Below are 72,089 nucleotides of genomic sequence, written 5' to 3'. Positions count from 1 at the left end.
TGATGCTGGACATCCACTCTAGACTTGGCCACGTGTCCTTCACTAATTGGACCACTTGCTAACAGAACCTAGCAAAAATAGGTCCAAACAATGCCCCCCTTGTTCAAGTTAACTAAATATCAAATGATTTTAACTTGAACGAACTTGCCATTTGGGCCCAAATTGTACTTAAATCAGAGATTTCACCCCCCTAAGCCCAATAAATAATACCACCAACAAATTATTTATTACGGGCCTAAACCAAAAATAGACCACAGCACAATATAAGACTGTTTTAATACTTTTAAATATATTGCGCCCATCATAAACTATAAAAGACCCACATTTTCAACTTCAAATCACTTCAACTTCATTTCCCTTTGATTCGAACTCCTCAGACCACCCACAGATTGGGGTGGCCCACCAGTTGGTGGCACCATATGTGTTCTTGAGGACACCTCCTATGCCTTTCCTTCATTCTGGCTTGCATACTCCATCAATGGAACTTTCAACACACTCCTTACTTCTCCTAGAAGGATCTGATTCTCTTTTAGTGACTGGTTTGCTAGTGCATCCCTTATCTGAACCACCAAAACCCCTGTTGGAATTTTGGCATAACCATTTGCTTGGCCTTTTGTACCCATTGTTTGGCCACCCATCTGGCCTTTATAGGCCATTGCCTAGCCTCCGTGCTGGGCACCACCATCATCAACAAAGACCAAGTCCTGGTCCGCCTCTTTTTCTTCAAACTCAACCAGCCTCTTTTTAGCATACTTGTCAACCTATTTCTTTGCCTTCACCATTTCTTATCCAAATTATGCAAGATCGTTGCATTGGGTGTGCCAAAAATTGTTAGTAAAAATTATGCTAGTACTGGATCGACAACAACCAAGCATTAATTCAAACTACACAACTTTAAATAGAAACAATCAAACAACTGTGGTTCTGGTTCAAATACCTCAAAAGTCGAAGCACTTCTCTGGATCAAATAGTGACAACCAAGTAAACAAGAAGCAAGACAAACTTTCTTGATCAAAAGATGGTAACAAGGTATATTGAATAAAAAGAAACAACTTCAAATTATTGTATTAACAGATGGTAACAAGGTAGATTAAATAAACAGAAGCAATTTCATACTGAAATCACCCGTGTTTACTCAACAAGTACAGATTACAATGATAGATACTACTCTTAAATTACAATCTCAACTACTCCTAAGTCTAAAAGCTAAGTTGTTATGTTGTTGTTGAGGAAGGTTTTTGACAGATAAGCCAAGAAGTGGCTAGGCCAAATGTCTTGCAGACCAGGCCTGCAGATGAAGTGCTGATTGACGACATTACCAATGAAAATGAAGAAAAGTGAGAATGAATTTGATTCTGATGTAATTAAAAGTACTTTTGTTAGACTTTTTTTTTTTTTTTTTTTTTTAAGAAGGTTGGGTGGTATGTTGCCCCACTATTTTTGGGCAGAATGTGTAGTAGATGATAGCCCTCTAGATTATAAAGAGGTGCAGTATGAGAATTTAAAGGCAGCCCTTGCAAAGCTTGATGATCTCAAGGCTGATGTGCAGGACCCTTTAGAGGAGTTTAACTTAGGAAATGAGGTCGGTAAGAGGCCTATTTATGTAAATGCTTTATTATCCAATGAATGTAAGGTCAAGCTAGTTGGCTTGATTTTAGAGTATTCTAATTGTTTTGCATGGAGTTATGTCATGGTCTTCTAATGCTGGACATTCACTCTAGACTTGGCCACGTGTCCTCCACTAATTGGACCACCTGTCGACGGAACCTAGCAAAAAAGGTGCAAATAATGTCCCCCCTGTTCAAGTTAACTAAATATCAAATGATTTTAACTTGAACAAACTTGCCATTTGGGCCCAAATTGTACTTAAATCATAGATTTCACCCCCTGAGCCCAAGAAATAATACCACTAACAAATTATTTATTGCGGCCCCAACATATTATTTATTACGGGCCCAAAACAAAAATAGACCACATCCCAATATAAGACTGTTTTAATACTTTTAAGTATACTGGGCCCATCATAAACTATAAAAGATCCACATTTTTAACTTCAACTTCAACTTCAACTTCATTTCCCTCTTATTCGAACTCCTTAGACCATACTTCTTCTTCTCAAGCACTTTCATTTAAAACCAAGGCATCAAGAAAACCCTAAGCCATGGCCCCCAAGAAATCCCAACCAACTCCATCTGAGGACAACGATGAAGACCTACTTCACTTTCCCAACTCCATCAGAACACTTATCACGCCTCTAAAGCTAGGCATTACCCTATTGCCGAGCACAAGCTCTGTCGCTAAGGCCACTTTAGGTCCTACCTTCTTGTCTCACTTCCCAGACGAGCTAGCTCCATACTATCCCCTTGCTAATGGTGAGAACCTTCTTCTTAACCAACCTAGGCTTAGTTGGACTAACTGGAATGTCAACAAGAACCCTCTTAGATCCTGGAGATCACCAAACTCTGTTCAGCAAAGCTGGGCCAAGAGAATTGAAGCCTGTGACTTTGAAATATGGAAGCACCAGGGCATTAGCGAGGTAATCAGACTGTCGACCAAAAAATATGACGTGTACAAAGTCTGATTGCTGCTACCACATGCTTTTGGTCTCAGTCTTGTAACTCTCTACTTTTGAACTTTGGTATGATTTCCCCTACTATTTTAGATGTAGCTCACTTGACTAGCCTCCCAATTTTGGGCAATCAAATTCATGCTCTTCTTGAGCCCCCAAAAGTGACTTTTACTTTAAATACTGATATGAGCTATACAGAATTCATTAAAAAATACAAAGGCAAGCTTGGTTCCTCTGTCGAGGACAAAGAAAGAACTGCTTTCTATTTAGTTTGGTTTTGTCAGTTTCTTTTTTGTGTCCCTGGTATAAGGTCACCAAGGAATACCTCTCTCTTGCCTTGCGTATCCAAGATGGCCAAGCTATGGCCTTAGCCCCTTATCTTCTTGCTACCCTTTACAAGGGCCTATTTTCTCTTGTTGACAAGAAGATTCCTGCCAACTGTGGTGGACCCTTCTGGCTCTTCCAGGCTTGGTTGTATGCTTATTTCCTTGAGGCACAACCCCCACCACCTAATAACATGAAGCCAATCTCTTACTCCTATCCTGAACAATTCCTTACTTTTAACAGCAAGCCCATCCTCACTTTCACAGATCATCTTACCATGTTTTACAACTTTCCTTTCAACAAACCTTCCACCTTTTACAGACCATTCCACAACTTTCAATTCTCATCCATTAGACTTCTCTTCCCCTTCACAGACTCTTCTGATTTAGACAGTGACCAAGTCCAAACACAAAATGAAACTTGGAGACACATTCTAACCTGTAGACATGTCTTGGTTGGCTGTTCCATATCTTCCACCAAAATGTCCAACTGCAATTTTGAAACATAATGCCCCAATTAATGGTCCAGGCAATTTATTCTTTCCCAATGTATCCCCTATCCTTATTTTCATCTAACCATTCATGAACAGATTGGGTCAAGAATCAATCTTAAGGACACTAGCCAAGCTGAATCCATCCTAGCAGAAAACACCAAACTTCTCAAGGATTTTGGTTTATTCTTCTTTAAACCTGTCTCGGACTGCACCACTGCTTTTGACCACTGGTGAAGACTCATGCTTGTCATCATGTTCTTCAAGCCACTTCAAACTTACCTTCACGATACTTCTATTGATAATCAGCGCCTCATACCATCACCTTCCAAGCTTAAAGCTACAGATACTTCCATTTCATCTACTTCATATCCCTGACTATCTCATGTGTTTTTTTTTTCTTTTAGGAACACTAACCTCTTTGTCTTTTGGCAGCCAATATTGAGTCTATTGCTGAACCCTTGGTCAGGGACCAAGATAAAGGAAAAGCTCCACTAGATCCAACCACCCAACCCAAAAACACACCCTTAGTCCCCAAGTTAATGGGGGACTCTTTATCAACCCTTCATACACATGCACAAAGGAGGACTACCACCCCTACCCCTATCGAGAGAGAAATCGGGGCCAAGAAAAGACAAGAACCTTTAACTACTCCTACCCTAGAGGTAGATCTTAGTGATTGGGACACATCTCTTAGCCAAATAGTTGGCCAGACAACCTCAAATCCCCCAGGGCAACTCTATCAGGTATGCCTCCTTATCACTTCACATTGTTACATTATTTCAACTTCCACTTATATCTGACTGATAACTTCCTATTCCATAGAGAAAAATGAGGAGATTATTTATTACCACTGCTGATAAAAAGGACACTTCCACTTCTCCACAACACATTCATTCATCTCCTATTCCGATCACCAATAGAGAACTCATTCTAGAATCAACTCCACCACTACCTCAAGAATCTCCTATATCACAAACACTTCCATAATCTTTTCCTCAATCAATCCAACAGCCTTCATTACAACCAACTTTACAGCCTTCACGACAACTATCTATGCAGCCTTCACCATAACCATCTATGTAGCTTGCACCACAATAGCCTTCATATCTAGAGCCTACTCCTATCGCTCTCAAGGATGTTACACTTGGGGCTTTCCCAATGAAGGTCCTTTAATAAGGGGCCACTGAGGCCCATTAACTTTCCTTCAGTCTTTACCCTTTGTGGACTCGCCTTTTTCCGCGCCCCCGCCTTTCAAAAACAGTTTGAAAAGAAAGGCCCTCACAGTTCGGACACTACCTGCAGTTCTGAATATAGTCTCACAAGTGCAATGTGAAACTGATAATCATCAAAGAGTCCAATCTGGCAAATCATTTTGGAAAATTTATTTTAAATCAAATAATGCCAAAATTGAACTGCTTTGCCAGATTACAGAGTCGCCACCTAAATATTTTGTTTTTGAAAAATTTAGGAAACCCTGACTCATGCCAAAGGCCACGTGTCCGTCATCACCAAAGTTGCCTCGGCTGGGGAACTTGGGTACGAGAGGGAAAGGTCATGAAATGAGCACCCCTGCTCGCTCGATCAAAAAATCGGCCTTTACTAATCATGATATGTTGTTTTATAAACCTCATGTGTTCATATTCCGGTTATTAGCTAACTTTACTATGTGACGCACACAAGCAAGTATAGACTAAAATCGCAAGAATTGGAACAACTCAACTCATGTTTGTTTTCGAAAATGGTTTGAATTTGCCACCCTCACGTGGGCTTAAAAGTGCGGATTTGCCACCAAACATAGTGGGCTTAAAACATGATTTGCCACTTCTAAGTGGGCTTAAAACACACATTTGATAAATCCTTCCAATTCAAACAATCAAGCCTTCATCCACAGGCATTCATGCAGTTTAACTAGTAAGCATATAGTCTCATGGAAAGCATGCGAAACATGGCATTATGGCAATCACACTCATGCAAGCATGCTCAAGCATAAAATTTACCGAGTACTCCAAGCCAAAACAAGAGCTAGTTAGAAAATAACGCATGATCCTAACTATACAAGATGCCTAATGAAACACATGCAATATGAAATTAATAGGCTCGGATACTAATATGGCATATGAAGCAACTTGAACAACATGCTTTTAAACACGTATTCAAAGAAGTGTATTGAAATGACGATGTAGTTTGAATGATGCGCCGAGCCTCGGTGCATGCAAGACAAATGAATGGATGCAAACATGCGAGCATAAGGTATGCTAATTGAAAATGCCCCTAATCTAACCATCGAAAGTGATTAAATAAAAAGGAGAAAGACATGGGGTTAGAAGACATACACACACGCACGCACACTTATTACAACATCATGCCCTCACGAAGGAGGGTCCAAATGAATAAGAGGTAAGCTAATCTAAGCTAAGCTAATCAAACTAATCTAATTAAAATAATTAGACTAATTACAAATCAATCAAATAACTAGACTAATTATTACAACACTTTAACTAATTAGAAAACTAGTTAATTAAAGCAAATGCGCTCTAACTAAACATGCAAGGCACTAAACTATGCTACTACTACTCTGTTTCGAGAAGTGGAAGATGCATGCGCTTGGTTTTCACCCCGAAAAGCCACCATTTTGCTCTTGAGAGGCTCTGTTTGCAGGGTTGACCACACTCCAAAATCTTTCTGCTCCAACTTACCAAAACTTGCTGAGGATTGCACCAGTGGCTTGCCGGCCATGGGAGGTTGCTGACGGCCAAAAGTGTGCCTTGCCGGCCAAGAATAAGGCACTATCGGCCATTGGTGAGGCACTGCCGGCCATTGGTGCTCTGAGTCACCACACTGCAACAGAGCATAAACAGAGGAAAATGAAGGTTTTTCGAAGGGTTTGTTTGTACTGTGCCTCTCCTTATCATCTCAAATCCTCAAAAGAGAGGCACACTTGGATCTAAAACCACCAACCAAGCATCTTCGATGCATGATGGTCAAAGAACCAAGCAGTACAATTTCATTTTATGCAAAAAACAAGACTCAAGGCCATCGCCTTATCATGTGTGATCAAAGGCAATAGAGACCAAGGAGATTGGCTCATTTTATCACTTTGAGTATGAAATGCTCTAATCTTCCTTGTGTTCAATATAACGTCCGATTGAACACATGCAATGCAACACAACATGCTTATCTTGCTCAAGTTTTACTTGTCACTTTTGTTTACTCATTTTAAGTTACCAACTCATTCTTTAATTGATTTAGTCCATTGGTGAGAGTCCTCTAATGGAAAGAGGGTTTAAAACACAAGTACCTTGAGCATGAAAGAGGCCTCATGCTATTGGTAATGAACTCCCAAAGGAATTAAACCATTAGGCATAAGGGTCTCAATTCCACACTCAAGCCAACAAAGGGCTCAAAGCCACTTTCAAAACAAATGAAAGAGTGGAGAATATAGGGAGATTGCAGAGATTTCAATGCTAAAATAGAGTGCAAAAAGACACTAAAACATGCAAGCAACTCATGCAAATCATGTTTAAAAGCCTAAAACATTAAGCTAGTGAAGAAGATTGCACCACAACCACACAATACAAGCCTCAAAGAACCAAACCAGCTCAAAACAGAGCTAAAACCAGTCAAAACAGTAACAAAAACATGCTGAGATTAAGGCACAAAATACTAGAAAATCATGCTCACGTGTTAAGCTATCTAGGCTTGTAAACAAGACATGAGGAGGGGAGGCTAACCCCTCCTATTTTGGACTTCAAAACATGGTTTTTACCATTAAAAATCCTCTAAAATTCAATGGTTAAAAGGGCCAAAAAATTTGATTTGAAAGTGTTGGAAGATAGCACAAAAACTTTAACAAACCAAGGAACAAAAGGGTGAACCACCTCTAACTCAAAAGGAACCTCAAGCCACCATTTTTAAACCATAAAACAGAGATTTTAAGAGGTCAAAACCAGCCTTAAAATAGTATCTGAATATGGCAAAACAAGTATTTAAATAAAGCTCAAAATACAAGTGTTCGATCTCTTGAAGACAAGATGCAATTTAGGCACCAAAACCAAGCTAAACCAAGCCAAAGTTCTCTTCTAAAGCTCAAAGAGGGCCTCAAGTAACCTCAACTCAGTGGTGATCAAATTTGATCAAGGGTTCATATGCAAGAGTGTAGAGAATTTAGGCTATAAGGCACAAAATATCAAGAGGGAGAGAATTCGAGAGAGAGAGAGAGAATTTTTTTATCTTCAAAATTTTCTAACCCCTCTATATGCAAGGGAGGGCTTCTATATATAGACAATGCAAAATCTCCTCATAAAGATCCAGCTACACACGTGTTGGAAGATGCTTCAATCTGTGCAAACACCTGGCACAAAATACCAGAAAATATCTACTAATACACTGGTGGCCGGCCGGCCGGCCATTAGTGATGGCTGGCAGGGCTTCATTGATGGCCGATAGGGCACATCAATGGCCAGCAAGCCAAGAGCCATGGCCGGCAGTGCCCAAGGATGGCTAGTAGGCCATCAACAACATCATGCTGGAAGGACCTAGACATGGTCCAAAGATAAGATAGAAAGGAGGTAGAGTTTGGAAAACTCAAACCTGTGGCGCTCCATTGCGGACTTCGAGTGCTCGACGAGCAATCAAACTCATCATCAGATATACCTGCAAGAACATCCAAGTCTTGAGGATGGTAAAAAATGGGGTGTCTACAGTTGCCCCTCTTTGACAGAACTCGGAGTCACAAAATGATGTGAGTGAATGTCAAAGCCCAGAGACGACGCATTTTGACAAGGCCGCAAGACTTAGACAAACATTCAAGATAACAATATATAGTTGCGCCCACAGGCTGGGGCAAAATGCAAATGGTATGCACAATGCAAGAACATAACTTATAATCATGCAATGAGGCTGTAATGAAGCATTTAAATACAAATGTCATGCAAGGAAAATGCCACATTTTAAACAAACCAACGAGGTACAGTAATCTCATACATGAAAAAAAGTAGGTAAATAAAAATGCCAGGCATGAGAATCACAAGCTGAACCGCATTTCATGCAGAAAGGATGTAAGAAAATTATACAAACTTAACCACGCAACGCGCAGGAAAGGCTAAGAGTGACTATCGGGCGCACTCGAGGTCTTAAACAAGATTCTGACGTGCCGCACGCGTAAGGAAAGAAGGGATGTTGTGAACACCGGGACCCGCCCAAATGTTTCTAAAGTGTAACGTCCTAATGCATCGCACATGAGAGGACAAAAAGCAACGAGAACACCGGGACGCACCCACGCGTCTCTAACCGAAAACGTCCTCATGTGTTGCACACGAGAAAAGAAAAGGATGGTGTAAACACCGGGCATACCCGAATGTTTGTAACCAAAAATATCCTAACGCGCCACATGCGAGAGGAGAAAGGGAGTGGTGTAAACACCAGAGGGTGGAATAAACATCGGAACACGTCCCAATGTTTCTAACCAAAATAGGGTGGTATAACCATCGGAACACGTTCCAAACGCTTCTAATCGGGGAGGGGGTATAAACATCGAAGCGCGTCTCGATGCTTCTAACCAAAGCAAGGTAGTGGTGTAAACATCGGGTGTACTCGAGTGTTTCTAACCAACAAGGGTGTGGTGTAAACACCAGGCGTACCCGAATATTTCTAACCAAACAGGGAGTGGTGTAAACACCGGGCGTACTCGAATGTTTCTAACCAAAAAGGGTGTGGTGTAAACACCTGGCATACCCAAATGTTTCTAACCAACAAAGGTGTGGTGTAAACATTGGGCGTACCCGAATGTTTCTAACAAAAACAAGGAGTGAGATCAAAGGACAGGAGCGGTCTCACTTGAGATTCCTCTGAATGAACCATACATACAATATCGTGCATGTAGAGAAAGACACTTAATAAGTGTGATATGATAAGAACGCACGTTCTATGCAAGCTAAACAACTGATATATAAAGGTGACGGCACACTTTTATGCAAAATTGAAAGCATATTCTATGCATGAGACAAGAGCATTTTCTATGTAAAGTTGAAAATAGGAGCATACTCCGAGCAACACCAAAGGGCATATTCTATGCAACTATGCAAATGCACATTCTATTCAAGATTAGCAAATGCAGCAAACGCAATGGCGAAATGTATGTGCAATGCAACAAAAATGCAAATTCTATGCAAATGTAGCAAATGCATGTTCTATGCAACATCGAAAAATGCACATTCTTATGCAATAACGAAGGTATAATCTTTTAACCCAATTTCGAGAATAGCTTCCGATTTACCACTCGAAAGAGTTACAATATGTTAAAAAGGATACACCTTGTTTGTGTTAATGAGTGACAACAATCGCACACAAGAAATGCAATTCTGAGCTTCCATGAAGCCATTCTGAATCAAACACTAAATAGCCCCTGCACTTCTTGGAATCCAAGAACACAAAACCGAGCCAGGGATACATGGGAGACTTTTGGAAACTTGTCGGCCACCAGAGGGAGCCGCCGGCCACCTGCCGGCCACTGATGTGCCCTGCCGGGCACTAGTGTGCCCCTGCCGGCCATCGATGTGCCACTGTCGGCCATCGATGCAGATTTGGGCAAAATGGACTTTTCACTCTTGGGTCTTTAAGTACACAACTCCAAACTTTATTTCCCCACAAACCCTTGCTCAAAAATGACTTCCTTCTCTCTCTAGGTGCTTCTTCTCTTTAGATCCATGCTTTCTACACTTTTTCCAACACCATATACAAACTTTATTCGCTAAACCCTCCTAGTTCTTTTTACTTTGAACCGATTGAAATTTGATTTCAACGCTTCTTTCCTCATTTCCACTATTCTAGGCTCATTCCCCTCAAGTTTTTCTCGAGTTCTGTGCACTTTTCCTGGCTTTGACTTTCTTTGACTTTTCTCATGTCTCACAAGAACATAATAAATGAAATTTTCCAGTTAAAGCAGATTACAACATGAACACCAATAATTTTCTGGGTACCAAGAATAACAATTAACATGCCATACAGTTCTCAAGGCAATAAGCCCATTGGATCCGATACCGAACCAAGCGTCATCCTCAGGGTGGCAACCCGGGCCTTTTCTCTAAGACAATCTAATTGAAGGTCACCTAGCCTAGCCTAGCCTAGCCTAGGTCTTTTCCTTATAATCGTTGAGCACTAGAGTCATCACGGCCCAACCCGAATCTATTCCCTAGTGGCCAGAGTCACCACACACAGTGGAATAATTTTCCTGGACTAAAATGTACAGATGGTCCCAATAATCAATACACATCAGTTTCGCAAAACATGGTAGTTCACCATTATAAACATGAGACCATAACAAATAGTTTACAGTATACCAAGTTTACACATGTTTCAGAAATAATTTAATTTTATTAATAATATAATAATTTATCAAAACAGTTTAGTCCTAAAACAACAATTTAATTTTCCAACAGTTCAGGATAGGGGAACATTTATAAAAATATGTAGCATGCAACTACTCACCTGAAAATGAAATAATATAATCCTAAAATAGAGTATAAAAGTCCAACTAGTGCCCTGAACCAAGAATGAAAACTACACGTCACTACTAATTTAAAAATACTGAAGAGAATAATAAACTTAATACCCCACACTAAAGTGCACTAACATAGCTCAAACCCACTCACCGTTATTCTTAAATAATACCTAAGTTCATGTTCTTGAAGGTCTAAAATTACCCAAGACATGAGTTCAGATCGAAACTAAATTAAAAATAATTTTAAGATAAAACAGAATTTTAAACAAGGATTCCCAATCTATTCGCTAACTTTGAAAATTACAAAACCCACTCCCCGCTGTTCGAAAAATTCCAAAACCCTCCAGATATCAATTAATATATCCTAAGTTTCAAACCCAAATGGTTTCACTTGATTTGCTTATTAAAATTATTATTTACAATTAATTATATCCAAACAAGTTATTTTCTGCAGCATTTTAAAGAAATTAATGGTTATCTTAGTATACATGAGCAATCAATGCAAGGCCAAAAATGTAAAAAAAACTAGACTCATAACCGGTTCTAATGACACTAATTTGATAATTTTCAGATTTATACCCAAAGAGAACAACACTTTCGAAGTTACTGTTTTACACCAGTTTTATGGGCAGATTTGAACGCACTAGTTAATATAGATTTTACTGTAAAAAATTATGAGAAAATTCTGATATGCAATTCAATATGTAATTAATCTACTGTAAAAATTTCAGTTCAAAATTCATCTGTTTGATATGATTCCTTGATTTTTAAAGTTTGTGTTTGTGTGTAAAATTTTAGACTAAGAATTACACCCATTAATTCCCATCACCAACCACTGACTTGGTACCCAAAAAACACATTCGTTTCTCCTATTCCTTCTTAGTAACAAGCAGATTACAAACATGAACCATCAACACAATATATAAATATAATAAAATTGGACAATATCTTAGAGTTGTTGAGCCACAAAGGTGTTGGAACTTCCTTTCTCTCCCTCTCTCTTTTCTATCTCTTGCTCTCTCTTTCTCCCTGACTCTCACATTGCTAGGCTGCTGCTGTTGCTATATTGTATTAGGCAACCTAGGGTTGCATTATGTATCTAAACAAAAGGCCCTAAAATATTATCTTTTGTTTTAATTTATTTCTCTCTCCATTAATTTAAATAAAATACAAATATTATTAGATCAAAATATGCTTACTAATTTGTCACTTTTTTAAAAAAAAAATAATAAATCTTGCCTCTAAATTAAAGACTTTCACTATAAATTTATTTTAGGTTTTAAAATTAATTAAAAGACCCTCCAATAATATTTAATTTGCACTTAAAGATTCACAAGCAAAATAGTTTAGATTGTAAAATAATTATTACTTAACTATTTATTTGATTTGTATGTTCAAGTTCTCACAATGGACGCCTTAGCCCGCGGAATGGCCGGAGCTTTGCAGGAATCTATGAACATTCTCAAGGTTGAGAATCAAGTCCAAGCCCAAGTCGTTGAGACAGGGCTATCTTTTCTGAAGAGGGAGTTCTTCCGGTCGAATCCGGATGAGTTTTTGGGAGATCCCAGGGAGCCACCGAAAGCGGATGAGTGGTTAGAGCAGATGGTGACGATGTTTGAGATGCTCGACATTGAAGACGGGGGTTTAAGAGTGACCTTGGCGTCCTTCTAGCTGAATGGGGATGCGAGTCAATGGTGGAAGTATGCGCAAGGGCGCATTGAAGGGTCTTGGGAGGCTTTTGTCGACGCCTTCTAGGACAAGTTTTTGCCTCCCAGTGTTAGAGAGAAGTTGAGAGACCAGCTCTCTAAGTTGGTGCAATTGAACACACTAGTGGCCGAGTTTGAGGCCGCATTCACTAGTTTGTCGAGGTTTGCACCAGAACTTGTGGCGACTGAGGAGCGTCGTTGTCTAGAGTTTGAGAAGCGATTGAGGACCAGGCTCATGTTCAGAGTGGCCTGGTCCATGATTAGAGAGTATGGGCTCCTTGTGGAGGCGGCGACCCATCTTGAGACTATCATGCAGGCGGAAAAGGAAAGAATGGGGAGCTCTAGCAGAAGTCAGGACAGTCAAGGGGATAGTAAGAGACAGAGGGGTTCTAACCCTCAATCGTCCCAGGGAGCTCAATCAAGATCCAATTTTCCAATACCGAGTTCGGGTTCTGGGAGGGGTGGTTAGGGAGATTTTACTTGCTTCAAATATGGTCAGTGGAGTCTCCAGCTTGCCTACAAAGAGGAGGAGGGCAGTGAGCAGTATCGTCTTTGGCTCCTTCTCAGGGCCAAAGTCAGGGGAGAGGCCAGCTGCTCACTTGTTATCAGTTTGGGTAGGCGGGACACATGAAGAGGTTTTGCCCTCAGTTGGGTGGCACATCTGGTGCGTTGGTTCAAGGTAGATACAGAGCCATCAGCCGACGCAGTCAGCACAGGTCTCGAGAGCCAATCAGGGAGCCTCTTCGGCTCAGTCAGTGCACCAGGCATATGTTCCGAGGGGTGAGCAGGTTGATCAGAGGCCTACTGGGCGTATGTACGCTGTTGCAGCGCCAAATCTTGTACATGCTCTTTCAGTAGTAAGAGGTAGCTTCTTGTTTTACAATTCAGTTGCTAATGTGTTAATTGATGCAGGTGCATCTCATTCTTTTATTTTTTCTGCATTTGCATCAGTTTTGGGATTGGAGTTGGCACAGTTAGCATCTCCTATTTGTGTAGAGTCACCTATTGGTGGTGAGGTTATCTTAAAGCAAGGGTGTCGGGGTTGTGACATTGAGGTTTCCGATCGCCAATTACCTTTTGCATTTGTATTGCTTGATATGTCTAGTTTTGATGTCATCTTGGGCATGGACTGGTTATCGTCATACCAGGCTGTTATATATTGCTACCGTCAGAGGGTTACTCTATGTACCTTGAGCCGCGATTATTTTAACTTCTTGGGGGACTGGGTGGATAAAGTATTTTCACCGGCATATGATCTACGTGGGCGGAGTGAACTTAGTTACCTCCTTGCTAGCTTCTTGAGTAGGGAGTGTAATGAAGTCCAGGTGAAGTTGCCAATTATAATTTGCGAGTACTCGGATGTCTTCCCTGAGGATCTTACCGGTTTACTACCTCACCGAGAGATCGAGTTCTCTATTGATTTAGTGCCTAGCACGGCACCAGTTTCTATGGCACCGTATCGGTTTGCACCTGCTAAGTTAAGTGAGTTGAAGATTCAACTCCAAGAATTGTTCGATAAGGGTTTTATTCGCCCTGGTACTTCACTTCGGGGAGCACCGACTCTCTTTGCTAAAAGGAAAGATGGAGCGTTGCGACTTTGTATTGATTACCAGAAGTTAAATAAGGTAACTGTTAAAAAAAAATACCCAATGCCTTGTATAGATAATCTGTTTGATCAGTTGAAGGGGTCTTATTACTTCTCTAAGATAGACCTGAGATCGGGTTATCACCAGTTGAGGGTAAGAGAGGAGGATATCCCGAAAATAGCATTTCGTACACGGTACAGCCATTATGAGTTCCTAGTGATGCCTTTTGGACTCACCATTGCACCTGCTTTATTTATGGATTTGAGGAACTAGATGTTCCGTGAGTTCCTAGATCGTTTTGTGGTCGTCTTTGTGGACGACATTTTGATTTACTTACCCTCTGAGAAGAAGCACAAGAAACACTTGCGAGTGGTGCTTGAATTGCTTAGAGCTCACAAGCTGTATGCTAAGTTTGGGAAGTGTGAGTTTTGGCTAAAAGATGTTAAGTTCTTAGGCCATGTGGTATCCGGGGAAGGGGTGACTGTAGATTTATCTAAGATAGAGGCAGTGCAAGATTAGGCACAACCTAACAATACTTTTGAGATTCGTAGTTTCCTGGGTTTGGCCGGGTATTATCGAAGATTTGTGAAAAATTTCTCTAGATTAGCTTCACCATTAACTAGACTGACGAGGAAGGGAGTTAAATTTGTGTGGAGTGAGACTTGTGAGCAGTCATTTCAAGAGTTTAAAGTTAGACTTACTACTGCTCCAGTCTGGATTATTCCGGAGAGGGGTTGGGTTATTCAATTTATTGTGATGCTTCACGGGAAGGTTTGGGTTGCGTTTTGATGCAAGAGGGGAATGTAGTAGCCTATGGCTCACGACAGTTGAAAACACATGAGAGAAACTACCCTACTCATGACTAGGGCTGTGCAAAATACCGCCTAATCCACTAAAATCGTATCGATCCGCATCAATTCGCACCGCTCTAACCGCTAACCGCAGTTTAAACTTTAAAATTTATAATCCACCAACCGAACCGCTCCTCTCCACTATAGTTAATACATATATATTTTTTAACCTCCAATGAAATATCAATGTAAAAATGAGTGTGAGAAATATTTAAGATATGAAATTTATTACAAATTAGGAGTTATATATATGAAACCTATTATGTAAAATTACATTGTGTTATATATCTAAAAAATATTATACAAATTAGTACTATATATTATGCAAATGTATGATAATTAGTTAGAATATTCTTCAATCCGCCAATCCGCCAAAAACTGCTCAAACCGCAATTTGTCAATCCGCTAATCCGCCAACCCGCCATTCGGTTTGTAATGTTACTCTCAAACCGCCCGAACCGCACCGCGCACACCCCTACTCATGACCTAGAGTTAGCGGTGGTGATCTTTGACTTGAAAATTTGGAGACACTATCTGTATGGTGAGAGATTTGAGGTGTTTTCCGATCACAAGTGTCTGAAATATCTATTTACACAGAAGGATTTGAATTTGAGGCAGAGAAGGTAGATGAAGTTCATAAAGGATTATGATTTTGAGTTGTATTATCACTTGGGAAAGGCCAATGTTGTAGCTGACGCCTTGAGTAGGAAATTGATTAGCAGTGTAGCTAGTGTTGCCATTCGGGAGTGAGAGATGTTGGGTGCTCTTGGAGAGTTTGACTTGCATCTTGGCGAGTCCGTTGAATCTGCAGCTTCGTTTTCAGTAGTTGCCCAACCTACACTTGTGAACCGAGTGATGGAGGCACAAAGGGGTGACCTTGAGGTGGAATCCCTCTGGGAGATGATCTCCAGCGGGAAAGTGGAGAGGGGCTTAAATGTGTATCCTGACCAAAGTGTGAGATACCGAGATCGTTTATTCGTGATGGAGTCTTGCCAAGAGGAAGTACTACGAGAATTTTACCATTCGCGCCTTGCGGTGCATCCGGGAGGCACAAAGATGTATCATGACCTGAGTTGCCAGTTTTGGTGGAGAGGTATGAAGAAGGATATGACCGTGTTTGTGTCGAAGTGCCTTATTTGTCAACAAGTGAAGGTCGAGCACCAGAGGCCAACGGGTTTGTTGCAACCCTTGCCTATAGCTGCATGGAAGTGGGAGCATGTCACGATGGATTTTTTTATGGGTCTTTCGAGGACTTAAAGGGGTAGTGATGCCATTTGGGTGGTAGTTGACCAGTTAACCAAGTCTGCGCATTTTATACCTATGCGTGTGAGTGATTCAGTAGCTTATCTTGTCGACCTGTATATTAGGGACATAGTGAGATTGCAATGGGTCCCTGTGACGATTGTTTCGGATAGAGATTCGCGTTTCACAGCTTGGTTGTGGCAGAGCTTGTAGAGTGCCTTGGACACTAGATTGACCTTTAGCATTGTGTATCATCCTCAGACTAACGGACAGTCCAAGTGTACTATTCAGATTCTTGAGAATATGCTTTGAGGTTATGTCCTTGACTTCAAGGGTTCATAGGAGAGGTACTTGTCCTTAGTGGAGTTTGCCTATAACAATAACTTCTAATCGAGTATTGGTATGGCACCATTTGAGGCCTTATATAGCCGACCGTATAGATCCCCTGTGTGTTGGGTCGAGGTGGATGATGCACCTTTGTTTGGACTAGAGTTGGTTCAAGAAACGATAAAGAAAGTGGCACTTATTTGTAAGAGGTTGATTACGGCTCAGAGTCGTCAGAAAAGTTATGCCGACCGTAGAAGGAGACCCTTGTCTTTTAAGGTAAGAGACCATGTGTTCTTGAAGATATCACCTAGGCGGTGTTTGATGAGATTTGGGAAGAATGAAAAGTTGTCTCCTTGATTTATTAGGCTTTTTGAGATCCTTGAGCGGATTGGAGAGGTTGTTTACCGTTTGGATTTCCTGCTACAGCTTTCTAAAGTTCATGATGTGTTTCATATTAGCATGCTTCGGAAGCATGAGCCAAATCCATCGCACGTGTTAGATTGGACCGACCTAGAAGTAGATGAGGATACCTCATGCGAGAAGAGACCGGTGAGGGTCTTGGATACAAGGGACCAAGTCTTTCTAGGAAAGACGATTCCCTTGGTTAAGGTATTGTGGAAACATCACGAGGTTGAGGAAGCAACTTAAGACATGAATCGGAAGTCTGAAAGAAATATCCAGACTTATTGTTGGTGTTTGAACATATATTGAGGTTTTGATTATGTTAATGACATGTAAAAGCATTGTAAATGTTTTTGAAATATGAGAACATTGTCTATCTTGTTTAAGTTTTGGAAATGCGAATTTATCATAAACATTGAATATGTTTTGGAAATATAGAACATATATTGAAAATGACTAAAACTACAGGGAAATGTATGTTGAGATGTATGTTGAGACTTGCTCATCATGTGATGGGATTGAATGACCGGTGGATGGGTCATGATGTTGAAAATTGATTTGTAATCATTGTGGAAATTTATTTAAAACATGGTTTTGAAATGTGATTTGTAATTTCGGGGACAAAATTCTTTAAGGGGGGAGGTTATAGCATTCATGGTTTTGACCTGACTCATGTGGTATCCCGGACTCGGGTTTAATGTTTTCATATTGTTGTCTACCTCTTGCTTTCCTTGTGTCTCTTTGAAATTTGCTTTTGGGTTGTTATGGTTGCTTTTGGGCAGGTTGGTTGCTTGCTTTTCAAACCTTGTGTTACCCAAAATTTTGGTCCTCTGCTCGAACGACACTTCTTGCGCTCGAGCGGGCTTTGCAAACTCTCAGTACTTTTGCAAGTCTACAAAACTACTGGGAGAGTGATTTCTACGCTCGAGCGGCATTTCCTATGCTCGAGTGGGTGGGCGCTCGAGCAGCCTTTCTTGCGCTTAAGTGTTGGCTTCTTGTCTGCAAAACTACTGGATGTGTATTTTCTACGCTCGAGCGTCACTTCTTGTGCTCGAGCGGTGAGCATCTTGTTCATTGTATCTTGGCGCTCGAGCGGAACAAGTTATTGTGTCTGATGCTCAAATGTCAGATCGTGAAAATGACTTTTTACATTACTGTTTCAGATATTTTCTCCCTAAAACCTAAAGTTAAGAGTCTCTCTCTCTAAAACACACACACACACACACACACTCTCTCTTTCTCTCTCTCTCCCTCTCCATCTCTCTCTCTCTCTCTCTCTCTCTCTCTCTACATTTTCACCGAGTTTTAGTGATTTCTTCACCCTAATTCCTTTGATAAAAAGGTCAACCATTTCAAGATTTCCATTTTGATCCGAATAAAAAGGTAAACCGTCTTTTGCACTCTTGCTTGGCTCGTCTTCTCTCTTTGAGGTTGAGATTTTCTACACTTTCATATGGTTTTTAGCTTAGTTATTTGTCGTTGTGTAACAATGGTGGGATTTGGGAATATTTTGAACAAACCTAAGGTTTGGATGTGAAATAAAAAGCGAGGTTTCTAAATAAGTGTGAAATAAATTATTATGAGGTTTAAATATGAGGTTCTATGATGGCAAAATAGTTAATTTTGACATTTGGGTTGATATATGGAAAAAATGGGTTTTTCCCTAAATGGGTCAAGTTATTATTTTGTACAAATAACTAAAATTGATAATGATAATGTACAATTGGATGATTGTTGATGTAAATGGTGGAATTGGACACGTGTTGTCTCTCACTTATGGAAATTTGAATAATTTATTTACTGAGAAGACTGTATATTTGTTTAGAAATATCTGTATTGGGCTATCGGAGGAGGATATCTATGATTGTTGTAGAAAATGCATGAGGATTAGGTAAATTGAAACTAATCTAATGTTGGTTGTAATTGAATATGACTATATTTTAAATACATTGTATATGTATGATGTTTGGAAGAAGAAAATGGATGTACTCCATTGTGTGGGAGAAGAAAGGGGATGTACTCCATTGTTTGGGAGGAGATAGGAGATGGACTCCATTGAAATTAAGTTGATCGGAGTGTCTAGGGTGAAAGTCCTGAAATCGTGTGTATACATAGGTGCTGATCCCGCGGACAAAATTTCCGCAAAATGGTAGATTTGAAGTGTTGTGTGGTAGTGTATTGAATTGGAAAAATCACCAAGTTGTAGTCTCAGTTGAGTTGTTAAAAGATAATGAAATGGACTTATGAATTGAGACGAATAAATGAACTTGAACTGAATTGAAGGAAAATAAATTAAAATACGAATTTTGGTGCTTTACGATTATAGAAAATGTGGATATTTTGCCACCAGCTTTGTATATGCATATTGTACTTATATCTTTGTTAAATTTCATATATCGTGTTAGATTGTTCATACTGGGCTTTGGCTCACCCTATTTGGGAAAACCATATTCTGGTGTTGGCGACAAGCCTTCGCCAATGCAATAACTTGGAGGGACTTTTGGGAGCAAGAGTTTCTTTATTTTGTTATATTCTTTTGTATAGCCAAGGGGTTAAATTGTATTGAGCTAGGCTCACTTTTGTGTAACCAAGCAATGACTTGAAAAGATATAAGCTTATAGGGCAGATGACTACATGTTTAGTTTTAATTCTCTTAACATTGCAACATATGTTGTAGATTCAGGATGAACATTTGTGAATGTATATCTCATGTGTTAGCTTTTGTAAACGAACTCTGATGAATGAAAACACATTATTTCTATTATTCCTCTGCTTTAAGGATTGGTTTTGTTGTAATATTTTGGGGGCATTACATTAACAATTAGGGTGCCTTTATTTACCCACCACATTTTATCACAAGGCATACCATTAATTAATCATTTTTTATTACAATAATAACCTTACTTAAAGTGACTAAAATAACCACAAAAGAATATCAGTACACACCTTAATTGAATACACAACATCCAAATCCTAACCCTAGCCACCACTACTGCAACCGACGCCATTTCACCGCTGCAGCCTCGTCGCCCCTCTCCAGCTCCGGTGAATTCCCATTACCACAAACCCTCGCCGGCGATCTCTCTTTCTCTCTTGATCTGTATGCTCGCAATCTGCGAGGTGGTGGGTCGCCAGCGTCAGAGCCGCCTCCTCCTATCCCACCGTCACCCCCTCTCCCTTCTTAGCTCCTCTCCCTTCCCCGTCACCCTCTTCCTCTGATCGCCAGCCCACCGTTGCCCCCTCTTTGTCTTCCTTCTCTGACTCGTCCCTTCTTCTCCGGCCCCGTCCCTTCTCTTCCCAAACCCTAACACTACAAACCAATCACCGCCGCGACCCAACCTTCAAAATCGCAACTTCTTTCCAGCCTTCCCCAAATTAGATCTAAGGTTTGAGAGGGTCAGAGATCTAGGATTTTAGAGAAGAAAAAGAAAAAAAAAGAAGAAGAAGAATGGCGAGGGAATGGCGTCGAAAGAATGTTGAAAAAAATTATATTTTTTCAAATTATTAAAGGTGTGAACTGAGTAATAATATGCCTTGAAACAAAATGTGGTATGTAAATAGAGGCACCCTAACAATTGGGCCTTCTTCATTTGGGGGTGTTAGGCAGTTTCTCAGCAGTCTTACAGTTGGGGCTGCTCTGCTACCTATATAAGCAAATGATGCGAGCTCTATAAACTCTCCAAGCTTCAATATTAGTAATATGTGATGTACAGTTGATGTTCTCTCTCTGACATGGTAGTCCTTGAAATTTTCCTTTTCTCATAACCCTAATTTCTAATTTTTTAATATAATAAAAATTCAAATAAAAAATTAAAAAATTTGAAATAATAAAATTTATATAACAATATGATTTGTTAATTTGTAATAAAATCTGTATCTGAATCAAAATTTTAAAATTTTGAAATATAGAATTTAGATAAGGATATGATTTGTTAATCTATCTATCTATATATATATACATATAAGGAAAATGGTCTTTTTAAGAACAATGATTGTACAAATTCCAAACTTGCAAACTAATTTTGTTAATTTGGTAATTTTTAAAGAAATAAAAAAAAAATCTATTGGTTAGCTCCTTAAGTCAAAAATCTAAAAATAAAAAAGTTCTAATTATCTACAATTTTGAATTTTAAAATTCAAAACAATATGATAAGCCACCCTCACTCTTTCCAAAAATAATGGTGATCAAAACAATTCAAATAAAAAAAATAAAGACAATAATTATATATGATTTTGAATTTCAAAATTCAAAATAATATGGTAAGCCACTTTCATCTCACTCTCACATTTTTCAAAAATAATATAAATCTAAAATTTTAAAAACCCAATCAAATTAAAATTTCAATATAATTCTCTCTTTAAAATACTCAATATTTGATCTTTTTTCCAGCCTAGTCAACTCCTCCCAAATGTAATGATACAATGGTTATTCTCTCTCTTTGTCAATAGTTCAAACTTATTTCAAGTTTGTTTGTTTGTGATTTTTTTTTTTTTTTTTTTGTAAATTTATATTTTCGTGTGAGTATTTTTTTTTCTTCTCTATATGACTTTTTTTTTTCCAATGTATTTTTTTCCAACTAAATTGATAATAAATATATATCTGTTAACTATCTTTGTTTTGGGAGTTGATTTGAAGTTTTTTTTTTTTTTTTGTGGATGTTTGTGTATTTTTTATATTGTTTTTATTATTTCTTTTAATATATGTGAATTGATAATATAGTTATGAGTTTTTATTTTTTATTTTTATTTTTTTATAGAGTCAGACGTCTTATATTGTTCTTTATGATTTGGCCATTTTTTAAATTTCTTAAACAAAATTTTCAAATTTTTTATTTGTAAAAAATTAAAAACATTTAATTGACTTGCCCATCAATAAATAAAATTTTAAATAATGAACACTATTCCATAATTTATGAATTTTAAAAAAAAAAATTTAACACCCATATATGGAATAAGAAAATCTAAAATCACGCATTTTTTATTTTTTTTTTCATTTTTAACTCTTTAAAACTCTAACGATATCTTTTTATTTTCATATTTACAAAGATAAAAAACTAGACTGGAGTTACATAATGGTCAGTGGAGGTGGTGAGTATGGCAACAATAAGGGTGATAATGAGCTCGGTCAGAGCATTGTTTTGGTAGATTTTGAAAATGTGAATATTAAAAGTATAGTAAATAGTTTGGGTGATATATTGATTTAGAAAACTAATGTGTGGTTGAGATTAAGTGTGAATTTTACCATATAAAAATTGAATATGGATCATATATTGTTTTTTATATATAATTTTGGTTACTTTTGTATAACTGTCAAAAATTATTGTGATCACATGTTATTTATCATTTAATATATTATTATTGTATTATCGTAATGAATTTTATTATTAAGGCCTATTATCAATGCAGTGGTGAGAGTCACATGATAAATAAAAATATGTTTTGTTATTATTATTATTGATAATATATTTCTTTATTTAGCTTTTTACAATGTTCAAAAAATTAATTTATGTTTATTGTTAGTTTTTGTAGATGAGAAGTCAAAAATAAAATTTAACCAAATTAAGTTATAACTGATTTGAGATTGAAAAGGAAATTTCAAAAGAAATTATAATTATATATAATTTTAAAATATTTTTAAAAAAATACAAGGAAAAATTGGAACTATAAATTAAAATTATCAAACAACCTAATTCTATGAAAAAATTTAAATGAAAAATTGATCAAATTTGAATTTATAATTATTAAATATTTTTAATAAACCATTAATTTTTTATTCAGGTTCTTGCCTGATATGGTCTTAAATAGTTTTCTAGATATAAATATATCTTAATATTGATACAATCAATATTAGACATATTTTAAGAAGGGTAAATTATATCGATAGTCCCTGCATTTTATCTTTTGTGTCAATTTAGTCTTTGTAATTTCAATTAGTTTGATTTTTACCCTTAATTTTAGATTTTTTTTATTAATTTGGTCTAATTGATAATGCCGGTTAAGATTTTTGAAAGAAAATAGTTATTGAGTTGATTGAGATTAACTTATTGAGTTGAGCAAGTTTATAATTTTGTTTATAAAAATATAACAGATGCTACTCATGTGTGTATTTTCAATAAACAAAACACTAGCAATTATAATAATTGGACTAAATTGAGACAAAATTATAAATTTATGGTCAAAATTGAGCAAATTAAAATTGCAAGGACAAAAATAACACATGGGTTAAAATATAGGGATTACCAATGTAATTTATCCTTTTAAGAATAAGTACATAATTTCTTAATTAATTTTGAAATTGCTAATAAATATACCAAACAAATATGTACATATTTCCTATTTTTGTTATAATTTTTTAAAAAATATATATTTACTAATTAAAAATTAAATAAATAGGTAGGTCTACTAACTCAAGGATTGGATATGAACTAGACGATTCTCTAAAGGCTAGGCTTAAATAAAGAATTATTGGCCAAAAAAATCGACTTGAACTAAATTTTCTTGGCTACTTTTTAGTATTTAATCCAATATTAGAACCCCCAAATTAGCTCATATCAGTTATGAACTAATAAACTATGATATAATTGAAATATAAAATTTAAATTTATTTGGATTAGAATATGACCTACAATTTGGGGTGACTTTATCTTAAATAATTTTTCTATACATAAATATATATATAACTATTCATTTAATTGTTTTAAACATAAATATATAGTTTTTTTATAATAAAAAAAAAAACAATAGTTCAAATTTTTTAATAAGTAATCATAAAATAAGTCCATATTTCTTATTTTTATTATAAAAAAATATTTACAAATATTTATTTACTAATTTAATAAATACATAGGTCAAAAGATTCATATAAGTTTGGAACATAACAAGACAATTTTTAATGATTAGGTGAAGGACAAGTTGGCGTAAATCTAATGTTAAGCTCAAATTTAATATCACAAGTAAATCCTAATTCATTTTTACATAAATCTTATAACCTAAGACAAATTATAATTTTTAGACTTCACAAAAGATGAAAAAATTACTATATTAACAAATGTAATTTACCACTATTATATGATAAATTAAATTTACGAAGCTCATAAGACAAAATGTATTTATATTTTATCATAAATACAATTTTTGTGATTTATTTTTTAATTTTTACCACTTAAATTATGACATGTATTTATTATTAAGAATTTTGAGTACACAATTAATGACATAAGAATAAAAATATAAAAAAAATCTCTTAAATGTAACTGTGATAAAAATGAATAAAATTTAATTGATTCTAAATCATTTTTGTTGAATATTGTAGATAATTTTTTTAGATTATTATTTAATTTTAAAAATTAATTTTTGATTATTTATTTATACTCGTGCATAACACGAGTAATTATGCTAGTTTATATCTACTCAAAAGCATTTATATCTAAATCTTTATTTTGAATAAATCAGAGAATTTACTCTTATTTTTTCTCTTCCTCTATCACTATTATAGCCTCTCCATTCTCCATCGTCCATTTTGTTTTCCACTTTGTCAGTAAAATTTCTGTAAAGTCACAATCGACAGACGATTTGGCTATAAACTTCGCCAATAATGCAAATAAATTTCAACAAGTAGTTCAACAAAACAATTAAAACATAACAAAAATTAACTTCATTAAACTTCAAAGAGTGCAAAAATTTTGTCGATAAATAGAATTTGGTTACAAACTAATGCTATCCTATTCCTAAAAATTAAGATGAAGCACTCCTAAAGATTTGATCAGAACTATTCCCACAGATAGAGAAAAGTTTATGATGTGTTGTTGATTGATCCCCCTGCTTGTTTTTCCTTGGTCCATTAATAGGCTCAACATTATAGTCGTAAATTCCACAATTGCTTTAGGCAGTTTCTTCCTTCAAATTGCAACTGTTAGACAGTTTCATTTACAGCCACATTCTTTGCACATCATGAGAAATTCACAAGTTGTCACCACTCTATGCCCACGTTGCCATTTCTTTTCAGTTACGTCATATGCTTTGGAATCATTGCATCCTGCACAAACATAACAAAAACAACAATAATAATAATAGTAATAAATGTGGCCATAGTTAGTTTAAAGAGAGTTTATGGTCTCAATCGATAGACCATAATTAATAGGTTATAATCAACAAAATTGGATTTCGTCGTAATCGATAGGTTGTAATTGACAAAAAAATATTTTATAGTGTAAATAATGCCTCTCAACTCTTTAAGAATGTAAAATCTAAATTTTTTTTATATAAAATTGATTTGGCCTTATCCCTTTCAATAAACAAACATATATAAAATGAAAAATTGTTGAGAGTATTAAAAGTTGTGCTCTAATAGCACCACTAATGATGTAGCAGTGGGCGTGCTCTAATAGCATCACTAATGATGTGGCAGTGGACGTGCTCTAATAGCACCACTAATGATGTGGTAGTAGGCGCCCACCGCCTATGCTTTTTTTTTTTTTTTTAAGCATTCCTAATGCATTAGTGCAATTAGTGATCTTTTTTTTAGTGGTATGAATCATTGTTGATATAAAATATATGTTGGAAGACAAGAAAATTGGTGAATGCCACTAAATTGGTAAAATTGTAACAGTGCACTCAACTCAAGTAAACTAACATTTATTTGAGACATTTGACAGAGTAGATTGTTATTACTTGTGTTTATGCAATTCTCATGGCAATTGTGATGTTTAAATGGTTACTTAAATTAAATTTTGATGGGGCGATTTTTAAGGATTGAAAAATTGCTCCTGTTGGAGTTGTTGTGCGAGACGCCTCAGGTAGTGTGCTTGCCTCAATGTCAACTCGAATTCCTTTTGCTGAAGATATAGATTTTGGGGAGTTGATGGCGGCTTCTCATGCGGTTCAGTTCGGTAAAGATTTATGCCTCCCTGATGTTCATCTTGAAGGTGATTCTCTTATAGCGGTACGTGCTCTTTCAGACTCTTCTCTTGATCTGGCTAGTTTTGGTCATGTGGCAGAACAAGTTCGGGTATGGGTGGTTTTCGTTCTTCGGTTGTGTCGCATGTTCAATAAGGAAATAGTGTGGCGCACTCAGGAGTCTCCTTGAGTTTCGATTGAAGATGTTCCTTACTCTGTTCAATCGATTATTCTGAAAGAGTCTTTATCATTGTAATCTCGGCATTTCGGCCTTCATCTGTCTAAAAAAAATGGTTACTTAAAACATTTGATTTGAAGCATAGAGAATGAGCTTGACAAGTGCCTAAAAATAATTAAAATATTAAAAATATGTTTAATATTATTATTACTTTGTAAATAATTGAAAAAGGTAAAATAATCATTTGAACATTTTCTCCATAATATCCCAAACAAACAAAATAGTCCTCTTGCGACATCTAATCTAATGATTAAACAAACATGATATACATATCATATCCAATCAAATAATCCCAGAGCTATAAATTTCAGGATTACAGTTCGATGAATTCTAATCCCTCATATTCAGTCCGTCCAAACAAACACACTCTTATTGTTTTGTTTAACAAGGCCTTTGTAGTAAAAAAACGAGGAAGGGGAAGGAAGTTATTATATCTAATATTTTTAATCTGATTAGATTTAGGATTCTCTACATTGTAAACATTAAGGCCTGTTTGTTTGGAAAGTTAGAGGGGGGATTGGGATTGGTAGTGAGGTGAGACTAACTAATATTGTGTTTGTTTTGAGAGATGATAAGGGGATTGATAGTGAGTTCCGGATTAAGATGGGTCTCCCCAAGGGGATTCAGATGAGCCTCCAGGACTTGGTATTAGAAAAATAGTCCGGCGGACTAGAAATATATTTTTTTTATTTATTTTTTATTTTATTTCTTACATGTCGGGTATTTTTTTTTTTTGAACATTAATCTTTAATTTTTTGTATTTTTTGTTAAGCAAAAATCATTATTTTATTTGTTTTATTTTTTTCTGAAAATTTTTTATTTTATTTTTATTTTTTTAATTTTTTTTACATGTTGGGTATTTTTTTTAAAAAAATTAATATTTAATGTTTTTGTATTTTTTTTATTTGTTTTATTATTTTATATTTATTTTATATAAAAATAATTTAACAATCCCTACACTAACAACTATTATCAAAACAAACATAATTTTATTTAATCCCCGCACTATTAATCTCCTCACTATCAATCCCCTCAATTCTACTTCTAAAAACAAACGGGTCCTAATTTTCCATGAATGGGCACCTACCCTTGCAGGTTGTGCTAAGGTTGTTGTTTTTGGTTGTTTTTACCTGGCCGCCTTTAGTTGGAATTCATGATATTCAGCCCAGGTTTCAACTTGTTCAAGGCCCCCATATGATGAAAGTACGTGGTTTTTGAACATTTTTGTGTCCTGGTGCTGTACTTTGATCGGGATGCTTGTCTCTTGTGTCTCTTATCAATATAGTTTTTCGGCCTTCATGTGCAGGGACGGAGAATTTTATTATCGGAAAGGCTAAAAAAATAATATTTTTTTCATCATATATACAAATACATATGTATATAGAATATATAAATTGTATATGTGAGGGGAATTTATATGTAAATTGGGCCGAGTTGGGCCGTTGTGGGCCTCAGTGTGAAGGGTTGAGTAAAACTGCCATAAAGTTACTCCGGTCCCAAAGAGGTTAGCTTGGTCACCATACTAAAACTTGTACCGGTTGTCGCAGTATGGTTAGTTCGGTCGCTACAGTTAGTTCGGTCATGGCATAGGGAACCGAAGTATACTGAGCCCTCTTCAGGACTTGGTTTTGGGTTAGTTCGGCTTAAACTCTTCTATGGATAGCTCGGTCTTGGCATGTGAAAGCCGAGGTAGGAGAAAAGCAAGGAAGAGCCAAACTAACAGTTAGATCGGTCACTCCAGTTAGTCTAGCATGGCAATGTTATTTCGGTTATATGGTAGTCCGGCCATGGTAAAACCATCTCACTTAGTTTAAACAGTGAGGGAGGTGTTGAAGGATAACCATTATCCTTCAGGAGTATGAATCCTAGGAGGACTCTACATGGAGAAGTAAAAGTTCTACTTGGATTATGCCATACGAAACCTATAAAAGCTCACAAATATCACATTTGGAGAGGTAACACACAACTTTGATACACAGAGCTTTTTGTCTAGTTACTGACTTAGGCATCAGAGGGGTTTCCGGCACACACCCGCCGATTAGCTCACGTTTGTGTTTTTAGGTGACAAAGCGACGACGTTTGGAAGAACACAGACTTGATCAACAGGATTATACGAGAAGGTTTATTTCTTTCCCGTACAATTGGCGCCGTCTGTGGGAATTGCAGACTAGAACAAAACCTCTTGATCAAGCTTTTCCTCTTTAAAAGCAATGGCGCACAACGAAGATTTGCCACAGTCCGCCATCGACGGACAGACACCAGAGGGGGGTGCAAGATGCGAAGGCCTACCTCCTATCGCTCCCATGGCGGACTTAGAGCCACAACGACAAAATCCTAGGAGGGATACAAGGGGGAGGAGGCGGACTAACAACCCCCGTCACTCTCGTTCACGAAGTCCTGACAGACAAAGGCGAAGGATTGATCCTCAAGTTCTGGAGGACTGGGTGAAAGAGCAAGATGAATTAATAAGGAAGATGGCGGTGGACATGGAGGCCATGAAGCGCCAGATGAAGGGAAAAGGAGTGGCGACAGGAGAGGGGCGCAAAAGCAAGACGCCCCCTCGCTGCTCAAAAGACTGTGGAAGGCATTCCACACCATCTCAAGCAGAGAGCAGAAGCCTCAGGACAGGCGAGACTCAATCCAGAACCTCCAGAACTCGTTACTCAAGTCTGAGAGAACGAGATCATTAAGGTCTTACACTGAGGGAAGTACCTATCGACCCTCGCGCTCGCACCAGACATCATCCAAGCAGACGGAGTTACCAAGATCGTCCGATTTGCGGAACATGTTGGAAGAAAAGGCACGATGGAAGGAGGATATTAAGGCGCGCAACCCTCGCAGGGTGTCTGCCCTTCAACGGTTGGCTCCTCGGACGCATGGAAGCGTCGAGGTCGGAATGCCGTTGCCACGCCCTGCCTACGAACCAACAGACAAAGCATTAGCAAGGCTGCAGACCTCGCCATTCATTCCGGCAATTGAAAACGCACCCCTTCCTTCAGGTTTCCTTCAACCCAAATTCACCACGTACGAGGGGAAGACGGACCCCTACATACACCTAAGCCACTTCCGCCAGGTTATGGCGGTATATCGGCAAAACAAGGCTTTGATGTGCATACTCTTCCCATCAAGCCTTGGTGATCTAGGCTTGACTTGGTTCGAAAAACTTCCAGAAGGCAGCATAGCCTCCTGGGCGCAATTGGCGGAGGCGTTCGTCACAAGGTTCAGAACGAACACCAAAACCCCGGTGGAGATTGACCAGTTACTCTCCATCAACATGGGCGAAAAGGAGACACTAAGATCCTACAATAGTCGCTACTGGGAGACATTCAACCAGATTGGGGACTGTCCCACCAATCTTGCCATCGCACAGTACAAAAGAGGCCTTCCAGTCGGAAACAGACTAAGGGACTCAATCACCATGACACCGCCCCTCACCATGGAGGCCTTGATGGAAAGAGTGCATCAGCACATCAGGGTGGAAGAGGATGGCGCCCGTGCCAAAACAAAATCTGGCACAACCACAGTACCAGATAAAAAGACCGCAGCAAAGATCAACACGGTAGAGCGTCCGAACAAAAACGGACGAGGCAGGCGAGATAATGGAGAAGACCAGGATAAAAGATGGTTGAGAATCCGTACTACCATAACCACGGTATTCAAGAAACCGATCTATCGGATTCTGAGTGAAATATGTGATGAGCCTTTCGTCAGATGGCCAGCTAAGCTAGGAGAAGCACAGAAAGACTATGACGAAAGATCGCGATGCACCTTTCACAAAGAAAAGGGGCACCGCACTGAAAATTGCATGCCATTGAGACAGCATCTGGAGGAGTTGGTGGCAGCCGGTCACCTGGATAAATACATTGAAGGAGGGACGCAACCAGCCCCCCAGGACCACGATAAACCCAATGGAATGCCAATTGATGCCCCACCTCAAGGAGTGATCAATGTGATACATGGAGTATTCGAACTTGAGCGTGTATGCGAGCTCAGAGGGTCGATCAAGAAGGCTGAGCACTTAAGGGAGGTGCTAAGTGCCCAACCTACCATTAAAAAGGGGAGAATAGAGGCCACGAATGTCATGTCTTTTTCAGACAAGGACTTGGAAAGAATATATTGCCCTCACAACGATGCACTGGTCGTCACCCTCTGCGTCAAAGATTATGACGTCAAACGAATTCTGATAGACCAAGGTAGCTCATGTGAGATAATGTACTACGACACCTTCAAACAACTGAAATTGGAGGACAAAGACCTGGCACTAGCTATATCCCCCCTGATTGGATTCAACTCAATACCAGAATGGCCAGTCGGCAAAATCATTCTTCCAGTCAGGGTAGGAAGTGCGACAAAACAAGTGGAGTTTTGGGTGTTAAATTAAAGGTCCCTTCCACTTACAACATAATCTTGGGAAGAACATGGCTGCATGCCATGCGATCTGTGGCGTCATTCTATCATCAAGTAATGCGGTTCCCCAACGAAGTCGGTGTAATTGAAGAGGTCTTTGGAGACCAAATTATGTCTAAGCAGTGCTTTGTCACGGTTAATGGCAGCCGCGCTGCCAAGGGATATGTTCATTCAGTAGAAGAATCTGAGAGCAATGAACTGTTCGCAGATGTCGGCAAAGCAGCTGATCAAAAAGCGGTGGAAGACTTGGTAGAGGTAAGGATAGATGAAAAGAACCCGGATAAGTTCTTTTTGCTCGGTTTGTCGTTGTCCAGTACTGAGAGATTAGAGGTCTTGAAATTCTTGACCTCTAACATCGAGATGTTCGCCTGGACACCCTACGACATGCCAGGCATTGATCCAAACTTCATCTATCACCAACTCAATGTCCACCCATCCGCCAGACCAGTCATTCAGTGCACTCGCAGATCGGCACTCCACCACGCCAAGATAGTGGCGGAAGAAGTGGGAAATCTTCTAGAGACAGGAGTTATCAGAGAGGTGCACTACCCCAGATGGATTTCCAACACAGTCGTGGTACCAAAGAAGAATGGCAAATGGCGTGTCTGCGTCGACTATAAGACAGTCAACAAAGCATGCCCAAAGGACAGCTTCCCCCTACCACGGATAGATCAATTGGTAGACCTAACAGCGGGGCACAACCGGCTTAGCTTTTTGGATGCATACAGAGGCTACCATCAGATCGCCATGTACGAACCAGACCAGGAGGTCACGTCCTTTACTACTCCAAGAGGACTGTATTGCTATAAGGTCATGCCCTTTGGCCTAAAGAACGCAGGGGCAACATTCCAAAGAATGGTCACCAAGATGTTTGAGTCGTTGTTAGGCAGAACAATGGAAGCTTACATCGACGATATGGTGGTCAAAAGCAAGGACAAGAACGACCATCTAAGGGACCTAGGTGAGATGTTCCAAATTCTGAAGAAACACAAGTTGTGCCTTAATGCATCAAAGTGCGCGTTCGGTGTGGGATCTAGCAAATTCTTAGGCTTCCTGGTGACCAACCGAGGTACAGAGGCAGACCCCTCCCAGATCAAAGCTATTCAGGATCTGAAGAGGCCTAACTCAGTAAAAGAAGTACAGTATCTCACCGGCATGGCTGCTGCACTCAACCGATTCATTAGCCGATCGTCAGACAGACTACGACCATTTTTTCAAACATTGAAAGCCAAGTTCGAGTGGGACGAAGAATGCGACCGAGCTCTGGAAAGCTTGAAAGAATACATGTCTTCTCCACCACTACTAGTAACCCCAATACCTGGAGAAGAACTCTTCCTGTACCTGGCAATCTCTCAGCACGCAATTAGCGCAGTATTGGTCCACGCGGAAGGAATCCAATATCTGTTCATCTATTATGTCAGCAAGACATTGCTGGGTGCCGAAACAAGGTACTTGCCACTAGAAAAACTGGCATTGGCCTTGATGATGGCCTCAAGAAAGTTATCGCACTACTTTCACGCCCACACCATAGTCGTCCTCACAGCTTTCCCATTAAAAGCTTTGTTTGAGAGGGCAAACTTTTCTGGGCGAATCTTGAAGTGGGCAGTAGAGTTGGGACAATTCGACATCAAGGTCCAACCCAGAACCGCGATAAAGACCTAAGCTTTGGCAGACTTTTTCGCAGAATTCACCCCAGGAAGCCATCATATCTGCCCAGTCGACCTGACTGATACAACCAAACCAGGGATAGAAGTTGACACCGGAATAGCGCAATCCCTGGTGCAGGATATTCAATCAGACCCTAAGGCAGACCAGAATAAAGAAAGCAAGGAAGAAGTGAACCAAGCTACACCGAGCCAAGACTTACCAACAAATAAAGACTTGGTACAATCAAATAGCGAGGGGCAGACAGCAAGCATGGACCTTGAAGAAAACACCAGAAACATTCTTGACCCCACGACATCATCTGACCCCTCCACTTGCTGGAAGTTATTCGTTGGAGAGATGTGGAAGCTCTTTGTGGATGGAGCATCCAACCGGCATGGTGCAGGACTTGGCATAGTCCTCATCTCACCAGACGGCCTGGTTGTAGAGCAAGCAATCAACCTTGGCTTCCCAGCATCAAACAACGAAGCGGAGTATGAAGCACTTCTTGCAGGACTCAAATCAGCATTCTACATGAAGGCCACCGAATTTGTGGTAAACCAAATTTGTGGCGACTATGAAGCAAAGGATGACAGGATGGCCAAGTACCAAGAATTGGTCAGAACAGAGATCAAGAAATTTGAAGTAGTAAGGATAGAACAGATCGATAGGGAGGAAAACAACAGAGCAGACGAACTAGCAGGCTTTGCGTCGACGACAGATACATCCATCCCTTACCCACTACTAATTGACTACCTACCAAGACCAAGCATTGAGGACCCCGAAGTAGAAGAAGTTTGTTGCGCCGAATTAGGCCCCTCATGGATGGATCCCATCATACTGTTTTTAAAAGACGGCATCTTACCAGAAGACAAGAAAGAAGCCAACAAAATTCGAGCAAAGTCGCAGCGATTCTGGCTCTCCCCATCTATGGCATTGTACAAAAAGTCATTCTCAGGACCTTATCTAAAGTGTGTCCACCCCAGTAAAGTAGAAGCATTCTTGTTCAAAATACATGAAGGGGTGTGCGGAAGCCACCAAGGAGGAAGATCGTTAGCTTGCGAGCCATTTCGCAAGGATACTGGTGGCCATACATGCAAGCAGACTCAGAGAAGTATGTGAAGAAGTGAGAGAAATATCAGAAGTTCACACATCAAATACATCAGCCGGCCAGAGAACTCCTACCATTGACCAGCCCATGGCCCTTTGCAATGTGGGGCTTGGACATAGTAGGACCACTTCCAACAGCGCCCGGAAACAGGAAGTTCTTTCTCCCAGCAACAGACTACGTCACAAAGTGGGTGGAAGCAAAAACATTGGCATCAATCAAGGAAAAAGATGTGAAGAAGTTCGTCTGGTAGAATATCATTACTTGATTCGGCATACCTAAAGCCCTAATATCAGACAACAGCACCCAGTTTGATGGCAGAATCTTTAGAGGCTTTTGTGAAGAATACAAGATAGAATTCTACAATTCTACACCAGCATATCCTCAAGCAAATGGCCAAGCAGAAGCTTCAAACAAGGTCATCTTGGATGGACTAAAGAAAAGGCTAGAGAAGGCAAAAGGCAAATGGGCGGAGGAACTTCCTTATGTTTTATGGGCTTACCGCACCACACCTCGACGATCAACAGGAGAAACACCATTCTCCTTAGCCTACGGCATGGAAGCAATAATCCCACTGGAAGCTGGCCTTCCCACAATTAGAAGCGAAAGTTTTGATCCAGACTTGAATGGAGAAGCCATAACATTGGAACTCGAGCTCGCCGAAGAAAGAAGAGAAAGAGCACTGGTTCACATTGCCTCATACCAACAAGAGTTATCCAGGAAATACAACAAAACAGTGCATCCAAGGCAATTCAAGATCGGAGATTGGGTGCTGCGCAAAGTGATGGAAAACACCTTGGTACCAGGAGATGGCAAGTTAGGGCCTAATTTGGAAGGACCTTACAAAGTGGTCGTCGTCCTTGTGGTCCCTCAGGTCGATGTGGCCAGAATAATAATTATGTGGTCCCAAAGACCGGGCCCAACATGTTTTCCCAATTCTAGATGGGCCTTCAACTATAATGCTTTTGGGCCTGTGCGGTCTTTGGGCTTCTTCTCTTATATTGTCTGCAACCCATTATTGTATAGTTGTTGGAATGATCCATACTGTGTCTGTAAATGGATGAACATACGGCAATGGTGGATTAAATGAAATCCGGTCATAATTTGATGATAGTTTGTCATAATTTAACCAGAAACATTTTGGGTCGCCATTTCGTACCACTGCTAGTGCTTCGTCCTTGGTGCCGGCGACAAGTGCATCGCGATATATATTTTCTTTGTTATTCTGGTTAGCGTAGCGGCTTCTCTCACGAATTCACCACATTTCGTGTAATCCTCGTGTTTGGAGATGTATTCCAGCACATTCTGTTGGTTGTATGCCCCTTGTACATTCGGATGGAAATGGCGACTGGTTCGATCGTGAGTAACGTCGAAGAACCGTTCATTCTGCGTCTGAAAACGATATGGAAATTGAACAAGGGCATGGAGATGTGGTTGCCGTCCTCGTGTAATTCATGTGCGACCCTCACATAATTTGGTGGCCTGGTTGTGAACAGTGCTATAATTTTCTCTAACAATCTCTCTTTAGGTATAGAACATTGGGCATATGTGAGGAAGATGTTCTTGTTTTGGATTCTAAAACGACGTCGCATTGATCAGACAATGGCACCCAGTTTGATGTGGTTCAAAGCAGTAGACCTCTCCAGACCGGGGAATCAGGGGGTCTACAAGATACAATGCCTATTCAGCTACAACCTCCGGAAAGCATTGGGAGTCCGGACGTTTACAGCAACAATGTATACATGGCTGACTTCATGTGGTTGCAGAAGCCTGTCGGAGACTGTATTTACCCAGCTTATTGCACGCAGGATGACGAACAAATTATCCAACTTTGGGATTATTAGCACTGTAAATTATTGTCTCACAATGACCATTGTACTCGACGAGCTTTCATATTATGTAAAAGATTGGTGATGGGAAAACATTTATGTAAATTATTATGATTAAATAAAAATACAATTTTATTGAATTTATGTGTCTTACTAAATTCGATTTCTGAGCAGGTTTAGGCTGGATAAATAGGCTGTAATTGGTAAACAGATTAATGGCCCAATTACAACAACGAGGCCCATTTAATGTTTATTAGTTATTTTAAAATAGGCCCAGACATGTGGCACAACAGCCCATTAGAGATAGGCCCATCAGTAAGCGGCCTATCCAAACTATGAAAGAAGTGGACACTAAAGATAAGGCCCAAATTTTATTACAATTAAAACAGTTACAAAATAATAATTTACAATTTTTTTTTTATGATCTAAACATCCAGAACCAGAACGCACGGGCTGATTTTCTAAAGGCGCGGTGATGTAGCAGACATCAGCGACAGAACACGTGTCTGCACAGCCCATTTATCCAGCCCATCTAAAAAACCATGTTTCCGAAGCCCATAAATTGGGAAAGACCTTACAAACATGTTGGGCCCGGTCTTTGGGACCACATAATTATTATTCTGGCCACATCGACCTGAGGGACCACAAGGACGACGACCACTTTGTAAGGTCCTTCCCAATTTGGCCCTAACTTGCCCTAATATCAAACAACGGCACCCAGTTTGATGGCAGAATCTTTAGAGGCTTTTGTGAAGAATACAAGATAGAATTCTACAATTCTACACCAGCATATCCTCAAGCAAATGGCCAGGCAGAAGCATCAAACAAGGTCATCTTGGATGGACTAAAGAAAAGGCTAGAGAAGGCAAAAGGCAAATGGGCGGAGAAACTTCCTCATGTTTTATGGGCTTACCGCACCACACCTCGACGATCAACAAGAGAAACACCATTCTCCTTAGCCTACGGCATGGAAGTAGTAATCCTACTGGAAGTTGGCCTTCCCACAATTAGAAGCGAAAATTTTGATCCAGACTTGAATGAAGAAGCCATAACATTGGAACTCGGCCTCGCCGAAGAAAGAAGAGAAAGAGCACTGGTTCACATTGCCTCATACCAACAAGAGTTATCCAGGAAATACAACAAAATAGTGCATCCAAGGCAATTCAAGATCGGAGATTGGGTGCTGCGCAAAGTGATAGGAAACACTTTGGTACTAGGAGATGGCAAGTTAGGGCCTAATTGGGAAGGACCTTACAAAGTGGTCGGATTAGCTGGCAAAGGGGCATACCACCTGGAAGATGAGGACGACAAAGCCATTCCAAGGCCATGGAACACTGCCAACCTCAAACTATTTTATTTTTAGTTTTTTTTACGAGTATGTGTAATTTTCCTTTCTCTCAATAAAACAAAGTCAATTCTTTTCAGCATAGTTGTTTTTTGTAAGAGACTGTATTAGTAAGTTATGGACATCAAAAGCAAGGCTGGCTGGAAAAACCAATCTACAGGTTGGCTGGAAAAACCAACACCGCTCCTAAGCCCAGGATAAGGATCCAGGCTGCAGGACGTTTGGTCGGAATAACCAAACACTATACCCTAGGTTGGCTGGAAAAACCAATCTACAGGTTGGCTAGAAAAACCAACACCCCTCCTAAGCCCAGGATAAGGATCCAGGCTGCAGGACGTTTGGTCGGAATAACCAAACATTTTATTCTAAATTGGCAGGAATAACCAATTTAGAGGTTGGCTGGACTAAAACCAACTCTTAATACTCTTTAGCCGAAGTAAGGACATCGGCTAAAGAATGGTTGGCTGGATTAGACCAACTTAGAGGTTGACTGGATTAAACCCTTAGTACTCCTCAGCCAAAGTCAAGGTATGTACTGAAGAGTGGTTGGCTGGATTAAACCAACTCTTGGTACTCTTCAGCCGAGGTAAGTATATCGGCTAAAGAGTGGTTGGCTAGTAAGCAGTCAGATGGCACAGCTAAGACCGAAATAAAGTATCTCGGCCGAAAAATAATATGTTTCAAGTTGCAGTCAGAAAGCATGCTCAAACAGGAAAGTAAACCAAGATAACAGTTGGAGCAATAGAAGTCATTGAAAAGTCATTACAGGTATAAGCATACAGATCAAACCGGAATAAGTGTTGAGCAGAAAAGATGATTTTCATTGATCAAATTCAAAACAAGTACAAAGGAGGGGCCACAGCCCGGTTACAAGAGAAAAATGAAAAAAGAAGATACAAAATCAGTTAAAGAGATCGTCCAGATCAGCATCCAGCTCAACTCTGAGTCCGATCTCAGCAGGAAGTTCGGTCGTAGCCAGAACTCGGTTGGGCTCGGTTGAAACAAGCTCCTCTGGGTTCGGCTCAGCTGGAGACACGACTATAGTATCAAGTGCTGGAGGATTGGAGATCACTGGAATTGGAGGAGTAAGCTGGCGACCGGGCTGGGAGTCGTCTTCAGAAGAAGAGCCTTCATCCCCACCTTCTTCAAGAAATTGCTTCTGAAGGTCGGCAGCATACTCTGCCAGTGAGGCCGGAATGAAATACTGAAGAGCATTGTAGACCTCGGTTTTGGGCCCACAACCGAGCTGCTCCACAGCACCTCTCCAGCCGCACTTAAAGAATAAATCCTTTGCTGCTTCACATTATTTGATATAAAGGGCTTCGTCCTCCTTGAAACCCCGGAGCTCGGCGTCTTCTGCCTTCTTCTTCAGCTCCGTTATCTCAGCGTCCTTCTTACCTTCGAGCTTGACTAGCTCACGAAGGTACTTATCCTTCATCACAGTTAAGGCCTTCTGTTTGTCTGCATTGGCCAAGGTAACTAGTCCGATCAGACAAGCTACTTCGGCCTCTAGCTCGGTTGTTTTCTGGTAGGACTCCTTCAGTTCGGTTGTTTTTGCTTCAACCTCTGCCATGGCTTGCCTTGCTGTGTTCTTGAGCTCCAACACCTTTTTATGCGCAATTTGGCTCTTTTGCACGGCTTGAAAAAAAAAAAAAAACTAATGACAAAACCGAACAGAAAGTCGGTGATATTTAGAGAGACAAGAAGAACAACTTACCAGGATCATTGATTTCGTGGCCGAGTGGATGGCCCTTAGCTTGGTCAAGTTCTTGTGGTGTTCCATGTCGGCTGGGAGGCACATACTCTTGGCAAGGTTGAAAGCCATCAGATGGTCTTTTTCAGCGACAACCGAATCAGTGTCCTGAATATCACGGTTCTGGAAAGTCAGTTTGGGTGCCCATTTGGAAGAGCTGGCTCGGTCGGCGTGCTCCGGTTGCGAGCTCGGTGGAGGGCTTGGTGGCAGAGTGGTTTCTTCTTCATCAACTAAGCGTTGTTCGGTCTGGGTAGTACGGGCGCGCTTAGTTCGGCGTGATGAGGAGGGTTGTTGTGATGGTAGGGCTACCACGGTTTCTTGTGTTTGGTTTGGTGGTGGTACCTCGGCCTTGTTTGTCTCGGTCAAGAGGACCCTGACCCTGTTTCTCTTGGCCATTTCTTCTTCAGCAGTCAGTGGGATTAGGTTAATTTGTGGCAAGGTTGGGTCCGGTTCGGGGGCGTCCTCTAACAAAAAGTCAGTTACTCTGGCTTTTTGGCGGCCGCTGTATCTGTATGTCGGTTCAAAATTTAGAAGTTTGGCCCAACTTCTTTCTGGAAAACGTAGTGCGGCGCGGATAGTGTTCAGGTTGGGGTAACTGTACAAGGATTGAAGATGGGCTGAATCTGCATAAAGAAGACAAACTGTTAGTTCGGATCAAGAACGGGTAACCAAAATAAAACAAAGCATGCCAACAAACCGAAGTAATTATACCAGGTGCTCTTTTATTCCAGTTTATACTTCGGCCAGGGATCTGGGCTTGCTGGTCTTCAAAATTGCCAGACACCCAGAAAAAGTCATCATCATTTAAATCTTTGTCCGGTGTATCTTTTATTATTTTTTCTCGGCGGCGGCGTATTCTAAGATAGTAAACCCAGCCGTCTTCTTTTGACCCTATAGAGTACTGGTGGAAGATTTTGGCTAAGCCAAGGTTAATGCCAGCTCGGCGGTTTAGCTCGGCTATGCCCATTATTATGCGGTATGAGTTGGTGGAAAGCTGGGTTGGGCATTTTCTTGTTTGCCTAAGGAATTCACAAATTAAGGGTTGGATTGAAAATCTTAGTCCGGTTTCTATTATTGATAAAAGGGTAAAGGGTACAAAGCCCTGGTTTTCCCAAGGCATAACATCTTTTTTGGCTAAGGTTAGGTGGACATAATCAGGGATGTTATAATCCCTTTGGAATTCGGCCAAGCCACCTGGTGTTTCTACTAAAAACCTATATTTACCCATTTATTCCTAAGTTATGTATAAATTATGCTTGGTGTTAGCTCGGTCGGAAAATGTTGCTGTGTAGCTCGGTTGAGCGATCAAAAGGAGTGCCTGGGCAACTTAAGTCTGCAAAGTGAAAAACAGAAGTGTTAAGCACAGATCTTTAGACCGTGCCACAAAGTAAAAACAAGTTAAGTCCTGCTTCGGCTTTGTGAAATGTTGCAGGTCCTATCTCGGTTTCAGCAAGGTGCTTGGTAGCTCGGTTAGGGCAAGTGATTTGTTAGACCGGTTGAAATTCTAGGAGCAGCTTTCTTAGTTCGGTCTGAACTAAGAGTGCTGGTTTAGCCCCAAGATAGTTCGGTCGGAATTGAGGCCTTCAAACACACTAAGTGCAGACTTAGTTCGGTTTGTTATCTCGGCTAAGATAAATCAAAAGATGGTTTTTTGACTTGTTAAAACTACTGGTACAAGTGTTGGTTCCGTTGAATGGTCTGGCTAGACTTACACATAGCATAAACAGTATCCTAGTTCGGTTGAGACGTGTTTTTGGATCAAGCAGAGTGTTCTACAGATTGCTTCGTAAAGTTCATGGGGTTCTCATGAAGTTTTTTCCCAGAAAACGTAAGGCAAAAAAAAAAAAAAAAAACGAAAACAGTGTTTTGTAAAAACACATGAACAGATTGCTGTGGATTGTATAAAGCAAATACGAAAACAACAAAAGCAAGAAAGATGGATTTGAGTGACTTACCAGATGAAGGGGCAGAAGCACTGAAGATAAAGCAATGGCAGTGAAGGACACGAGCTCCTTAGTTACCAGAAGGAATGCGAGAAAGAGAGAGAGAAGAGGTGAATAGGAAGATGTAATGATTTGAAAGGAAAAATGAAAAAATTTGTTTTTGTGGTTAATGGCGGGAACTGTTCAAATTTTGCGAAGTACGAGGCCGGCGTGACAGCTGCAAAGGGCCAATCAGAGCCTGCCACGTGTCATTAGAATGGGAAGCGATTCAGTTTCTGTGACTGAAGAGACGTTTTGGCCGGATAAAGATAAGCTCGACTAAAATGTAGCTTGGCTAAAAAGGCTTGAGAGTTTTTAGCTCGGCTGGAAAGGCTAAAGGGTTTTTTAGCTCGGCTGGAAAGGTTAAAACTTTAGCCCAGTTTATAGATAGGTAATCCCTATCATGCTACGCAGATGGAATTAAGGGGCAATTGAGAGGGGAATTTATATGTAAATTGGGCCGAGTTGGGCCGTTGTGGGCCTCAGTGCGAAGGGTTGAGTAAAAATGCCATAAAGTTACTCCGGTCCCAAAGAGGTTAGCTTGGTCACCATACTAAAACTTGTACCGGTTGTCGCAGTATTGTTAGTTCGGTCGCTACAGTTAGTTTGATCATGGCATAGGGAATCGAAGTATACTAAGCCCTCTTCAGGACTTGGTTTTGGGTTAGTTCGGCTTAAACTCTTCTATGGATAGCTCGGTCTTGGCATGTGAAGCCGAGGTAGGAGAAAAGCAAGGAAGAGCCGAACTAACAGTTAGATTGGTCACTCCAGTTAGTCTAGCATGGCAATGTTATTTCGGTTATATGGTAGTCCGGCCATGGTAAAACCATCTCACTTGGTTTAAACAGTAAGGGGGGTGTTGAAGGATAAGCATTATCCTTCAGGAGTATGAATCCTAGGAGGACTTTGCATGGAGAAGTAAAAGCCCTACTTGGGTTATGCCACACGAAACCTATAAAAGCTCACAAATATCACCTTTGGAGAGGTAACACACAACTTTGATACACAGAGCTTTTTGTCTAGTTGCTGACTTAGGCATCGGAGGGGTTTTCGGCACACACCTGCCGGTTAGCTCACGTTTGTGTTTTCAAGTGGCAAAGCGACGACGTTTGGAAGAACGCGGACTTGATCAACAGGATTATACGAGAAGGTTTATTTCTTTCCCGTACAGTATATATACATAGGAAGAAAATTATATACCATAAAAGCAATCTCTAATAGGATGAAGAAGTTTTTTTGGTGCAAAATAGAAAGAGAATACAAGATGGGAGAAAAAGAAGATATATATTTTTTATATTAGAGAGTCATTTTATGTATAAAATGATATATATTTTTAAAGTACTATGGCAAATAATATTTTATAGTCTTTTCTTAATTCCGTCTCTGTTCATGCGAGTTGTGCATTTCTCTTTTCTTTTGTTTGGCTTAGTTTTCTTTGTTTTGTTCTTCCTATTGTAAAGACAATCAGGGCCTAGGGCATACTCCTTGTAATTTTGTGTATATATATATATATATTTGACTTATTAACCAAAAAGAAAAAAAAACCCTTTTGGTGAGGTCCAAAATATTCAACCTTTAGTTCTCCTTCAGTTTGATCAAACTTTCTAAGTTGGAAATCAATCAATTTTTATTTTTGTTTTTTTATAAGATCTAAAAAAGATGTAATAAACTTAATTTAATTTAATAAAAAACATGTATTCAATCAAACAAAATGTCTAACTATATTTCTTAATTTTAACTTTCATATTTAAACATAATTTTAGTTTTATATATTTCAAATAACTTAAGTCACAAAATTTGAGTTTATGTAGCACGTGTATAAACCTATTATTTATTATGCTATACATAAAATTAGATTAAAAAAAATTCAAATGTGAACTATTTGAATTCAAAACTTATGTCTTAAAATTTTTCTTTTATTTTTTAAAATGTTCGTGCATAACATAACACCAGTTCACTCCTATGATACATACAAAACATAAAAGTAGTGAGAGAGAGAGACACTGCTGGAAAATTTACTTTTAGCGGCGTTTTTTAAACGCCGCTAAAAGCACTAAAAACGTCGCTATTTCTTTTTGTGACGTGTAGCACCAAACGCCGACGTCGCGGCCGTCGCTATAACTTTATGGCGTTTGAAAAACGTTGTTACATTACTATAGGCGGCGTTTTTAAAAACGCCGCCAAATGTCCTTCCCTAGCTAGCTATGACGTCACTACGACATTTAGCGACATTTTTGAAAACGCCGTCATAAACATTCATACATTTTAAAAATCTATTCGTTGGGATAGGATATAATGACGTTTTTTAAATGCCGCCATAGCCTTTTTTTTTTAATTTTTAAATTGTGCTAATTTTATATAGTTGAACAAAAAAAATACCTGTCAAACAATTATCAAGAACTAATAATTGATGTTTATTAAAATAATAAATAAACTAAGCTTAAAAAATACCTGTCAATCAATTATCAAGAACTAATAATTGATGTTTATTAAAATAATAAATAAACTAAGCTTGAAAACAAAATTAAAAATAAGAAACAATGCATTACATACCTAAGAATAGAAACAATTCAGACTTTAAATACATCAATTAAAATCAAAATGGTCAAGAAGTCTAATTTGCCCAAAAAAATTAAAAAGGAATAGAAAGCACACTAATATGGGTTATAATATTAAAAATACCACTTGTCTTCCAACTATATCCAAAGATGAGCCTAAACTATATGCAACAGATGATACATTTGGAACCATACAGTACACTATAATCCAATTAAACAAGATAAAAAGAATTAGAGGGAGGGAAAAGTAAAAGAAAAAGAACAAATAAAAAAAATTCATCATATTCCCTCTTTGCCTGAAACATTTTATTCTTTGCCTGAAACAACCCATCTTCAAATTTATTATTAATTTCTCATATACATCAGAGGAATGAAGGCAGTCACCTGCAAAAGAAAAACAAATTAATTTACAAGGGCATTTTACAAAATAGAACTTCATAATTGAATTGATGGCAGGGTAATATTTTTCAAGCAAAGAGGCCACAACCCTCATCAACTCCAAGCTGACAGTAATTAGTCTAGTCTGCATCAAAATATCAGACAATATGGTTCAAATCAAAACAATCTTGCACCATGCCTAACAGAAGAGGGAAGTCATGAAACCAACACCTATTGTTTTCCTCCAGTCAACTGAACCTGATGTGTTTGAAAATCAAAAGGAACTATGGAATTAACTAATACTCAGTCATTTATGTTTTACATTGACAAAGCACAAGAGACCCTTTTGCAGAGAACAAAAAGAACAAGAAAATTTAACCCTGAGGGGTCATCAACAACACAAGAAATCCAACCACATCCTTTGCCTGCTTTTAGAACAAATATACAAGGTTCATATTCCTAGTTCTCTAATTTGAATGGAACTTTGTATTCTCAAGAAAGTCAATGATGAGGACCTAAATCAGATTTTATATACTTTATTTCTCGGCTTTGCAATTTCACATCTACCACTACTAATAAATAAGGTTCTTTAACCAAGTCCACAGCTACATGCAAATATGCACTTTGGTTCCCCCCTCTTGGCAACTCTTCACTCCACTGGGCAGTATAGTAGCCTCAGCCAGAAGAATTGCAGCTGACATACAGCCGAGTATCACAGAGAAGACTGTCTGAAGTTGCTTCCTTAGTATACAACGCCACACCTAAGATAAGCTGAAGTTGCTTCCAATGTATATTAAGATTCTTGGTATTTTATTGTCTTCAAATGTGGGAGGAACTTTTCTACTTCATACAAGTACCAACAAAAATGATCTTCGAGTCTATTTATCAAAAAAAAAAAAAAAAATGACCTCCGAGTCTGCCTTCCAAACGTACACCGTATCCAACAAAGGGGCAATTCCAAAGTCTCCTTCCTTCAATATAGTCACTTCCCAATGCATCAAATCAACTATCGACCTAGGGAAGACCCACATCAAGCCAAACAAAGTGGCAGCAGTGACCAAATCTCTTTCGCCATGCCACAATGAATTATGGACATCTAATGGAAAGAAAATTATTCCTTTGCATTTTATGTAGCTTCTGAGGGCCATTTTGTCTAGAGCCATTTACAGAATGAATATATCACATTTGGAGCAGGCGACAATGATGATTGATAGAATTATTAAACCTTTCTATTAATGGAAATATCATTATTTTTTAAAGCATTTCATTCTGAAGGATATAAATGAGTCTTCAAATGCAACACAAAACAAAACGAAACTTCATAGCCATATTTAAATGCTTTAATCAGCCAAAACTAAAATGCCTATTTAAGAAAATAATGCAACTAAAACTAGCATTATTGTCGAAGGAGGTATTATATTTATAAAATAAAAAAAAGGAATTTCAACTATGAAATAGATGGCTGGGAAAAACAAAAAAGTGCAAACACAACAAATAACTTCAGTATAATTTTAATTTTTACCTATCATATCAAGAAGAGACCCTAGCTTGCCTGCTCGCTCAGGCCTGAAGCTTGAAATGTATTTCCTAAAAATTTGCAAAAAGCAACCATTTAAACCCTAGAGCCCATAGAAGCAACCTTGAGGTTAGCACACAAACCAAACAAGGTACTATGCAGTATCACCAATGAACTGACTTGTTAACTCAAATAGAAGCTACATTCAGATTCTTATGTCACTCTTACAAAAGAACAGCTTAAATTATGATAACAAGGCAATTCCATGAAATTTAGTACTCTCTCATTCTCCCAAAGGATATACAGGATAAAAGAGCAAGTAAGCACAAAGAAAAGTCACAAAACCATCAAGAATGTTGCACTAAGAAAGGAAACAAAATAATGATAACAAAGTAAAGAATTGTGCTGGTTCACAGCCCAAATTAACCACAAAATATATCTCTCGCACTGTTCAAAAGTAAGTCATAAATATATTAGGCAGCAAAAAATACATAGAGCATCAAATAAAAGAAGAGAGGTGGGGGGTGGGTTTGTGTGAGGAAATTTAAAGAAAAGAGAAGAAAAAGCCTGGATTAAGAGCAAACCATCCAGTAACATCACGACGATCATAATTCTTTACAGTGTCCTCCAGCTCGAGAGCTTCCATCACAAAATTCATATATTCACTACAAACCCAATAATAAAAAAAACAGTCCTTGGTCCTGTGTGAACATCAAAGTAAAAACCATCCAGTAGCAAACCTCATTCAAATCACGGGCCATGTCTTTCAATTTATCCAAACCTTCTGATATCACTTCCAATCCTTGGTCCTGTGTGAACATCAAAGTAAAAAACAGTTAGATGCTGCATTGTTGACCTGTAGGGTGTGAAAATACACCATTAATAATTTAAGAAAAGATCAGTTACAAACAAAAAAAGGTCAGTTACAAACTTGAGACCCTAATGTGCAGCCCATTTGGTGCTTCAACTCTTGGAAATTTCATTAGCTTATCTCCCCCTTCATATTGAACCACTCTAGCTGGCATTCCGAGACAAGTGTCGTCACTGTCCTCCCATCTCATTGTAATCTTAATCTGATACCATCTACAATGCACATAAAATTAAAAAATCAGAAAGAAATGATCAAATAGAAAGAGAAATGGATATAATAGAAGAAGAAGAAGTAATAGAAGCATACATACCCTTGTTGGAAGAGGTTGAGATTATGAAAGCGATGAATTAAGAAATATATATAGCCTTACCATTTTGATTGGTTCTGTGCAACTATATGTGTAGCGTTCTTGCTCCATGGAAGATCCCACCATCCATCCATATTGCCATCATAATGGAATAATATAATTGTAAAATTCTTTGAAAGAAACTGAATTCACAAAAATTAGGCACATAACGTCCACATAATGACATGTCCAATGTCAACGAAGTATTATAGCTTTGAATAACAAGCATTAATAGACAATTATACCTTTTGAACAATAACATCAACATTACTCTTTTGTTTAATACCAACTGGAATTGCTAGTAAGTTATGAGAGCTTGAAACATCAACCTGATAATCTAGAGCAAAGACGAGTGTAGTCTTTCCACATCCTTGTGGAGCACTAAAACCAATCTGCATTACAAAAACTTTATGACATAGTCCATTGGTTGTAAACACACATCAAGACTATAGAATGAGAATTTAGCAGATAGAGAAAATGTCATGAACGTGGAGCTGTCTTGCATCCATGAACCTCTGTGGCCTGCAAAAATAATTTGGAAGTGTTGTTCATTGACTAAAAACTACACCCAAATTAATCCCCATTTGATGGGGTTCTGGGAGAGGTAGATTGGGTACAAACCTAACTTTTAGCATAATTTGCACGAAGTGTTGTTCATTGACTAACGCTTCAAAATAAGACATGGAACACACCAGATATAAAAAGCAAGGAAAAAAATAAAATAAAAAAAATTTGATCTCATTAGCATTTGGAGACACTCCATTGACAATTGCTTTCTCTATGGCATTCCATTTAAAAGAATTCAACCCCTAAAATGTGTCCATGAAAGAACAGGACTTGTCCATATTTCCAAGTACAGAATTATCATCATTTCCTTGAAATGAAAAAGTTCAAAAAAACTTCCAACATAATTTGTGAAACGGCTGCCCTTATAATGGCCACAGCCAAGATGATATAGCCTAGAATGTTATATAAAATTTCATTGTGGTTAACAAATGTCCATGGGACCAAAAAAAAAACTAATGAATAGCTTGGTCATTCTCATGTTGTAAATCACTATCAGATTTGGTTGCGAAGAGGACGGAATATGTCCTGCTCCTTTCTTTTTCTTTTAGTTTTTTTTTTCATTGTTCTCTTGAATTTTTTTCAGATATAAGAAACAACAGCCTTGAAAAACCTTGGAAGTACAAAAGCAATTGACAAGTGACAAATAGTAATTTTATGCCTGTGATAATGCTGCAAAGTACAGAAATACTTTGTAAAATCTGTGTCTGGAAAAAAAAAAAAGTTTTCAATCTGTATTTTTTTGGTTTTGAGTGAATTTTTTTAATATTTTAATCATTTTTTAAAAAACTTTTTGGATCTATTTAATCTAGATACACTTAAAAGTACAAAATTTGTAGGGAAAAAAATCTTTAAAAAATTCACTAACTACAAAAAAATATAAAAATTAAGTACATTTTCTTTTCCTTTTTTTTTTTTTTTTTTGTACTTATTGAATTCTTTGTAGATTTCTTCACGAATATTTTACATTTTAAGTGCATTTAGATTAGGTGCTTCCAAAAAATTAAAACAATAGTGTTACTAATCTACTAGTCCATAATTATCTTAGTTTTACGAATTCAGTGTAACCTCCAAAAATTTATATTGGTTATCAAACATGGCCTAAACTAATACTCAATAACTTCATAATTAAGCGCATTTAATAACATAAAACAGAGCACTTAAAAAATATGAAAATATTTAATCGAAAAAGGAATTTTTATTCATGGAGTTCAATTATCATAAAATGTTGAATATATTCAGAAGAACCGAGACAGTGAGTACCTTTCTTTGTTTGGTTCTTTTGGCTGCTGCTTTCCAAGGAAACTAGGCTATCTGTAACTGCATTTAGTAACTTTGCCACATCAATGCCCTGTTTGGTATTCGAAAAAGAGAGAGTAAATGAACAAGAAGAAGAGGGAGTTTCTTGTGGAGTATCTTCCTGTAGTGTCTGGTTATCTAGGTTGTTATCCAAATGGCTCTTCTTTGGGATTTCATGATAGGAACTTTGGTGGCCTGGTTGGGGTTTGCTTCCACTATCTAAAAAATCATAATAAGAAGCATGTTGAACAAGTATGTTCTTGATGTCAATTGCCCACATGTGCCTTTCTTTCATCACCACTAATTGTTTTGGGAACAAAAACGTCATCCTCAAAAGTCCTACAATTAATCAAACACAAGTGAAAATTTAACTGCTAACAATATATATCATATGTCAAACATACACAATTAAACAGTTGAGATTACTGAATCCTTACTCTCTTCTACTTTCTTTTTTATATTATTAAATGTGAGTAAAAATTTAATTAAAAACTTGATCTTATATGGAACATTCTTAATTCTTACTCTCTTTTTTTTTTAATCAAATTATTCTTCAAATTGCAGTATGGTCGATCTAATATTTTACCATATTTGAGCAAAAAAATGGTTTTGAAGTAGAAACGAGAAGACAGCATATCTGATTCGGCGATTGAGACTCTGGAATGTTCGGATCGGAGATAATGAGAAGACAGCATACACAAACATACACAAACATATACAGAAGTTGATGAAAAGAGGTTATTACTGAAAACGGAAGGATTCAAAGGAGCTTACCAACATATCTGATTCGAAACCCCCACATTTGGATCAGGTGTTCTTTGAAACCTTTAGATCTGGCTTTAATTAGTTCGAAATCCTTCAAATCTCGTCTCTTGTTCTTTTCTTCAACGAGCACCACCACCGCCAGCTGTCGATCTGAAGCGATAATGAGAAGACAGCAGCGGCGGTGAGTGTGGATGAGATCGGCAGAGGAGAGAGAGAGAGAGAGAGATGAGTCTGGTGACAGAGAAGAGTGAAAATGAGCGAGAGAGAACAAAAAATGAAATCGAAATCAAAATCACTGAGCTTGAGTAAATGAAATCGATTCTGAAGCTTGATGTAGATAGGTTTACCTCTCAGTGATTTCTATGTAAATGGAATGGGTAAACAAATTAAATCACCGAGATGATTCCAATCGATTCCCATTCTAAAATCACTCTGAGATTTAAGGGATCACCGAGCTGAAGTGAGAGAGTGAGCGAGAGATTTGAGGCATCTTCTTTCTGAGACTGAAGAGTAAAGAATGAGAGTCTCAAGCGGGAGGGAGAGGGTGTGAGAGATTATAACACATTCGGAGGCGTTTTCTATCAGCTAAACGGTGCCGTTTTGAGTAGCACAAAAGGCGACGTTTATAAAACGCCGTTGAATATTAAAAAAGACGACGTTAAAGAAAACGCCATTATATAAACGCCTTTTAAACCAACATTTCTTGTAGTGAGAAAAAGAGACAGATAGGTACTTGTTTTATTATTATTATTTTGTTCTTATGATTGGGATGGGTATCTAAATTAACATATTAAAATCAGTGGACAAATGGTGCATGTCAAGAGATTATGCAATCAAGGCCCAATTTAAGCAATTAAGGCCGGAGACATGTCACATTATTGGAACTATGAAGGAAAATAATATTACATAAGGATTACAAAATATAAAAAATGGGGAAGTGATTGAGACCCTCTCCAATTACCACCCCTACCACCCCCACACACACGTGATAAGTGGTGATTAAAGGAGAAGAAAAAAAGAAAAAAGAAAAACTGGCCAATCAGAGAGAAAGGGGGTCAAATGGGATGGCTCATTGAGGGGGTCCAATTCATTTTCCTAAAAAATGTAAGTAGAGAGAAAGAGAATGATGTGATTTGGAAAATTATAAATATTTTTTTATTAAAAAAAATTATTTAATAGAATTAATTGACAAAATGAATTCGTAACTGTCTTGGGACCATTTGTTATGAAATTAGAAACATTATAGGCGGTATGTAATTACTAGAACTACAAAGGGTGATTCATATTTAAACAAAGTCTACGGAAATATATTTGTAATTTATCCTTCTTTTATATTTTTTTAATTCTTCTTTTGGTTGGGATGATATATCTAGATTAACTTTTCAAAGAATTGCGAGGGGAAAAAATTACATGAATGAATCATTTTTCCTAAATTAATATTAAAATCACAGCATAAAAGGCGAGCATTAAGCAAAAGACCTTTAAAAAATGAACTCTGCTATAAACACAGAACTGGCTCAAAGAATCAATGACAGAAAGGGTGGCTTTCACGAATTGAGATCCTCTCCAGTCACTTTCTTCAGCCATCCTATTTGTAACGGCTCAGATCACTCTATAGAAGATCCAATGAACCAAATCACTCTATCAAAAAAATAAATTTATTTTTTTATTTTTTAATAAAGTGATCTGGACCGTTAGATCCTTTCTTGGATGAATCTGAACCGTTACAAGAAGGGAGGGTTGTAGAGAGTGACTGGAGAGGATCTTAATTTGGCTTTCACATGTAGGTAGGTGTGGGCACCGGCCTGATTCTATTTTTTTGAGATTCAAAAAAAGTTGTTTTAGTTTACAGTATTGTGTTTTACTAATATTTTATATCAATAGATTTTCACACTCAGTCCGATCTAATTCGCTATTAAATTAATTAATTAATTAGTTATAATATATTAAAAAATATTTTTTTTTGAGATCTAAATTTTATCTTTATTGATTTTATTGAAATTCATATTTGTTGTAATGTTTTATTGAATTTATTTAAAAAAATCTTCAATTTATAATAAAGTCAGTATATTTATTTAAGAAAAATAATGTGTGATTAAATTTAATTATGAAATGTTTTTTAAAAAAAAATTAACATATAGCCCAATGAGTAAGTTTGAGATTTATAATTAATTTTTTAAGTCGAGCTTGGACAGATCTAATGTTCAAGTCAGATCAGATTTAAATAAACACAAAATTTCTTATTATATAATGTCAATCCAACCCGAGAAATGTCCACCCCTACGTGTAGATCCCATACAGATGGATTTCATCTTTTATATGCTGTCTGTAATTGTTTCTGTAAACTATTTATGTGTAATTAGCTTTTTTTCTTAAAAAAAACAACGAAGTTGGATGCATCCAACGTGTTGCTTGTCAGGGAATAATGCACTTTCTTTTTTTTTTTTACACCCAAGGAATAATGCATCCAACGCGTTTTACACCTAAGACAGTCCGATGAGATATACACTTTGTCTTGTTTGTGAAGTTAGTTGTTTTAATAGGTTATTTTAGTAAATTAAAATTTTTATATTTTGAAAGATGGTTGAAATTTTTATGATTGAATGTGATATTTGTGAGAAAAAAAATGAAATGATTATAGATTTAATATGACATTTTTCTTATTAATTATTTTAGTTTATTTTATTTTTCTGTAATTTTTAAAAAAAAAAAAATCCTCCAAACCCAACTTGCCAAGCACCTTCAAAGTTTTTTTCTTTTTGGTGAAATCTACACTTTACAACTATAATATCTTACTTTTTTTCAATAAATAAATAAATAACCATAAAATAAGGAAAAAAATAAAAATAGAAAAGGCATAGATTACTGCATTGTTTTTGTGGGGCGTCCACAAATTATCTACGATTATGCTTTGGAAAGAGTTTTGTTAACAATTACTCTAATTATGTTGATTAATAAAATTTAAAATAATTACATATATTTATATCACATATTTTTTATTAATATCTATCTATATTATTATAAAAGTAACACTTGAGATGGTGTTGACATAGAATATCACTATCCTATTTTATTTAAAATGTAAAATTATATAGAAAGGAGGTTAGGACTTGAAATCAAGACCATTGATCTAGTAAATTTATCATTTGAACGACACACAATATGTGTATTTAAATTAAAATTAGAATTTATAATTTTCAAATTATATAATACACCCATTGAGTGGACAAACACCACTTTTTGCACATCTTTTCGTAATTAGCCAAAAAGTCATCCCAAACATACAAGTTTTTTTTACCTACCTTTTTAGCCAAATAGCCAAAAAGTTACTAAATTAGCCTGTTCCCAAACGAGGCCTTAAACTTGTTAATAATGCCTTTAAAAAACTTTTTAAAAATAAAAAGGTCTATTTATTGAGATCGTTGCGTGACATAAAAAATGGGTGGTTTTCAGATCTCAAGTTGAACTTTTTAAACATAGAAAAAATTGAATTTAGATCAGAACTTCAAAGTTCTTTCTTTGCATGAAATATATAAAAAATCAACACCGCGTTGCTAATCAATCCTACTTTTGCCAATTCCTTTTTGTTTACTTTTCTTGGTCCGGAATTAATTACTACATTTCTAAATGAAAAAATTTGGACCATGTGACAATATTGTCGTTGATCACAACAACTATCATGTCCCTTATTATTCACCACCATCTAACATCAAATTATTATTATTATTATTTTTTTTTTTTGGTTACAGAAAAATCCTTCTACCCTCCCACAGGTTCAAGGCAGCGTCTCATAAACAGATCACCAAAATGTGTTGTTGTCCGTTCCGAATAAGAGACTATAACCTAAAAATTTGTCCCAACCTCCCAAGACAAACTTCGATTAAGTCAGGATCTAACATCAAATTATGAGTATCACCCTCTCCGCATTTTCTAATGCTCTCGGGATACCCCAGTTAATATCTCAAGACCACCGAAGAACTTTTCTTCTAAATGACCACGTCATGTAATTTTGATGATTTCAAGAATAGATATTGATCGTGATCGAGATGCAGGGAATCAAACAAATAACGACAAAGTCTACCTCTACTCATATACAATATTCATTTTTATAAACAACAAACGCTCTTGAAATTAATTATTTAGAAAAGTAATTACAAAATAAAATTTTGTAGGCTACATTGATATATCTTTGGACAAATTATACTAATAGTTCTTACATTTTGCTTCTTATATTATTTTGGTTCATATACTTTTAATTGGCTCAAATCTGACTGTTAATTTTAAATTTAATATCAATTTTGTCCAATTAATAATGTCGGTAATGTTTTTGATAAAAAATTATCACGAAATTAGTGGATATTGACTCGCTGAGTTGAGTAAATTTATAATTTAGCTTTTAAAAATCTGACACATGCCACTTATATTTGTATCTCAAAAAAAATTGTTAAGAGTTGTAATCAATTGAACTAAATTGAAACAACGTCATAAATTTATGATCAAAATTAAGCCAATTAAAATTATAGGAATTAAAATTATACAAAGACTAAAATACAGGAATTACCATCGTAATTCACCCTATATCTTTATTATCTATATCTATTCTTTAATATAATAAATTATAAATTATTTTATCAGGGCATTTGTCCTAGTGATCACCACTTTATGGTGTGATATTAGGGCTCAACTCCTATATAGAGAAGTTTGGTATTTGTATTGTTTATTTCTACCCCGTTGTTGTTTATTTCTATTATTGAATGTTAAATTTCATGAAAACAATTAAGAAAATACAGTTAGTAGAAGATAAATTACAAATATCATAAAAATCATATTATTAATTTGGACATTCAATTATGGGAAGAAAAAAAAAAGTCATAACCATACAACAAATAGATCAAAAACTTCTGAACAAATTCAATTGTGCTGCACACACCAATTATTATATCAATTAGTGTACCAATATATGCTATAAACAATGCAATTTCAAAATTATGGATGTATACAAACAAAAAGACTCAAAACCAATAAAATTATGTTACATCATCCGTTAGTATATTAATTGGTATACCAATTGGTGCACAGTTTTATTCGATCAAATTATAAATACACATATCTTTCTTAAAATATCCATTTTGTGTTTGGTCATCCAAATTTTATTTTTGTAAATTTTATGTAAAATTTTTTGTTTTAAAATATGCATTTCATATCACTTTGAATTTTTTCAATTTTGAAATGCAATTGAACTTAAATCTTTCTACACAGAGTAATGATAGGAATCATGAAAAAAATATCATGAGTATGATCATGAAAGATTCTCCACCATTAAATTACGCATACAATAAAACACCATTCACTAATTAAAGGATGAAAAATCTTCATAATATATTTTATGATATTTTTTTCATGATCTGTAGTATTATTCTTCCAGAAAGGGTAACTTTATTAATAAGTTTCCTTCATAATACAATTCTTCTAAAAGACTATGATTTATCTTCTTGACCTGTGTTAAAATTAGATTAATTTAACTCAAATTAAAATTTACAAAATTATTAAAATTTAAATTAATTTAACTCAAATTAAAATTACTAAATTGACACAAAAAGTAAGTTTTAGAAACCACATATGTATTAACAAAAAGGGCAAAAAAAAAAAAAAAAAAAAAAAAAAGGAAAAGCCTACACGTAAACAAAGATTTGAAAAATTCAACCCCAAATCTACTCGTAAGTTGACAGCAAGTTTGTTTTTTTTTAAAAATTATTTAGTGTGTTTAGTTTAAGTTTTCTGAATTAAGTTTTTTGAAAATTAAACTTTTTGTTTTTCGTGTTTTTTGTTTTTAATAAGTATTTTTAAAATTTTAAGCATTTTTTTTTTATTTTTTTAGATGTACTTTACTTAGATGAATCAAAAAAAGTAAAAAAATTGTGAAAAGATATTTTAAAAAATTAACAAATACATAAAAATATGAAAAACATACTAAATTTTCGTACTTTTTTTTGTATTTGTTGGTATTTATTGAATTTTAAAAAGATTTTTTCACAAAAATTATACTTTTTATGTGTATTTATGTTAAGTGTGTCTAAAAATTAAAAAAAAAATTGCTTAAAATATTTAAAAAATTCAATAAAAATAAAAAAATACGGAAAATAAGAAAGTAAAATTTTCTGAAAATTGTTTTTAGAAAAACGAAACCAAACAAACTAATGTTTTTTTTAGACAAACAACATAAAATAAAAAAATTATAATTATCAAATCCACAGTATTTTTTTAAAAAAATGATATACACATAGGGCTATTCAAAATAAACTATCATGATCATCAAAATATAACCACAATAGACTTCACGAATCCCTCGTATTTTAATTTAAATTAATGAGAAACCAAAAACCCTTACAATTAATTTATTAATTTTGGGATGCCATTCAATCGAGAATTTTTTATATATTAGGAGGGTATCATATGAGACCTTTTATCAATCACAAATGCATATGTCTATTACTTCCTCTCAGACATGTAACATAAATATAATAAGCATTTTATAATATTCAACCATAATGGAAGAAGGCGTCACACAACATCTAACTATTGACACAAAAAATTACTCCATTAAACAAAAGTTTTTCGAAAAAGGGTAAGAATACAATTTCACCTATAATAACGTCACTATTGGTTCGTAAGTAAATGTTGAGTTCAGATCCTCTCCAGCCCTTCCTTTGATCAACGGTCAAGATTTGGCTACATCATTCCTAACAAAATCTACGGCTTAGATTAACTATAAAAAAAATTAAATTTGAGCTATATTGCTTTCGCTCTCTTTCTTCTCTCTTCTCCGTCTCTCTTCCCAACGGTGAACAACAACAACCGATCTACTCTCTTCTCTCTTCTCTCGCTACCGACGATCGATCTCTCTTCTCTCTCCCGCCCTTCCTTGTCTCTTCCCAACTGTGGCCGATCTACTCCAATGTGACCAACAATTCCGCATTGATCGAAAGATAAAATCTGCAAATTTACCACCAAAGTTTCAAAGATTTGGAAGAGCACCCAACAAATCATCAGGCCACAAATGTTAAAATCATCAAAATCTGATGATTCAGACTAAAAAATGAAAAATAAACAAAAATATAATTCAAGCCACAAATTTGAAGCAAACCCACTTTCTCTCTCTAAAATTCAAGCCACATAAATCATTCAAATTCAATACTCTAGTTCTGGTTGCTTCAATTTCTTTCTTTTCTTTCATTTTTTCATTTATTTCTTTATATTGTTTTTGGAGAGTTAATGATTTGTAAATGCATTTTGTTCTGAAAAAATTGATCTGAAAATTTCAGATCTGGAAGAAGAATGAGGGATTGGATCGACTGAAGCTGGTAGGGGTGGGGGTGGGGGGAGAGGAGTCCGGCGGGTGCTGGCGGTCGCGGTGGTGCGTGAGGGTCGCCAAAGGGTTTGAAAAAACTGAAGACCCAAATGGGTTTGACGGTGAGGAGGTTGAAATAATGAACGAATTGCAAGGGATGTATGGTAGAATGTTGTGAAATGGCGAATTTAATTTTTGAATCTGCCATGACTGTGAGAGGGAAAGAGAGAGTCAAAGCACAATTTTTTTTTTTTAGACTGTGTGTGAACACACGCACTGTCCATTGCAAAGTTTCTTTGAAATTCAATTTTTTTTTTTAACTAATCTGAGCCGTAAATTTTGTTTGGAGTGACGTGGCCAAATCCCAGCCATTGACCAGAGAGAGGGTTGGAGAGGATCTGGACTCGTAAATATTCCCCACCCCCAATCCCAGAGGAGGAAACACCCAGGACATTTCTTCGTTTTGACTGTTATACGCGCATGTATATGCAACCCAGTTTCAACATTTGCCTTGGTCCACTCGCTCCACCTACCCCCAATCCTCTGATATATTCGTATGTAATAGGTATAGCAGAGGGAGCAACCCTTTTTTTTTTTTTATCAGCCTGAGGTAGCCACTCTTATTGACTTTCACATGGCTGGAATCAATCAACACATCTTCATATATATATATATACAAAGATCAAGAACAGGATCAAATACTTCAATCAAGCATACCAGTTTCCTTCCCATTTCAATTAATTCAGTTATTATAACAAACCCATTATTTTGTACGTGACGATAGGAGATAGGAGATAGGAATTGAAGACATGGTTGAGCTTTGTCAAATTGTGACAAGGTTGTTGTCTGTGTGCCTCCTTCTTGTTTGTCTAGTGATCAGTGTTCCATCTGCAGAGGCCAGTAGAGTTCGGCATTTCAAATGGGAGGTAAAGCATGAGTTCAAGTCTCCAGATTGCTATAACAAACTGGTCATCACCATTAATGGGAAGTCCCCAGGTCCAACAATCTTGGCTGAACAAAACGATACTGTCATTGTAGAGCTCAAGAACAGTTTAGAAACTGAAAATGTCGCCATCCATTGGCATGGTATTCGACAGGTGCACACCACTATATTATATATATAGCTTCTTATTAATTTTGAGATACATTAATATATTATTATAAATATTGAGATCAGACTTGAGTTGAGTTGAAAATGGTAATTACTTGCAGATTGGATCACCTTGGTCTGACGGAACAGAAGGGATAACTCAGTGTCCGATTTTACCAGGAGACACCTTTGTCTACAAATTTGTTGTGGATAGGGTAAGTTTTTTTTAGCAACAAAAAGCTTTATTTATGTGTTCTGTTCCTTGTTGAGATTCTTGCTGGTTAAGATTCTGATTGAACAATTCATAATGGAATTCGCAGCCTGGGACGTATATGTACCACGCACATTATGGAATGCAAAGAACAGGTGGGCTGTATGGATCCATCCGCGTAGCACTTCCTGACGGCGAATCAGAGCCCTTTTCCTACGATTATGATCGGAGCATCATCCTCAACGATTGGTACCACAAAAGCACATTTGAACAAGCTGCTGGACTATCTTCAATACCCTTTGTTTGGGTTGGGGAGCCTCAGGTTTATACATACTTGATACTATATATTTAGTATTTACAATCCCAATTAATTACATATGTTTAATGGTTGGTTTGTAACTTTTTTTTTTTTTTTTTCTTTTCACTTTTTTGAATTTGCAGTCACTTCTGATACAAGGAAAAGGACAGTTCGATTGCTCTACTCCTGGTATACAAGCCAGTCTTTGTAATGCGACAAATCCTGAATGCTCTCCTTATGTTCTCAGGGTTATTCCTGGAAAAACATACCGACTACGGATTGGTAGCTTGACTGCTTTAGCAGCCCTCAGTTTTGAAATAGAGGTAATTTATTTTTTTTAACATAGATTTGAACAACCACCTTCTAAACCATTTCTTTTTTCTAGTAATTAATTGTTAATGTAATAGTATTATATTTGTGCAGGGTCATAATATGACCGTTGTTGAAGCAGATGGGCACTATGTTGAGCCATTTGTAGTGAAAAATTTATTTATCTATTCTGGTGAGACATACTCTGTTTTAATAAAAGCCGATCAAGACCCTTCAAGAAATTACTGGGCAAGTTCAAAAGTGGTTAGCCGGAATAGCACAACTCCAAATGGTTTAGCCATTCTCAATTACTACCCGAACCATCCTAAAAGATCTCCCCCAACAGTTCCACCCACTGGCCCTCTTTGGAACGATGTAGAAGCCAGGGTCAATCAAAGCGTAAAGATCAAGGCCCGACAAGGCTACATCCTACCTCCTCCCCAAACATCAGACAGAGTAATTGTGATGCTCAACACTCAAAATACCATCAATGGCCACGTACGCTGGTCCATCAACAATGTCTCCTTCAACTTTCCCCATACCCCATATCTAATTGCCCTCAAGCAAAATTTAAATCACGCATTCAACCAAAATTCTCTTTCAGATGGTAACGACTTTGCCAACTACGACATTTACAGTGTAGCTAACAATACAAATGCCACTTCAAGTGACTCCATCTATAGGCTGAAATTCAATTCAACAGTGGACATTATACTTCAAAATGCCAACACAATGACCAAGAACAACAGCGAGACACATCCTTGGCATCTACACGGGCACGATTTTTGGGTCATGGGTTACGGGACAGGCAAGTTCAACATGTCTACGGATCCAAAAAAGTACAATTTGGTTAATCCAATCATGAAGAATACAGTGGCTGTGCAGCCTTATGGATGGACAGCTTTGAGGTTCCGGGCAGATAATCCTGGTGTGTGGGCATTCCATTGCCACATAGAGTCTCACTTCTATATGGGAATGGGGCTGGCTTTTGAAGAAGGGATAGACAAAGTGGGACGATTGCCATCATCTATTATGGGTTGTGGTGAAACCAAAAGCCTTCCTCCATAGGCCATAGTTCCTTTCACAAAACCCTTGGCACATTTTTTTTTTTTTTAAATTTTTAAATTGTGTATGTAGTGGATATTTTTTTGGGCTAATTGCATCAAAATTTCCTCAGTTGTTAGTTAGTGAATATCATCTCTTATCCCTAATCTATAAATTCATACATTTTGACTCTTTAACCATAAAAATCGTACAAATGCCCGATTCTAGGAAGTGAAGGCAATGTATTTTTATAGTTAAAGGAGTCAAAATGTTTAGATTCATAGATGATGAGATAAAGTGATATGCACTAATAATTTAGGAAGTTTTGATATAATTAACCGTATTCCTTTCTACCAAATATATCTTTTAATTGTAAAATTCTTTTCATTACCAACAAGTTTGTTGTTGAGTTTGTTGTTGAGGTAAAGAGTGAACTACTTGTATTATTTTTATGCTTTGAGGGAATAAAGGAGTTTTAAATCAAATTTCAATATGATAGCAAGTCCTATCCATTTTCTATTCTTAAAGTCCTGTGCTATCTTAAACCACAAATTAATATTACACTAATTATAATTACAAAATCAAATCTTACTAGTATTATTTAGGGTTACAAAGTCAAATCTCAACTACACGAGAAGAGAAGTGAATGAGGAGAGAGAGAAAGAAAAGCTGAATAGTTGACCTCTATTGGCGATCGATCGCCCTTAAAGAGCAATCTATCGCTCTCAAATTTGATCAGTCCCTTATCAATTGCTACATTCGCTGAAATTGTTAAAAAAAGTTCAATGAAGTGATCGCTTAAATGATCGATCGCTGCATTCTGAAAAATGCAATGGACGAAATGTATACATCAGTAGTTTTGAGAAGGAGAAAGTATAGTAAAATCAAAATATATACATCAAAATAAGTAAATCTTTTTCTTTTGGACAGAACATATTTCACTAATTATGTAATTCCAATTAATAAAAGAGAAATTTGTTTCATCATTAACAAAAGGAAAAAAAAAAAAAAAAAAAAAAAAAAAAACAACAACAACAACAACAACAAAAAATAATCACGAGTTAGAAATTATAAGCAAGCATGCCATTGGTTCCATGATCTCATTCAAAATTTAATTACAGTTGGAAATTTTCTCGTGGGGTTTAGAAATGACTTAATAAATTGAACAAAATGCTAACTGACAAGAGTTTTTGCTTGGACATGGTATACATGAATATACATTATAAGGCTGGTTGTGTATGGACTACTAAGGAAGTATTTTTTCTCTCTCAAAATTTTGCATCTTGTTCAATAGATGGCAGCTCCACCTCCAACTCCACCTCCACCTCCGGGGGGCCCGGGCAGCTCTGCGTGGCCTCTGCCTGTTGACGTTGCTGCACTGCTCCTACGTCTGGACTCGCCATATCATTCTGCCATATGCATCCATCATAATTAAATGATATTAGAACATTAATACTAATTTTTGCATCAATTTTTGGTATTGTTTTGTTTGTAATTCCTCTCATTAAAATAAAATTGAAAAAAAGAGTAAAAATTTTAAGGTCACAGTGGCTTTTTAGGATATATAGCCTGTTATAGTTATTGTTCAAGTGCCTGTGGCTGTTGGTTTTTCAAACACTCATATCATCAACTCATAATGAACTAAGGGGTTGTTTGGGATAAACTAAATAAATGTACTTTTTGACTTTTTATGAAATATGGGTTGGGTATGAGTTGGGTTTGAAATGATGTGGTAGAAAGATGATATGACTTAAATAGGATAGTACTTTTTAACTTTTTTTAATCATGCCAAACAAAGCCTAAAAGTTTGTTGTATTTTGATCTCTCTTGTTCTAATTGCGTCAATTTAGGCTTTGTGGTATTTTTTGACATCTGATGTCGTAATTGTGTCAATTTAGTCTCTCAAATATTGAATATGTACTTTAGTGGCCTATATAAATGAGTAACGAAACAAATGGTATTTAATAATATCCACTACACTGATTACACAAATGGCCTCCCATTATCTAATTGCCTATACATTAGGAATCATTGTATTCCATTTGTGATTTAGAGTTCAATCAGACAAATTAAAGTGTAACCATTAATGTAATTAGTACATGTACAAATATTTTCAAGTACTTATCAACATGAGTAAGTAACAAAACCTGTCTTTTTGCAGAGCATTGGATTATTAACAAGCTCTGCCAACACTTTGTGCTTATTCTGTAAATCAGAGGAGGAATCAGTATATCATATCTTGTTATTTTGGTTTGGAAACTATGATCTGGTGTAGTCAATTGGTGGGGTTTGAAGTGGGCTATACCTGGATCATTGAGAACCTTCTTTTATGGTGGTCAGGTGCCAAATTCAAGAAGTCAGTTATGATGAGCATTTGGAGGATTGTTCCCCTTGCTGTTAGGTGGTCTGTTTGGAAGTGTTTGCACCCATTTTCGTAAAATTCCTACCCACAATTGGATTAATCGGATGATGACATGTGGCAGTGAAGTCAAAATGAAGTCTTTCAGCAGTCAAGGGGCTACGTGGTGTGAAGGAATTGATCATGTGCATTAATTGGCTAAGAAGGTCATGAGCTAGTTATCAATTGGTTAATTGGCTTGGTGGACTGATTTATAGGAGACCATATTCGTGAATTGGAAAGCCTTCCTCTATCGATCATGCTCATTAATTGAAGGGAAATTATGTGATGATGTGGCTGGAGGTTTAAAAGTGGAGTTGGTCAAAGATAAAAAGTTTAAAGAAGCAAAGGAGGTTGCAAGCAGTTATGGGTCTTAGTAAAAGTGTTTTCCTCTGTCGAAGGTAGTGCTAGAGATCATGGGGGACATGTGGCAGGTCTATGTGAAGTGTTGGAGAAAGATGAAGAAGCAGTTGCAGCAGTTGGGAAAGGATTGGCCAACAAATTTCAAGGAAGGTTGGATCATGGACTAGAGTTTCAAGGGAAAATATAAAAGCTGAAAGTTTGCAGAGAGAAGGGACATCATCAACTCAATAACTCTTAGCTTTTAGACTTAGAATTAGGAGTAATTTCTTTGTAATTTGTTAGTGGTGAACTTTGATAGTTTTCATTTGGAAATTATCTTCTGTTTACTTAATTTCTCTTGTCGATTGTAATTTGTTTCAAAGAACTCCTTGTACTTTCAAGGCAATTTGAATCAAATACACAGTCGCTTGATCTGTTTGTCCAATTGTTTGTGTGAATTATTGTTTAATTCTTGTCGATTGGGAATAAGCATAATTTTTTACTAACAGGAAGATAAGAAACGACTGCCTTTTTAATGAAAGTCAGCCTGATTTGGAGGAGTTAAATGAATTGGTGAAAGTTGGTTGCTCTATGGGAAAAACACAATTTAAAAGGGGTGAATTACTCTGTGCAGGACATTGTGTCTAATTTGAATCAAATCAGGTATTGTGAGGGTGAGATCAGGTTGGATTGAAAATTGGCAGGTGAGTTATCTTGGTAGGTGTTACAGGGTCAATTTTCATTTTAAATTTCCAGTTTGTAGTGGCACTAAGTTACAGCACTTAGTCTCAACCAATTATCAATACGCATCCACACAAAGTGTTAGAACAAGTAAGAGAGAAGGCAACATGAAATTATAAGAAATTCCCAGCCTTTATTATTGCACCAACAATACAAAGGAGTGCCTATGGAAACTCTTACAATACTTAGTTGAATTTCGAGTTCCATAGCCATGCCTTATATAGGCTTACAACTAGTTATAAGAATACAATCAGCAATACAAGGAAAGCATGCCAAGTGGCATGGCAGTTGACACCCTCAACTGCCTAGGGACTTAGGAACAAATCTGGGACTAACTGCTAATAACTGCTCTTGTCCTCCAGCCTTGGTTCCTGATTTCCAGGCTTGCCTTGTCTTTGCCTAACATAGGTAACTGCTGCCAACAGACATGCATAACTGTTGATAACCGCTATGTTGTTTGCCTCATCAAACCAGCCACGAATTTGATTGTCTTGGCCACCGGACCAAGTCTTGCATACTTGCCTTCAACCCCCAAGTATGCTACAGCCCACATTCAGGTCATGCTAATGCCTTGCATCTGTGCAAATGCTGCCCATACTTTGGCCAAGGGTTGTGTGTTGCTGCCTCAACACTTTGTCAACTTTTCACCTTGCTGTCTTAGCATGTCACCATCATGCCGTGGCCTTGGTTAGACATTGGTGCAAGGTGTTGCCAATGTCAACCATGTAGCCTTCACGTAAAAGGTGCTAACAGTAGGCTAGTTTAGAGGTTGAAGATGGTTTTGCTTGTCCCTTGCTAGTGGTGTATTGTTGTTTGGTTGTTGCTTGGTAATTGTTGGGGGCTTGTTTTGTGTTGTTTGTAATTTTGTTGGTCTCTCACTAACCTCTTGGCTTGAGCTAGCACAAGATTGGGTGTCCTCTTTGGTGCCAGCTTTTAACCATCTTCCCAAAACACCCCACTGCGGAATTCAGTAAGTGAGTTTATGTCCCAAAGGAAAAGAACATAATCTCCCCCATATTCTGCCACCAGTTTGTACTTACTGACTTTTGTTGATTTGATCCTGTTAGGTTTTTATTCTTGGCAACCCCGTTTGACAAAACTCCTTTCAGTTGTATTTTTTTTCGCACTTTTTATTTCAGTGAGGCTATGGGTTTTTAGATGCGAATCCAACCCGAATTGTGCCTTGTAGAGAAGTTTGTGATGTTAATGCTTTCAAGATTGCCACTTCGCTGATTATGACGGGGGTCGAGCTGCCCGGTCAGCTCGCGGGGTCGAGGGGTAACGCCCCCAAAGCAAAATACAAAAACGCATTCAAAGTTGCCTCCCCGCTCGAGCATCCATTCCCCCGCTTGAGCGGAGATTGGTGAGTTCCAAAAGTATGCGTGTCTGCAAAAATACTGTGACCCATTTTTTCACGCTCGAGTGTCCATTTCCCCGTTCGAGCGTACATGTAGACATCCCCGGACGTCCCGGGAGGGAATCCCGTTTTGTTCATTGGGCTTACTACAGTTTAGGAGTCAATGTCACGGTCCTGTATCTAATCTCGCGGAGTGCAATGCAAGACCGATGAATCATCAAAGAGTCCAGATTCGGCAAATCGTTTTGAAAAATTGATTTTTAGAAAGAAGTACCAAACGTGGACTGCTTTGCCAGATACAGAGTCGCCACCTAGATATTTTATTTTGGGATAATTTAGGAAACCCTGACTCGTGCCTAAGGCCACGTGTTCGTCATCACCAAAGTTGCCTCGGCTCGGGAACTTGGGTACTATTGGGGAAGGTCACTTCGTGAGCAACCCTGCTCGGCCGATCAAAGATCGGCCTCTACTAACCATGATATAGAGTTTTGAAAACATTATGTGCTCTTATTCCGGTTTATTAGCCTAGAATTACTATGTGATGCGCACAGCATACAAGTATAGATTGGATCACCTAAGTTGGAACAAAACATCTCATGTTTGTTTTTTAAAACGGTTTGCTACTCGCAAGTAGGCTAAAATGCGGATTTTGCCACCCTCAAGTGGGCTTAGAAAATATGGTGATTTGCCACTCTCAAGTGGGCTTAAAACGCGTAATCAACGAATTGTTTCAATTCAAATAATCCAACCTTCACCCACAGGCATTCAGGCAGTTATATCACATAAGCAAATAGCCTCATGGTAAGCATGCTAACATGGCAGTCACTCACACACATACAAGGATGCTAAAGCATAAACACTTACCGAGTACTCCAAGCCAAAGAAATAAGCTAATTAGAAATCATGCATGAATCCAAACTATGCCAAGAAAACCTAATGCAACGCATGCAAAAATGCAACTACAATAGGCTCGACTATTCTAAGATGGCATATGAGATGCAACAATCGATACATGTATTCAACTTGGAATTGAAATACAATGCAGTTAGCATGATGCGCCAAGCCCGGTGCATGCAAAACAAATGAATGGATGCAAACATACGAGCATAAGGATGCTAATTGAAACGTGCCCCAGAACTAACCATCATAAGCTGGTAAATAAAAGGGAGAAAAACGTAGGGTTGGAAGACATACATCACACACACGCACACTTATTACAAAAATGCCCTCCTCGGAGGGTCCGAATAAATAATACAGACCGAATAAATAATTAACTACTCTAGCTAATTAAATATTACAAAATCCTAATTAATTAACAAATTAACTAAGAAACGAAATAAACCAACATGCAGATCCGTGGACCGCCTCAGCTCTGTTCCGAATGATGAAAGATGCATGCATGCTCGAGTCGCCTTGTCTGGAAATTCCTCGCGATGCCCCGATTTGCCTCTGTTTGCAATTGATCCCGGAATATTGTACAAAGCTCTAGAAGGCTGTTGGTTTCTGGTTTGCTACAATAGAGAGCAAGAAAGGGGCATGACAAAGAATTTTCAACACATGTGTACACGACCACTCTCCCCGTCATTGCACAAGCTCTAGGGAGTGTAGTCCTCGATCCTCGTGCCATCAATCACGCATCTCGATGCATGATGGCCGAGGAGTCGAATTGCACAACTCAATGTGAAATGAATGCACATATAAACATAACAAGGCCTAAACTCCATCATGGGTAATCCGGAGTGTCGACGATCGGAAATTGAGACACGTTTCGCCACTTTGAGTACGAAACGCCCCTCGTTTCCCATGTTTGGACTAACCTTACTCCAAACACAATGCAATGAGATGGCATACACAATGCGACTAACATGCAACCCTAAATGCAATGCAACCTAATCATGCTGGTATGTGAGGGATGATATGCACACATGCAACTTAGCATACACAATGCTATGGACTAAAATGGCATACACAATGCACATGAGTTATATGGTATACACAATGCACACATACGAAGATGGACATACACAAAGGCATAATCAAAGCATACACAATGCAATGGTCAAACATGCAACAACATGAACCAAATGGCATTCACAATGCAAGGTGGACTTAAACCAATATGAGTGGGCCTCAGCCACACTCAAATTAGTGGCCATGTGATGAAAACGAGACAACCGAAATACATGCAAACATGCACAAATGCAAAGGACCGATCCTAAGGCACAACATGCAACTCTAACAAAGCATGGCAAAGAATGGCACATGATCCAGCTCTGAAATGGCATAAAAGATGGTCTCGAAACATACAAACACCTCACATAATGCATGCTAGATGACCCGGATACTGAAACTAGTGGAGTGGAGTACACTATAGGTATACAAAGCGACGCACAAATGACCAAACCACACCCAAACAGACCTTACGCAGGTCCAAGATAGTGGGAAAGTGGTCTAAAAAGATGGCTCGAAATGCATTCAAATGAAGCTCATGCAATGGTCGGTAAATGAGGCATACAAGTACAACTCTCAAATGCACTTAAAGAGTGAAAATCATGGGAATATGGCATACATATAAGTTCTGAAATATGGTGTGCAATGACCCCAAAACATGAAAACACCTCAGTATATGCATGCAATAGGCCTCAAAACTCAAAGCTAGGAATGGACATTGTACTACAAGCACGCAAAACAAGCATCGTTCGACCATGAGACCCAAAAACAGAGCTAAGACAGTCCAAAACATGCACAAAATCAGTTTAAGGCATGGCCAAAAAGTGCACAAATCAATGGCCAACATAGCATGCTATGTAAACTAGTAAAGAGGATTTGCACTACAAGTATGTGAGGCAGTCAAGCGGTCGCCAAATCAGCAAAAGTCAGAAGTATGTCATGCCAAATAATGCCCAAAAACTCATGGAAACATGGTCAATGCATGCAAGAATGATATGTTCCTTTGAAAGGCCCAAAAGAGGGTTATTCTACACGTGCAAGAGGTACATCCAAGATGGCAAAACCACCTCTGGACAGAGGTTATGAAGGCCCTAAAACTTATTGAAAAGGGCCTGAAATGAGGCTAGGAAGCATGCAAGTAAAGGCTCCTTTGAAAGGCCATGAAGAGGGTTACTCTACACATGCAAGAGGGATACCTAATATGGAAAAACCACCTCTGGAAAGAGGTCATTCAGGTCCTAAAACCCACCAAAAATGGCCTGAAATATGCTCAAGAAGTGTGTAAATATAGGCCTCTTTGTTAGGCCAACAATGCTAGTGAGAGGGTCACACCTCTCTGATTTTGGGGCTCAAAACAGTATGCTAACCACTGAAAATCCACTGGATTTCAGTGGCTAGAAGGCCAAACAAAGCTCACTTCAAAGGCCTAGATGTATGGCTCAAAACAAGGTGAAAACAAGCATGCAAGGGGGTAGATGACCCCCAACAGAAAAATAACCTTAAACAAACTTTGAGAGGAGCTCAAAATAAGACTTTTTTTAGTTTATGATAAAGCCCAAATATGCTTGCAAATAGAGCTAAGATATGAAACAAAATAAGGACCAAAAGAGGGAACTAGTGTGTTATCCTTGTAGCACAGCCAGACAGCAAGCTCTGGACCAAGAAACCAGCTCCTCAAGCTCTGAAAACAAGCTTCAAGGACCTCTAAGCAATGGTGGAAGTGTGTGGTTGTGAGATGGTGTGTGAAGGGCCAAGAACAAGCTCTATTGAACCTAAAAAAGAGAGATATAGAAGGAAATATGTGTATGTATGCTCCAGCAACTTCTGAACCCTCTACAAGGAAGGGGAGGCCTTCCTTTATAGAGCCAAGGGTCCAAAGCTTCTCTTAGAAGCTTAGAACCAAGATTGAAGATCCTCCATACACGTGTATGGAGGATCCAGTCTGTGCCTTCCAGCTGGCACAGCTGGCAAGCATTCAGTGAGACAGAAAAGCAGAAAGCTGGCCGACCAGTTCAGGTGGTCGGCCGACCACTTCCCCTGGTTGGCCGACTAGGGTCAAAAGGTTCAGCTGGTCGGTGGCCTCCTAGGGTGGTCTCCACACTCAAAGCAAGCAAGTGGTGTGATGGGAGACCAGTAATTGTGGCCCAAAAGTGAGGGAGACCACTTACCTGACAAGAAAACCGGCCGACCGGGGAAAGGTGGTCTTCAAGGAGAAAATGTGGTCTCCCACCCCTGTACCACCTTCCAAACAATGAAAATAGCGTCTATGCCAAAAATGAACGAAGACGGATGCAAAACGAGGGTTCGGGGGCCAAAACGTGCGGCCGGAGACCCCGAAAACTGACTGTTAAGCATCGAAAGTGGCGTGCGACCACGGAGGTGGTCTCCCAGGCCACAGTGTCCCTCTAGAGAGAGGAAACAAGGTGTGTGCCAAAAACCGGAGCAAACGGAGAAATTTAAGCGGTCCCAAAACGAGGTGCCCGGCCGACGGCTCCGAAAACCGAAAACTGGTCTCCAAACGGGAACAGTGGTCTACGATCGCGAAAAGTAGCCTACGGCCACTAAAAGATGGTCTACGAGACCTCTCCCTCCCTTCGAGAAGAGAAAACATAACCCAATTTGCAAACCGAGGCAAAACACAAAAGGGGTCCGAGGCTTGGAGGCAAGGCTCTTAACCGAGACTCTGAAACCTCAAAACGAGCACAACATGCGCAATCACCGAGCGCTCAATCGATGACGTCTGAGTCTTAAGGTCGGTCAAAAATGAGGTGTCTACAATTGCCCCTCTTTGACAGAACTCGGAAGTCATACGTGACAGAAGTGAATGTTAAAGCCCAGAGACAACCCATTTTTGACAAGGCCGAAGACTTAGACAAATAGGCGAGATAAACAAAGAGATGTACCCGCAAGCATGCCCGCAGGCAGGGGGCAAAATGCAAAATGATATGCACAAAGCCGAACGTAACTCATGACCATGTAAAGCAGCAAGCTGTAATGAAGCAAATATTCACAATAAATGCAACAGTTCTAAGCGAGAATACGAAGCAAAACTACATTTCATGCAGTAAGAGTGTAAGAGAATTACAATTCTCGCTATGTCTCACACGGAGAAGATACGATACCTGCCTGGTTCGTCTGGTCACGCCAGCTTCAAATAAACCGTACATACAATATCGTGCCTGCAAAAGAGAGAAACTTAACAGGCACAACATAGTTAACAACATATGTTCAACGCTTTATCGAACGCAAACAAACATGGTTTCGATGAAGAAGTGCACCGCAATGCAAAAAGAAACGTGCGCGACAACGCAAATTAAGCATGGAGGGTGCAACAATGCCAATGAAACGTGCATAACAATGCAAGTGACGTGCATAACAATGCAGGCTAAGTGCGACTTTAAAAGCATATTTGAAACAAAACATCGAGCAAAGAAATGTAAGCCTCGACGAGGGCAACTCAAACGCGACCTCCGATTTACCGCTCGGAGGGGTCACAACGTACGCAAAAAGGATACACCTTGCTCTTGGCGAGTAACGACGAGCCATGCGTTGAATATTGGATTTGAAATTCCTGCAAAGGGATTTCATGCCGAAATGTGCACTTTACTTGTACTTTCTTGAGTGCCGGAGACTCTAATCACCACCAAAATTCGCAGGGAGTTCAGAGAGACACTGGAGATCACCTAGGGAGGATGGCCGACCACTTTGTTGAAACAGTGACAGTTTGGTCCTTTTACATTCGGATCTTTAAATACACTTGGCCAAAACACTTTTGCTCACAACCTTATGTCCGAAATTAGTCCCTCTTGCTTCCTAGACCATTTTCTCTCTCAGATCTACGCTCTATACGTGTTTTCCAACGCCTCACGCAAAGTTGTTTCGCAAAATCTTTCAGTTTTCTTCACTTTGGACCGATTAAAATTTGATTTCGGAGCTTCTTTCTCCACTTTCACCACTTGAGGTAAGTTTGTCTCGATATTTGGAACGTTTTCTCGGGAGTTGACTTTTGTTGACTTTTTCATTTCCCGAGAGTTGACTTTTTCCAATTTTGGCTCATTTTGCTCATTTTTGCTCCTTTTTACAGATTTTTTGAAACGGCGGGCCATCTTCCTCATGGTGGAAGTCCTCCAGGTACCGAGGGTGAGCCGGATATCATGTCCTTGCCTCCGAGGATCCGTCCCTTTGATCTCGAGAGGTACGACCCTCCGGAGCACATCCTTCCCGTGAGCACTTTTTATCATTTCACTGACTTCGATCACTGGGCACCCGCAGATCTGCTATTACGGGAGCCAGGGTTCCACCTCTCTCACCAGGCACGAGAGGTACGTACTTCATTTTTACATTTTCTGCAATGTATTTTGCATTTCTTGCGCATTTCATGCTTTCGCTATGTATACTTATCCGTTCGTTCTGAACACATTTGTGCACCATACTTCTGCATGTCTTATAGCACAGAATTCTGTTGAGTTGGCCCACAACTTGTTCTGAACACTTAGTCTATAACATAGCATTCTGCATTTTGAACACATAGCTCAATCACTCGAATTTCTGAACACGTAGCTCAAACCTTTTGTCGTGAACACGCAGCCCACAGTTTTTGAAATCTGAACATGCAACCCAAACTCTTGAGGTGAACACACAGCCCACAGTTTTTGAAATCTGAACACGCAGCCCAAACTCTTAAGGTGAACACACAGCCCACAGTTTTTGAAATCTGAACACGCAGCCCAAACTCTTGAGGTGAACACACAGCCCACAGCTTTCTGAAATCTGAACATGCAGCCCAAACTCTTGAGGTGAACACACAGCCCACAATTTTCTGAAATCTGAACACGTAGCCCAAACTCTTGATTATGAACACACAGCCCACAGTTTTCTGAAATCTGAACACGCAGCCCAAACTCTTGATGATGAACACACAACCCACAGTTTTCTGAAATCTGAACACGCAGCCCAAACTCTTGAGGTGAACACACAACCCACAATTTTCTGAAATCTGAACACGCAGCCTAAACTCTTGAGGTGAACACACAGCCTAAACTCTTGAGGTGAACACACAGCCCACAATTTTTGAAATTTGAACATGCAGCCTAAACTCTTGAGGTGAACACACAGCCCACTTTTTCTGAAATCTGAACACGCAGCCCAAACTCTTGAGGTGAACACACAGCCCACTTTTTCTGAAATCTGAACACGCAGCCCAAACTTTTGAGGTGAACACACAACTCAAACTTTTCACTTCAATTCTGAACACACATCTCATATACTTTATGCTGAACATGCAGCTCACACACTTCAATTCTGAACACACAGCTCATATACTTTATGTTGAACACGCATCTCATTTCATTGCATTTGCACGCAGCTTATACTGAACACGCAGTCCATAAGCAATGTATCTGATTTGATTTGCACACAGTTCATACTTTCATTTTGAAACTGAATACATGTGTTCATTCTGAATGTAGGTATCTTCCCGTATTACACGAGGCTATGGCTCGATCATTGCTAGGGAGTGGTACGCAGAGCTCTCGGAGACCGTTCGTGATCTGGCTGACCAGGCAGGGTTTGGACCGTTTTGCGCCGGGATATCACACTATCCGGGGAGCAGGACCTTGATGGGCGCCCTTGTAGAGCGATGGTGGGACACCACCAACTCCTTCCATTTTTCAACTACCGGGGACATGACGATGACCCCGTTCGACTTTGTGATGCTGACTGGCCTTGATTCGACCGGCCGACCGGTCCCCTATGACGAGGATATGGGCGAGTGGGAGGCCGCCTGGATTTATCTGTTGGGAGCTCGCCCACCGATTGACAGATCTTCGGGCAGAGTCAGGCATACTTGGTTTTCCACACATTTCAGGGAGACTGTGCCCGAGACTCTCGAGGAGATAGAGCAGTACACTCGAGGGTTTTTTATGTTCCTCCTGGGGCCCACTTTGCTCTCCGACAGGGGGAACACAGTTGGGCTATATTTGCTCAGTGCTCTAGTGGACCTATCACAGGTTGGTCAGTACGACTGGGGTGGCGCCGGCCTTGCTACCCTTTATTGTTACATGAGTGCGACCTCCCGCGGGTGGGGGAACATAGTCGACGACTATTGGAGAGCCTGGGAGGTACTTTCTGCCCTCTTGATTTACATTTCTGCTTTTCACTATCTGTACACTGCTCACACGACACACTTTACATTCTGTACTTTGCACTCCGCCCTCAGCATTCTGCTTTCTCTGTACATTCTGTATTCACATTCTGTATTCAGCATTCTGTGTTCTGATAGCTATTGCCCTATTTTCCACAGCTATGGGTTTTCGCGTACTTTCCGACGCTAGCCCCGGAGCTCGAGGTGGAGGCGCCTCTTATGATTCCCTACACGCTTGTATGTGAGGGCTAGTACCGGCTTAGGGCCCGGGAGACTCTGCCCTACCTGCGGCAGTTTTTTGATACAATGCGGACGACTGAGGTAATTCAGAACTCTCAGTTTTCCATGTTTTCATCTTTGATT

At 38.2% G+C, this 72,089-nt stretch overlaps 2 protein-coding genes and 1 long non-coding RNA gene across 4 annotated transcripts; 1 reads left to right on the top strand and 2 right to left on the bottom strand.

Moving 5' to 3' along the window:
• Positions 1–43,004: 43,004 nt before the first annotated feature.
• Positions 43,005–45,721, bottom strand: LOC145789660 (uncharacterized). The gene is made up of 5 exons (XR_014327863.1): positions 45,583–45,721; positions 45,392–45,460; positions 45,236–45,290; positions 44,658–44,722; positions 43,005–43,141 (listed from the first exon to the last, which is right to left on the bottom strand). It is a non-coding gene; the product is annotated as an uncharacterized LOC145789660 (long non-coding RNA).
• Positions 45,722–46,117: 396 nt separating this feature from the next.
• On the bottom strand, positions 46,118–49,024 carry LOC114304659 (uncharacterized). Of its 2 annotated transcripts, XM_082866823.1 has the most exons (4): positions 48,844–49,024; positions 48,506–48,727; positions 47,696–48,070; positions 46,118–46,390 (listed from the first exon to the last, which is right to left on the bottom strand). In XM_082866823.1, exons 2-4 carry the CDS (start codon positions 48,531–48,533, stop codon positions 46,266–46,268), a joined length of 528 nt encoding a protein of 175 aa, XP_082722949.1. In that variant the 5' UTR covers positions 48,534–48,727; positions 48,844–49,024; the 3' UTR covers positions 46,118–46,265. The 2 variants fall into 2 exon arrangements, with proteins under 2 accessions (XP_082722949.1, XP_082722950.1); XM_082866824.1 differs by lacking the exon at positions 48,844–49,024 and having other exon boundaries at positions 48,506–48,780.
• A 7,255-nt stretch (positions 49,025–56,279) lies between these two features.
• Positions 56,280–59,281, top strand: LOC114322132 (L-ascorbate oxidase). The gene is made up of 5 exons (XM_028269388.2): positions 56,280–56,941; positions 57,057–57,149; positions 57,255–57,467; positions 57,587–57,766; positions 57,867–59,281. The coding sequence occupies exons 1-5, from the start codon at positions 56,654–56,656 to the stop codon at positions 58,818–58,820; spliced, it is 1,728 nt and encodes a 575-aa protein (XP_028125189.2). The 5' UTR covers positions 56,280–56,653; the 3' UTR covers positions 58,821–59,281.
• The last annotated feature ends 12,808 nt before the right edge of the window (positions 59,282–72,089 follow it).

This window comes from Camellia sinensis, chromosome 4, assembly GCF_055761805.1.
Source record: "Camellia sinensis isolate YWXY chromosome 4, ASM5576180v1, whole genome shotgun sequence".
NCBI lineage: Eukaryota > Viridiplantae > Streptophyta > Magnoliopsida > Ericales > Theaceae > Camellia > Camellia sinensis.
The sequence above is the reverse complement of the archived record's forward strand: the minus strand, read 5'-3'. Positions and strand labels throughout refer to the sequence as shown.

What these genes read in the sequence shown, in the direction of transcription:
- LOC114322132 (XM_028269388.2), top strand. Translation starts at nt 56,654, where the DNA reads ATGGTTGAGCTTTGTCAAATTGTGACAAGGTTGTTGTCTGTGTGCCTC. An exon ending in ATTGGCATGGTATTCGACAG is followed by an intron (nt 56,942 to 57,056) that starts GTGCACACCACT and finishes AATTACTTGCAG; the next exon opens with ATTGGATCACCTTGGTCTGA. An exon ending in ACAAATTTGTTGTGGATAGG is followed by an intron (nt 57,150 to 57,254) that starts GTAAGTTTTTTT and finishes TGGAATTCGCAG; the next exon opens with CCTGGGACGTATATGTACCA.
- LOC114304659 (XM_082866823.1), bottom strand. Translation starts at nt 48,533, where the DNA reads ATGTGGGGGTTTCGAATCAGATATGTTG. An exon ending in GTTTCGAATCAGATATGTTG is followed by an intron (nt 48,071 to 48,505) that starts GTAAGCTCCTTT and finishes GATTAATTGTAG; the next exon opens with GACTTTTGAGGATGACGTTT. An exon ending in AAAGAACCAAACAAAGAAAG is followed by an intron (nt 46,391 to 47,695) that starts GTACTCACTGTC and finishes TTATTTTTGCAG; the next exon opens with GCCACAGAGGTTCATGGATG.